At 53.0% G+C, this 69,689-nt stretch overlaps 1 protein-coding gene and 1 long non-coding RNA gene across 7 annotated transcripts in view; both read left to right on the top strand.

Annotated features, from left to right (window-relative positions):
- Positions 1 to 12,291, top strand: part of LOC119241035 (uncharacterized) — a 12,444-nt gene extending 153 nt beyond the window's left edge. Inside the window, exons 1-3 of one of the 3 annotated variants that reach the window (XR_008551110.1) lie at positions 173 to 1,133; positions 4,330 to 4,531; positions 9,762 to 12,291. This is a non-coding gene — a long non-coding RNA (uncharacterized LOC119241035). Of the gene's footprint in view, positions 1 to 172; positions 4,532 to 9,761 lie in introns of those variants that run through there. The other 2 variants (XR_008551111.1, XR_008551109.1) reach the window with 2 other exon arrangements.
- Positions 12,292 to 24,524: 12,233 nt separating this feature from the next.
- On the top strand, positions 24,525 to 67,009 carry ADGRL1 (adhesion G protein-coupled receptor L1). Of its 4 annotated transcripts, none has more exons than XM_054693323.1 (23): positions 24,525 to 25,030; positions 39,531 to 39,695; positions 42,580 to 42,793; positions 46,193 to 46,302; positions 53,269 to 54,069; positions 54,711 to 55,025; positions 55,746 to 55,849; positions 56,145 to 56,330; positions 56,543 to 56,581; positions 56,733 to 56,916; positions 57,112 to 57,234; positions 57,745 to 57,959; positions 58,211 to 58,381; positions 58,819 to 59,028; positions 59,110 to 59,330; positions 59,459 to 59,525; positions 59,804 to 59,895; positions 60,454 to 60,622; positions 61,942 to 62,070; positions 62,243 to 62,339; positions 62,429 to 62,557; positions 62,737 to 62,754; positions 63,210 to 64,408. In XM_054693323.1, the coding sequence occupies exons 2-23, from the start codon at positions 39,626 to 39,628 to the stop codon at positions 63,950 to 63,952; spliced, it is 4,407 nt and encodes a 1,468-aa protein (XP_054549298.1). In that variant the 5' UTR covers positions 24,525 to 25,030; positions 39,531 to 39,625; the 3' UTR covers positions 63,953 to 64,408. The 4 variants fall into 4 exon arrangements, with proteins under 4 accessions (XP_054549298.1, XP_037361892.1, XP_054549300.1 ...); XM_037505995.2 differs by having other exon boundaries at positions 42,577 to 42,793; XM_054693325.1 differs by lacking the exons at positions 62,737 to 62,754; positions 63,210 to 64,408 and adding an exon at positions 66,389 to 67,009 and having other exon boundaries at positions 42,577 to 42,793.
- The last annotated feature ends 2,680 nt before the right edge of the window (positions 67,010 to 69,689 follow it).

Raw genomic sequence — 69,689 nt, 5'->3', positions numbered from 1 at the left:
GGAGAGGGGGAGCCGGGAAGAGAGCGGGCGGAGGGAGCCCGAGGCGGTGGCGCCCAGGGAGCCTGGAGGGTGGGCCAGGTGGGGGGCGGGGCGGGGGGGCAGTGGCGTGGGGGGAAGCCCGCTGGGGTGGGATGAAGGAAGGAAGAAGAAAGAAAGGGGAGCACAGGTGAGAGCAGCCTGGGTCAGGGGGAAGGGAGCACACCCCGTCGAGCTGTCCCCGGGGTCCAGGCCGGCGCTCTTCAGGTTCCTGTGCTCAGTGTCAAACTGGGGAAGCCAGACCTCCTCTACCCTTCTACCTCGGGGCTCATCTGGCCTCCCCCTTGCCTGACTGGTCTCTGACACGCCCAGCTTTGGCCCATTGCCCTGTTCTGGGGCTGGTACAGAGCAAGATCCCCACTGTCTCCCGGCCTCCAAGGTAGACTTCCTGTAGAGAGCATTGTTTGGGTGCCTCTGCATGGGCCCTACTTTCTGGAGAGGCCTGAGAGTTTCCAGAGAGGCGAAATTGAGGCAGAGGAGAGCCAAACACACAATATGGGTCTCCCTGCCCCAAGTGTCCCACCTTTGGCGCCAATCCTCCCCCCCAACCCAACCCTCCCTCCCCTTGGGTACTCCTTCCTTCTCCCCAGGCTACCCCATGAGCGTTTCAAGTCTCCCCCATCCCAACCTTCCTGCTTCACCATGGGGGAGCTCCCAAACGCCTGAAAATATCTTTAAATTAGGAAAAAGAGCTCAGCCGCCAGGGTCCTTTGGTCCTATTAAAGGAGGAGCAGAGGCCACCAGCTTCCCTCCCCACCTCCCCTCTACTCTGATTTTGCATTTGAAGCCCTAACAACCGACCCTGCTAGAACAATGGTGGGGCTTGCCCAGCCGGCCCCAGCTGCTTCCCTTTCAGTTGCCCTGGGCTCCCTGCCAGGTGTGCCAAAATTAGGATGGCTCCCTTCCCTGGGTCCTTTTCATCCCCCCAGGGCTGCTGGGACTCAGAGAAGATAACGAAGCTGATTGCCGCCTACCCTTTAGGCTGGGGTAACCCAGGCTCGAACTTGCCTGAAAATCTGTCATCAAATGACTGCCCCAGGAAAGTATTCATGTGCCAGGCTCAGTGAAGGTTTTTATGCAGCACCCTCCCTGTACAGGTAACACCCCAACTCCTCCAGGCAGCCCTCCTGGCCTGCTGGCATTTGCACCCTACTGTTTGCCATAGACTTGGGCAATAGAATGAGGCTACTGGGTTCAAATCCAAGTCACACCTCTTTCTGTCCCCCTATCCCCACAGCTCAGATAACCACTGAGACCCTCACTTTCCCAAGCTGTCAAATGAGCATGATTATGAAAACTTCTATCTTGAGACTTTCATAATGTCAAAAAGAGGTCATATATGCAAAGTGGGTATGAAACAGTTCGCAATTCTGTAGCCCCAACCACCTAGCCCCTCACTGAACCCCAAACACACTCGGGTATGCGCCCACCACCAGGCTTCCCACTGGCTGTTCCTCCCAGATCTCCCCTCAGCATCCTTCTCCCTTTATTCACATCTCTGCTCATAGGTCACCTCAGAAGGGAGGTCCCTGGCCACTTAGCCATCACTCCAGAACCCATATTGTTTATCATCACCTGACGTTACTTAGCTGAGCTGAGGCTCTGGAATAAGGTTCAAATCCTGACTTCACAATTACTGGCTGTGTGACCTTGGACTGAGCCTCAGCTCCCTCCTTTATAAAATTTAAAATGGGGATAGCTGCTGGGATGAATAAGTGACTTAATGAATAGAAAAACCTCAGATCAGTGCCCGCCCTACACTAGGTTATTCCCAGAACTAATACTGCTTGTATTATTTCTGGGTAGCCCGTCTGCCTCCCTCCTGCCTACTGCTATGTCCTCAGTGTCCCAATAGCCTGGCACATATTAGATGCTTACTAAATGTTTGATGAATTAGATTTTACTAGAGCTCTGTGAGCCTCAGTTTTCTTATTTGTATAATAGGATGATAATAATTGTGCCTCACAGATGCTGACCCATGGGATAAATGCTGCTGTTCTGTTTTTAGAAATACTGTTGACTTTGAACAACACATATTTGAACCACAGAGGCTGGTCCATGTATATGGAGATTTTTTTCAGCATGGGTTCCAGTTTGGGCTGGTTGAACCCATGATTGCAGAACCTTCCAATATAATTGGCTGACTATACAGGACTTAACATCTACAGATTTTTGGCATGGTGGGTGGGAGTTACTGAAATTGTCACACACACTCAACCCCCCATACCAAAAGGCAACTGTAGTTAAAGTTTTAGGACAATCAAAATTTATACATGAATTTTCACCTGCTGGATGTCAGCGTGTTACAGGGCAACCCTAATGTGAAATGGGTTGGCCTGACTATGGGCCCTCACCGCACCCTTAAAAGGGACTTATAATGAAACTCAACAGCAGGCACACACAAAAAGGGGTAATAAAGGGTTTATTTACAAAAAGGGGAAATGAAGAAATGAATAACAGGGAGAAAGAGAGAGATAAATTGGTGAATGTGTCCTACTGTTACAGGGCAGGGAGAGGGACACCCCAGAACCCCCAAACCTGCCCACTCTAAATAGGTTCTGCCATCTGCTGCATCAAGGCAAAATATATAAGACCTTTAATGAAAAGGAACTTTAATACAATTAGTAAACAATACAAAAAAGACAAAGAATACAGTTTCTAAATCAAGCATCCTAAGTTACCTATCCCTTCATGGGTAAAAGTCCACCCAAATGGGATTGGCCCAGAGTAAGGCCTGATACAAGTCTAAAGCACCTTCCCATGGTGACCCATAGAAAGTGGTCAGAAGCAGCCAGACAATTCTGGGAGGAAAAGAGCAAAAGCAAAGTCAAGATAAAAGCTGCCATTGTCAACCTCCCCACAGGTCTCTCACCCACATCTGTTTCAACCAGTCCAGGACCAAGAAGCAAGCGCTGTTTCTTCACGTGTCTCCCTGCTCCACATGCCTCCACCAGGTCTCCTTCTTGCTCTCCAGCCTGCTTCCTTCCTTCTCATTTCCTTTCCAGCTTCTTCTCCTCCTTGCTCAGCTCCATCCCCCCTTTGGGTAGTGCAGGGAACCTGGAACCTCCCCTATTCCTGGGTACCACCCTGTTACACTACCAGTTCTGCAGAGCTGGAACCCCAACAACACCATTGAAGGCCAGCGAAAAAAACAAGGACCCCCAAGGCCCCAAGTGTCTGGTATTATACCAAACCTGGCTGCTTAACTCCACCCTTAGTTCCCAACAGCCCTCCCCTCTGTGGTGATGACATTATGGGATTTGTAGTCCTTTGTGTCTTGGATATCTTTGGTCTGGGGTGGGGGTGTGGTCCATAAAACCTATCTGTGGAGTTTGTTCAGGACATCCTTTCCTCCCCAACAAGTGCCCCTAACACCAGTATTACTTAAGGGTCAACTATAATACACATTGGGCCTGTAGACGATGCTTAGTACATAGAAGTTACTTAATATATTTGACCTACATCTGGAGTCAGAGAATGTGGGAGAACTCGTTCTCTTTCCCTACTTATAGAGAGTTTGCTAGTTGAGCGTCAGGGTGCCTTGCTTTATACTTTCTTCCCAGCCTGTCTTGCTTCTAGAGGAGCTGCGTGATACTCTTCAGGCCAGTGAGACCCAAGTAGAGATTGGCTGGGGTATTCAGAGCAAGGTGGACCTGTTATTATCTGAACCTCAGTTTCTCCATCTTTAAAATGGGGTTAAAAACAGCAACCCACTGTGGTGAGGATCATATAAGTGACCCAGAGGGATTTATAGGTGGCCAGGGGACCTGGATAGTGCTGGCCCTGATGCCATTGAACTGCTGGTCTCCAACAGCACTAGGCTCTAAACTCTAAATCAATTGGTGAGGAAAAAGCAGCCTTTTTGTTCTTTTTGTTTACTGTAATGTGGATGTTGATACTTGCAGCTCAAGTTATTTCCAGATGATATTAAATTCTTCATGTCCCTAAATATGCTCAGGAAAGAGTACCTGTTTACTGATTTATTTTTGTTTTTACTATTTTTTTTATTTATGGTTAATAGACTATAGATGCAGCTGGGAGACCACAACATAAAAAAAATGGTAGAGTGGATGCATTTAACTAGGCCTCTGTGCAGTTCAGGAAGAGGGAATGAGAGACGGCCTATAAGAGGGAGGGTATAACTGTGTTCTCCCCAAAAGCTGTGTTGAAGTCCTAACCCCCAAAATCTCAAAACATGACCTTATTTGGAAATAGTGATGTTGTAGCTGTAGTTAATTAAAATAGGTCCTGTTGGAATAGGCAGAGATTTAATCCAATATGACTGGGTTACAGATTTAGTCTAAGAAAAGAGACACAGATGCATGCTGAAGAGAAAAGGCCATGTGACGATGGAGGGAAAGATCAGAGGACGCGTCTATTAGCCAAGGACACGAAAGACTGTTGAAGGCCAGCAGAAGCTGGAAGAGGCAAGGAAGGACCCTAGGGACTTCACAGGGAGCTGTGTGGCCACCTTAATACAGCCCTCCTCCAGAATGTAAGCCAATACATTTTAAGCTACCTTCCACTTCAACCCCCACCACTGGGTTGTGGTGCTTTTATTTTTTTAAGATTTATTTTATTTATTTATGCATATAAGAGCTGGGGTATAGGCCAGAGGGATGGGGGGTGGGGAGTGAGAGGATTCACCAGTGACAAAGTGGGGAGCAAAACAGGCAGACCTTCTGAAATACACTGCTGAGGTGAGCAGTGGGCAAGACAGAGAGGTCTGCTGCGCGATATGGGTTAACTCCCTGGCTGGGGATTGAACTAGTGCTGAAGTGGCAGCAGATAGCTTCACAGTGCTGAGACTTAACCCCTTGCACCACCAGAGAGGCTGTGAGTTGTGGTACTTTTTACAACAGCCCTAAGGAATACAGGTATGTGTTAAGAAGCAGCAAGACACATTGCAAATTGCTCACTCTGGTTTTGGGGTACACAATCTGCAGTAAATCATTTGCTTCAGGTTATGTTAGCATCCTCTCTAGACCCTGATCACACAAATGGATAGGGAGGGCCCTCTGTCAATGGACACAGAACCACCCCACCTTCCTGGAGCAATTCCCACCTTCCAGAATCTCCCCAAGTTGGGTTAACACAGCTCAGCTGGCTTCAACTACAGGTTTAGGTTCCTGCCAATATTACCGTGGATTTAACATTAAGGATATCCTGTTTCCCCCAGCTTGGTTGGGACATCCCTGAAGTAAGGGAATAACACTTTTGTACTTTCAGGACAAAGCCCAGATGTTAGGTTTGTTGGCACTCAGAAAAGTTCATCCCATTGAAAGCAAGAGAATTAACACATGGGACACATGAACTGAACTTCTGTGCTGGGGTCTTCATTGAGTTCATGGAGATTCCTCCAGGAACCTGAAAGTCAGAGCTAGTGGTCCAAGAATCCTCCCCTTAGAGGATACCCTTCCTTAATGTAGGTGCCAGAAGGGAAAGGGGATGACCTCACAGTTAAGAAGAACCAGTTGTCTAAGAACTTTTCTTTAATGAAAGTAAGATAGGAGGGCTTGACGTGACCTAATGGCAGTGCAAATGGAGAAAAGTATATGGATTCAGGATAGATTTTGGAGTTGGAACTGGCAAGGTTTGCTATGGATTGAATATGAAAGAAGAGGGGTTTTGGAGGATGGATGGCTTACCAATCACTGTTTGTGTGCCTTCCTCCTACGCCACTCAACATTTCCAGTTATTTAATAACATATAACAAATTACCACAAATTTAGTGGCTTAAAATAAAACACATTGTTCAGAATCTCTGTGTGGCAAGAATTCAGGCATGGCTTAGCTGGGTGCCTCTGGCTCAGGGTGTATCACAGCTGCCACTAAGATGGTGGCTGGGTATTATGGAAAACAATAATATGCATATTTGTATGCAAAAATAAATATTTTTAAAAAATACTAATTCGGGGTCTCTCCTGGTGGCACAGCGGTTGAGCACTGGGCTATGAAGCTGTCCGCAGCTTCTGCAGTGCCAGTTCGATCCCCTGCTGCCGGCGAGGGTCCCACATGGCGTGACAGACCTCTCCTGCCACGTCCACTGCTCCCCTCAACAGTGTATTTCATCAGTCTGCCTGTTCTGTTCCCCGCTCTGGCTCTGGTGAATTCTCTTACCCTACCGTGCTTCTGACTGTACCCAGTGCTTGTATAAATAAATAAATAAATAAATCTTTAAAAAAAAATACTAGTTCATGTACCCTCCCCTCATTTACTGCAGCACTATTCACAATAGCCAAGAGTTGAAACCAACCTAAGTGCCCATCGATGGGTGATTGGATAAAGAAGATATGGTGTATATACACAGTGGAATACTACTGGGCTATTTTTAAAAAGATGAAATCCTTCCGTTTGCAATGACATGGATGGACCTAGAGGGTATTATGCTAAGTGAAATAAATTAGATGGATAAAGACAAATACCATATCGCTTCACTCACATGTGAAAAAGAAACAAATGAATAAACAAAAGCAAACTCTTAGACTACAAGAACAAAATAGTGGTTACCAGAAGGGAAGGGGAAAGGGAGGTGAATAAAAGGAGTCATTTGTATGGTGATGGATAGAAACTAGAGCATCATGTTGGTGATAAGCGTAATGCAGGATATATGGATATTGATATATAAGTCTGTATATCAGACTTACATACCTGACATCTATATAACGGTATAAACCAATAATATTCAGTTAAAAAAAAAATAGATGGTGGCTGGGACCACGGTCTCATCCAAAGACTCAATTTCAGATCCATTTCCAGGCTCACTAGCTGTTGGCAGGATTCAGTCCCTCACTTAATGTTGATAATAGGCCTTCTCCAGTTCTTTTACCAACAGAAGTTTACAATGTAGCAGTGGTTCTGCTCAGGGAGTGAAAATGAGAGTGAGAGAGAGCACCCAAGATGCAAGCCATAGTCCTTGTGTAACCTAATCTCAGAAGTGACACCCCATCACCTTTGCCATATTCTGTTAGAGCAAGTCATGGAGTCCCATCCATACCCCAAGGGAAAGGGGTCACGCAAGAATGGGCATCATTGGCGGCTTTTTAGGGACTGCCAACTCACCACGCACATGGATCCAATCATGTCATATCTTTGCCTGCTGACTCTGGCTAGAGGCAGCTCAGTTCTGCTGTGGCCAGCCAGAAGTTCCAGAGAATCCATTTCCCCTATAATCATACCTCAACCAATGAAAAACAGGGGTTGGAGGATAAATGCCCCAGCTCCCTCACCCTTCACATAAGTGACTCTGAGATACATGTCTCAGGGGAATTAAGCCCTACCTAGATATTCCAGTATGACGGGCTCATGAACACACTCTTTACTGGGTTGAGGGGTATTGCACCCACAACACCAAGAGAAAACAAAGCCATATCATTAACAGAGATGGGGGAGACCCGGGAAGTGCAGATCTGGGGCAAGTGGAGGGTTTTGTTTCAGACATGATACTTGGGCATGCCCACCTGGTATCCAACAGCTGAAGGTCAGAAGAGAGGCCCAAACTGAAGATGTCATTGTCAGGTGTAAATGGCATTTAAATGCCAGTCTTGAGACTGGTTGATGTGACCAGGGAGGTAAGTGTAGACACAGGAGGGACGAGGGAAAGACCTTCATTAAGATCAGGAGATGAGGAAGAACCAGCAAATGAGACTGAAAACAGGCTACTGGAGTGGAGTGACAACTCTTGGGATAATTTTGCTGGGATAGGCAATGTTTTTGTTCCTGATGCTACTGTAACAAGTAAACACAAACTGGGTGGATTTAAAACAAGACAGGGCCTCCCTGGTGGCGCAGGGGGTTGAGCAATAGCGCTGTGGAGCTGTCTGCAGCCTCTGCAGCACGGTTCAATCCCAGGCCGGCCAGGGAGACATCCATATGCACAGCAGACCTCTCCTGTCTTGCCCGCTGCTCCCCTCAGCAGTGTCTTTGGTCTGTATGCCTGTTCTCCCCGCTCTGCCTCTGGTGAATTCTCTCACCCTCTCGCACCTGTGGCCTGTACTCCAGTTCTTGTATGCATAAATAAATAAATCTTTAAAAAACAACAACAAGACAAAGTAAAACAAAACACAGAGAAGTGTTTTTTTCATAGTCACGGAAACCAGAAGTCCAAATCAGTATCACTGGGTTGAAATCAAGGTGACCCTCTGAGGACTTCAGGGGAGGATTCTTCCTTTGCCGCTTCCAGTTTCCGGGGTTTCCAAACATTCTTTGGCTTGTGGTTGCATCACTCCAATCTCTGCCTCTGTCTTCATGTAGCTCCTTTCTCCTGTGTCTGTATGTTGTTCCTTTTCTTTTCTCTCCATTGGGAAATTGTCATGGGATTTAGAACTCATCCTAATCCAAGGTGATCTCGTTTCAAAATTTTTAATTTATTTACACCTGCAATTACCCTTTTTCCAAATAAGGTCTCAGATTCTGGATGTTAGGATGTGGACATATCTTATTGGGGGGAGCCACCATTCAACCCAACACAGGTAGGAAGAAACAGAGTTGGAGATAGGGAGGGATGGGGGAATGGGGGTGAGCTTGTCATGCCAAGTGAGCCACCTCAATCCCCCCCCACTGTTTATTTTTTTAAAGATTTCTTTATTCATGCATACAAGAACAGGGTACAGGCCAGATGTAAGGGAGGGTGAGAGGATTCACCACAGACAGAGCAGGAAACAGAATAGGCAGACTAACTGAAATACACTGCAGAGGGGAGCAGCATATGAGACAGGAGAGGTCTGCGGGGCCATGTGGGAACTTCCCCAGAGGCTGCTTCACAGCTCTGCCCTCAACCGCTCAGCTCAACTGCCTGTGCCACTAGGGAGACCCTCCCCCCTGTTATTTTTGAGTCAGCAAAATATGTCTGCCACTGACCTTGATTAAAGGACTGACTATGCACAGGACAATCATAACCATGTGGCTAGAGAGGAGGAATCCTGTCTGCCCAGAAACAGGGCAACACCCCCAGGTCTCTGGCCACTGACTCAGGCCAGGGCTGAGTGCAGTTTCTCGGCTCCCCAACTGGCCTTCATCTGTACTTGGTCCCATGACTCTCCTCCCAAATCTGAGCCTGTGCCACAATCTTTCAAGACTTCAGACATTTGTCTAGAAGGTTTTCTACAATCAGATGGCCTTTCCTCCTGCAACTCCATCCATCTGGCCTTCAAGTTTGTTTGTTTGTTTGTTTTCTACTCTTTTTTTTTTATATATATATATATATATATATAAGCACAGGGTACAGTCAGAAGCGCGGGAGGGTGAGAGAATTCACCAGACCAAAGCAGGGAGCAGAGCAGGCAGAAGGACCGAAGTACACTGCTGAGGGGAGCAGCGGGTGGCAGAAGTCTGCATGCCATGTGGGACCCTTCTCTGGTGGCCGGGGAGCAGCCAGGGATCGAACCGGCGCTGCAGAGGCTGCAGGCAGCTTCGCAACCCAGCGCTCAACCGCTGCGCCACCGGGGAGGCCTTCAAGTTTGAGGTTCCTTCCACAGTGGGGTGGCCTCAGTTATGCCAAGATCGGATCATCAGCTCCCATCACACCCCACACTCTGAACAGCTTCCATAATTGTAATTAAATGGTTTTGAAGGTGGTAGTTGCTCTTCCACCATCTAGAATGTGAGCCAGGAGAGAGTGGGTGTGGGGGAGTAGGGGTTATGTCCCCTGGCACCTAGTTCAGATATGGCATGTAGTAGGTGCCCAATAAACATGCCCAAGACATTGAATGAATTCTTTTGTCCAGGTGAGGAAGGAGGCATGGTGCTGGCCTTCAAGCAAACAGACAAGTCACCTGGTATCTCTGCAAGATGTTCCAGAAGCTTCTATGAGGTGACAGGAATATTGTGCGCATGCTCATCTCTCTCTCTCTCTCACACACACACACACACACACACACACACACACAGAATGAGCTTTCCCCACCCCCACCTGCCCTGTTCCCAATTTCTCCACAGAATATTTTTTTCCCTCGGGCAGAAAATGGACCATTATTAAAACAACACGGAGACCCAGCGAGGAAAACCCATTTGCAGCGATTTATACCGCGTCACCACTGCTGCCGGCTACCGAGAGGAAATGGGGGGAGAAGCGCGGGGTTTAAGCACGGGGTGAAGAATCTCATTGCATCACAGAAGAACAGATGGGTGTGTGTTTTTCTCTCCTCTTACCCCGGCCCCATCCCATTCAGAATGCATGTCGGTGTGGGTTTGTTCTCCGTGGTGTGGTAGGGGCGACTCTGGGGAGAATGAGGCCACACCTGGCTGGGTCCCAGGAGAGGAAGGCAGCTTGGGATCCACCCAGGATCCCCTCTGCCACTGCCCACTTGGGCTGGAGGGTCTTCCTCCATTCATCCTCTTTTAATTTTTATACATTCTTATCACCACCTGGAATTATCCAGCCTCATTCATTGTCAACTTCCTTGAAGGCACTCTGAGTTTCCACTGGGGAAAACAGCAGTTGCTCAAATATCCTGACAAGGGCTAATCCACTGTGACCCCACACATCCTCCCCTGAAGTTGGTACTGATACATCGGCCCTCCCCACCAGGCAGAGAACTCACACAAAGAAAGGGGCTGTTTCATTTCTCTCTCTCTTTTATGGATGCCCAGACCTTCCACCCCACTAAACTAAGTCTGATCCACAGCCAGTTTTGGCGGGAGGGAGAACATGACTGCATCATTTTGCTGTTTAAATGCCATGAGTAATTTCTCTCCTTCAAAGTTAAAATCTGTTAGCATGGCTCCAGTGGATCTTCCCAATTCAGACACAAACACCCCACCCCCACCCCACACCTGTGCAGCCCCAGATCCCTTGCAGTCAGACCCACTCCCTGGCTCATTTGTGGTACCCTCCTCACCCAAGATGCCTTGGGCAGCAGCTTTTGGGAAAACCTAGATTCCCTTTCCCTCTGTGTACACCTCTTGTGCCTTGGGGCCAGACACCCATGGTCAAATGCAGCCCAGGATATGATCTGTTTGGCCCATGCAGGGTTTTTTAAAAATTGCAATGAGTTGACAGCTTTTAAATATCAGGCAAGTGTTGCATAAAAATCTGGATTCCTGGCTTCCTATCAAAAAACACAGCTTCTAAGAAGCTGAGGTCATGCTTCCTGCAGGGCCAGTGCTCATCTAGGACTGCCCCCACCCTAGGAGAGGGCCCAGCTTTCCCATTTCTCATGTGGTGGGTGGTTAAAGGGACTCTGAGCCAGACTGCCAAACTTAGAATCACTCAACCTTCCTGTTCTGGAATCTTCTGCTTGTCCTCCTGGAGGGATTCTTCTTGCTTCTGGTACTCAGGAAGCTGTGCTTTGTGGACCCCACCAATAGGCTCTGGGTACTACAGCTCAGGTTGTAGTCTATCAATGAAATTCCTGTGGAGGGAGAGGTGGGGGTATTTACTCCCTAGCTCTGCCCTCACCCTGTGGTCCCTGTAGGCCATCTATGTCTTTGCAGAGGCCGCAAGTCCTCACCACACAGCGGGCAGTGTCTCCAGGGTCTGACAATGGCTTCTCCCCTGTCCCCAGATGTAGGAGTGCTAAGGGCTCCCCATTTTTATTAATCCAAGTCTGGCATTTTTCCTGGGGTTCCCTACATCTGTCCACACTGTGTAAATTTGTCCCTTTGATGAACTCTGTTCAAATTACTTAATTTGAATGTAATTTGACTGATACTGCCCCTCCACCTGTTAATCCACTTGGAAAATGGAGGTAACTGTAGCTGCCTCTGGAGTTGATTTGAGGTTGAAAAGAGTTGACAGTGCACAAGGAAAGGGCTTAGCATGTGCTAATGAATGTTCACAATTACTATTACAGTTGACCTTCAAATAACAAGGAGATTAGGGGCACCCACCCCTGTGTAGTTGAAAATCTTCATGTAACTTCTGCCTCCTCAAAAACTTTATAGCGATCCCTTGGTTTCCTTGGGGGATTGGTTTCAGTAGCCCAGAAACTAAAAATCTCTGGATGCTTAAGAGCCTTATGTTGGAGCCTCCCTGGTGGTGCAAGGGGTTAAGCACAGCACTGTGAAGCTATCCATAGCCTCTGCCCTGTAAGTTCCAGTCCCAGCCGGCCAGGGAGCTACCCACATGGCGCAGCAGACCTCTCCTGTCTCTCCTGCTGCTCCCCTCAGCAGGGTATTTTCATCAGTCTGCTTGTTCTGTTCCCTGCTCTGTCTCTGGTGAATCCTCCTACCACAACCCCCCCCCCAACCCCCACACTTCTGGCCTCTACCCCAATTCTCATATGCATAAATAAATCTTTAAAAAAAAAAAAAGAGCCTTATGTCACCCCTCTGACATTGGTTAAATCTGTGAATGCAGAATCTGCGGCTATGGAGGGCCAGCCATATTTATTAAAAAACATCTGCAGGGGCCTCCCTGGTGGCGCAAGGGGCTAAGCGTCAGCACTATGAAGCTATCCACAGCTACTGCTGCATGAGTTCGAGTCCTGGCCAGGGAGGTGACCCACATGGCGTGGCAGACCTTTCCTGTCTTGCCCACTGCTCCCTTCAGCAGTGTATTTCAGTAGATCTACTTCCTCTGCTCCCCATTCTGTCTCTGGTGAATCCTCTTCCCTCCACCCCCCATACCTCTGGCCTACACCCCAGTTCTTGTATGCATAAATAAATGAATCTTAAAAAAAAATCTACATGTGATTAAAAAAACTAGCAACAACAAATGTTGGCGAGGGTGTGGAGAAAAAGGAACTCTTCTGCACTGTTGGTGGGAGTGCAAACTGGTCCAACCACTATGGAGAGCTGTGTGGAGATTTCTGGACCTACTAAACATAGAGCTTCCATATGATCCAGCAATTCCACTCCTAGGTATTTACCCAAAGGACACAGAAACATCAATTCCAAAGAGCACCTGCACCCCTATGTTTATAGCAGCACTGTTTACAATAGCTAAGCTTTGGAAACAACCCAAATGCCCAAAAGTAGATGACTGGATCAAGAAGATGTGGTACATATATACCATGGAATATTACTCAGCATTCAAAAAAGATAAACACATGCAATTTGCAGCAACATGGATGGCGCTGGAAGGGATCATGCTCAGCGAAATAAGCCAAAAAGAAAAAGAAAAATACCGGATGGTCTCACTCATAGCAGGAATCTAGAAAACTTAAATAAGGGACCAGGAAAATGAATATAAGAAAGTGAAAATCAAAATCAACAAAAAACTATGAACCAGAGACACTTTTTGGGGGGTGGGGGGCGGGAGGGGAAGGATTGGGGTCAGAATGGGGCGTTTGCAATTGTATGGGGGAATATAAAAATAAAATTTAAGATTAAAAAAAAAAAATCTACATGTGAGTGGATGCACACAAAGATGTTGTTCAAGGGTCAATTGTGGGCCTCCCTGGTGGCGCAGCAGTTGAGCGCTGGGTTGCAAAGCTGCCCACAGCCTCTGCAGCGCCGGTTCCATCCCCGGCTGCTCCCTGGCCACTGGAGGAGGGTCCCACATGGCGCCCAGACCTCTCCTGCAGCCCACTGCGCCCCTCAGCAGTATACTTTGTCCATCTGCCTGTTCTTCTCCCTGCTCTGTCTCTGGTGAATTCTCTCGCCCTCCCGTGCTTCTGACTGTACCCAGTGCTTGTATAAATAAATAAATAAATCTAAAAAAAAAAGAAAAGGGTCAATTGTATTCTTTGCCAGAATCTCACCACTCCTTACTGTCTCTTGATGCTCAAGCCCCCATGTGGTATTTCTGATGGTCTTCTCTTGGTCACTTGGCATGTTTATATTACCTGTTATTCCCTGTAGGTTGTAGCGTGATCTGGGCCCAGTCCCGTGTGTTCACCTCTGCTCTAGAGTTCCAAGCAGATATGCATTGTACTATGTATCTACCCCGGATGCTCTCCTCTGTCAACAGTGATTCCAGCACACCAGAATGATTCATCCATATGTTTGCTTTCCCCACTATACCACAAGCCATTTGAGGGGCTTCATAAATGTTTGTGGGATTGAATGTCAGGCTTGAATTAGTTTCTGAGGGCTGCTGTAACAAAGGTCCACACATGAGGTGGCTTAAAGCAAGGAATTTATATTCTCTCTGTTCTGGAGGCCAGAAATCAAGGTGTCAGCAGGATGGAGCTCTCCCAAAGGCTCCAGGGGAGGATCCTTCCTGCCTCTCCCAGCTTCTTTTCTTTTTTTTTTTTTTTTAAAGATTTATTTATTTATGCATACAAGAACTGAGGTACAGGCCAGAGGTGTGTGTGTAGGGTGGGGTGGGAAGATTCACCAGAGACAGAGTGGGAAATAGAACAGACAGACTGACTGAAATACACTGCTGAGGGGAGCAGGCAAGACAGGAGAGGTCTGCAGGGCCAGGTGGGTAGCTCCCTGGCTGGCTGGGGATCGAACTTGTGCTGCAGAGGCTGTGGATAGCTTCACAGTTCTGTGTTTAATCCCTTGCACCACCAGGGAGGCCCCTCTCCCAGCTTCTAATGCTTCTTGGCTTGTGGCTGCCTCACTCCAATCTCTGCCCATAGCCTCCTCCTCTACCTTCACCCTTCCACTCTAACAACATTTGTCATTGGCTTAAAGTCTCACCCTAATCCAGGATGAAGTCATCAAAAGATCATTACCCTTGTTACCTCTTCAAATATCCTGTTTCCAGACAAAGTCACATCCACAGGTTCTATATAGACATATCTTGTGAGGGGCCACTGTAAGCCCCACAGCTTCCTAGAACCTTAGCCTACTTGCTTTTTCTCTTCACTCATTTAATTTTTTGAAGCCAGTAAAGATAAGACCCTGAACACTCAGCGGGCTCCTGCCCCTGACCCACAGGAGCCAGGAGGCTGGTTCTCCGCAACATAGGTGCAAATGTCACCCCTAAGACCCTGTGTATCCAATGCAGGCCAAGCCCTCAAGAAGCCTGCTTCTCTGTGGGCTGCTGAAGGGCTGGGGTGAGTCTTTCTCCTTCCCCCAAGTCGGCAGAGAATGCCTTAGCAAGCCCCACTTTATCCTCCCTCCATGGCATCAGGCTGTGCTGAGTGGCTGTCATTTCTCTTCCACATGTCAGAACTCTGCATTCCCTTCAACAGCTCGCAGGCTGGCCTCTGACCTGCCCGCAGATTTCTTTCCAGGCCTGACAGGCTGGGTTAAGAGGGAGCGCTCCCCTGAGCCGAGACATACTTTTCTGCCTTTGCAGCCTCTGAGTTGCTTCCGCCCTGCCCGCCAATGTGTCTTGTTCAGTCTGTGCAGGTTAGCTCAGTTTTTAACAATTTCTTTTCAAGGCAAAATGTATCTCAGGTAAGATTAGCCATTTTAAAGTGTACAATCAGGTGCTTGGTGGTATATTCAAGTCTTGTGCAACTTTCACCAGTATCTAATTCTAAAATATACTCATGCTCCCAAAGGAAACCTCTGCATTACCTCCTCCCCCATCCAGGCCTCTAGCTACCACAGATCTGCTTTCTGTCTCAATGGATTTGGCTGTTCTGGACATTTCATATAAATGGAGTCATACAACATCTGGCCTTTTGTGTCTGGCTTCTCTCACTCAGCATCATGTTTTCCAGGGTTTCCATGTTACAGGGTTAGTAAGGTCTTTTCTGGTGAAGCACACACATCTTAAAAAAATACACCTCTTAAAAGACCACCACCTAGCCCAAGGCATAAAGAATTCATTTCTCAGAAGCTTCCTTTACAGTGAGTATCCTGCCCCCAAAGTATCACTTTCCCAATCGTTCTTAGCTGAGTTTGTTTAATTGTGCCCTACCCCAAGGGACATATTTTGTCACAATAAGGAGGGGAGGGTAGTGACATCTAGTGGGTAGAGACCAAGGATGCTGCTCAACATCCCCCAATGCACAGGACAGACCCCCACAATAATATCATTCAGCCCCAAATATCAATAATGGCACAGTTAGAAAACCTGCCCTCCGCTCCCCCCAGCCCCACCGCCCAGTCTGCACAGATTATTCTTACACTCAGTCCCTGAATGTTATAGGAATAGAATCACATGGCATGCCCTATCTGTGTCCTGCACTTTTGTTCAACATTGTCTCCCTCTCAGATCCATCTATGTGATGCCTGCTTTCATAGCTTGTTCTTTTTCATGGCTGCATCCTATTCCATTGTATGAATAAAAACCCATTTTATTTTCTCTTTGCCAGTTGATGGCCATTTGCTGGGTGTCTAGCATCTGGTGATGGTGGATGAAGCTGCTATGAGCATGAGTGTATGTGACTTTGGGTGGGCATACGCTCCCTTTCCCACCAGGAATAAACCCAAGACTGGAATGGCCGGGTGAAAGCAATTTAACAGATCAGTGTGTGATAGTTTAAAGCTCAGGAAATTTTGCACAAAAACCCTGAATTCACCATTTTGGCAACTCAGTGCCAGACTTCCCACAGGGTAGCACTCAGTTGGAGCTTGTAATAGCAAGCAGCTGGCCATTGGCTTAAAAGCAGGTGTGTCTACAGCTGCTTGTTGCCCCCATGTCTGCACTTTTGTTCCCTGGTCAGTATTTGACTACATGGCCCCTGTAGGGTTCATGATGGTCGGAATCACCTTCTTCCTTCCTGCAGCCATAACCTCCACGGCCTCCCCTCCTTCTCAACCCTGATCCCAATTCCACTCCATTTTGCAAAGCTGGAAGCCCCTTTAGATGTGGCAGCTACTTTCAAGAGCTTCACACCCCACCCCTCCCTACCATCCTGCTGCAGCCTGGACTTTGCTGGCTTTTATTTTGGCAACATCCTCGGAATCTCCTCCTTTCCTGGATCATCAGGGCCTTCTACTTTCAGGGAGTTCTCTGCTTACAAGTCACTTCCACAGGGCAGCCTTCTCTGAACCCCATGCTGAGGAGAGCTTCCCAATCATTGTACTGCAGGTGGGGCCTGCCTTCCACCCCTGCACCCTTGCATAGGTGAGTCGTTGCCAGCTCCCAGCCAGGACTACATCTGTCTAATTCATTGTCATATGCCCAACGCCCAGCTCAATGAATAGTAAATGGAGCCCATGGAGCTAGGGATGTGAAGAAGAAAGGAGGAGAGCCCTCACGACAGGTTGAATAAATCCCTTTCCTATTGGTTGGCTCAATAAGTCAGGACCTGAGAAACTAACCTAACTGCTGGGCCCAGTCAACACTGGAAAGCACAGGGCCTCTTCCATGGGGTCCTTAACAGCTCACAGACCAGGCCCAGCTACCCATGCACTGTCCCCCAGTCTAGTCCCCTTTCTCTCCAAAACTCTCCCTATCTCATCAGCTCCCCTGTCTTCCCTCCCCCACCTTTGCTCTATACCTGGGTGGCTTCATCTCAATTCCTCTCTGCCAGACCCCTTAACCTCCTTTCCTCACCCTCCCTCCTACAAGGCTCCTCCTAGGGCAGCTATCTCCTCCTCTTCACACCTCCACCGTCCCCAAGACTCTTTTTCTCCTCAGCAGCCCCCACCTCCGACACCTCTCCCGGTACCCGGCCTCTGCTCACCTAGGGGGCGGGGAAGAGGCGGGGTCTCTTCACCTATCTGCAGAGTAGCGGGGCAGTGGCCCCTAGCGGACGGGGAGAGAAGCGCAGCCCATTTGGGCGCCCCAATTAGTGCCTAACTGGGAACCCACCATTCCTGCCAACTTTCTGCTCCATCTGCACCCAGGAAGCTTCCCAGGCTCTCACTTTTGGGAGTGGGTGGGGGTTGGCAGCTTTCAACAGTGTGGTCAAGATGTCAAAGTTGAGCAGTTTGATAGAGGTTCAAAGGTACAGAGGTCCTGTTGGTCTGTCTCTAGAGTATGCCTCAAATCTCCCTAGCATCCTGTCCTAGGCTTCCCTGGCTTCTCATCTGCCTTGCTGGGAGTGGCCACCTTCCCAGACTTCTAGCTCCAGCTCATAAATGCCCCTATAATTTTGTCAAAAATTGAGGTAACATTCACATCCATAAAATTCACTAACCACTTTAAGGTGAATGATATAGTGGCATTTAGTACATTCACTCACTGTATTGTACAACTACCACCTCTATCCTAGTTCTAAGACATTTTCATCAGCAGAAAATTCCTTAACCACCATCTTCCCCCAGACCCTGACAACCACCAACCTGCTTCCTGTCTCTATGGGTTTACATGTTCAGACATTTCATATAACTGGAATCATACAATATGTGGCCTTCCTTTTGTGTCTGGCTTCTTAAACTCAGAATGTTTTCAAGGGTCATCTACAGTAGTATGAATCAGTGTTTCATTTCTTTTTATGGCTGAATAATATTCCCTGGTATGGACAGACCACTTTTTTTTTTTTAATCTGTTCATTCATTGATGGACATTGGTTGTTTCCATCTTTTGGTGATTGTGAAAATGTTTCTGTGAACATGGCTGTACAAATATCACTTTGAGTCCTTGCTTTCCATTCCTTTAAGAAAGCACCTAAGAGTAGAATTGCTGGGTCATATGGTAATTCTGTTATATTTATTGAGGAACTGTTCTTAGAATCCATTAAACATTCAAATAAGAACATGCCATCCCCTAACCCAAGCCACCTCCCGGGCACCCCCCCCCCAACTCCCTGTCACTGAAATCCAGACTCTCCCTATGATTCTGAGTTCCCACTATGCTAATCATCCTGCTTTTCAAAGAGCCTTGCCTGTGCCAACCACTGGCCCTTTGCATTTGCTTCTCCCTCTTCTTGAAGGGACATGATGGGCTCCTTCTTAGTTTCCTGCCCTCTGCTCAAATGTCTCCTCCTAGGAAGCACTACCTTCGTCTAATCATCTCATCGGCATGCTGCCCCATGACTCTTTGCTCCTCCCTTCATAGCACTGATCATGCTCTGAAATTTTCCTCTTATCACTACTGAATTGTCAGCCTCCCCAATAAAAACATGAAGCGCCAAGAAGACCATACTTTGTGTCTCACTCACCGTCATACCCTCAGCCCCCAGAAAGAGGCCTGAAACCAAGGTGGGGAGCAGACGGAGGCATAAGAGGGAGAACATTCAGCCATACAGTTAAACCCCATTTTAATGCAATAGCTCACAAAATCAAAATTCAGGGGGAAAAAAAGCCCATGATGAACAAACATCAAAATGGTCAATAAAAAGAGAGCATCAGCATTCCTGGCCTTTCCTTTTCCCTCAGGCTCCCATAGAGCTCCACATGGCACTCTTACCCAGCCTGTCTTTGTTTTAAAAGTTGAATGTTTGTTATTGTGATTTTTTGCATGAGTTTGTTTTTTTTTTTTAAGTATTGTGTTGCAATATTATTCGAAGTGTTGAGTTTGGGGGTATCCTCTAAAATTTGGAGGCCCAGGAAGTGCATCCCGTGCCTTACCCTAGAGCTGGTCCTGGCTGGAGGCTGTGTTTGCTCCTTCCACCCTTCAATGTTTGAGGATGAATCCTACCAACCCTGTAGTCCCTCTCCCTGTCCCCTCCATAGCCTGGAAGTGGCTCCAAGCCAGGTCGTGGGTCAGTAGGCACTGACTCAGAACCTGATTCCATATTTTAGTTATTTGGGTGAGTTACAAACCTCATTTTCCCCTTCTGTAACCTGGGAGAAAGTACTTATCCCATGGTGTGGTCATAAAGAGTAAATAAGATGATTAGTGTTAATGGGGGCCATTTCTCAGTCAGTCCTTGGCCTCTCCCTAGTCACCAACTCAATACCTCCATTTGAACATCTAATAAATCAAATGTAACTCCTGAATCTAACTTCCAAAAACTGCCTCTCCCAACATGTGCTTCAGCGTGCTCAGGCCACTAGCTTTAAGATGTTTCTTTCTCCCATCCCACTTCTATTTGCTCCACCTTCAAAATACACTCAGAATCCAACATCTACTGCTTACCTCCACTGTTACCTCTCTGCTCTCACTCCCTACATTACCTGAACCAGGGCAACAACTTCTGCTCTTGACTGCCTCACTCTGCTCCCCCACAGCCGCCAGAGGGCACCTGTGAGCACCTGAGTCAGCCCACTTCCCTCCCCTTGGAACCCTCCTTGGCTCCTAGCTTGCTGGGGCAAAGCCCAAAGCCCATCCTGCAGCTCATGTGGTCATCACCTTCTACCCCAGTACTTACCTCCTCTTTCTTTCCCCCTTACTCCTTCCCTCCAGCCACAAAGATTTTCTCAAGGATCCACTGAACACTCAGCATATTTCAACCTCAGGACCTTTGCACAGGCTGTACCCCATCAGCAATACTCTTCCCCAGACCCTCCATGGTTCCTCTCTCATCTCCACAGGTGTTTATCCAAATACCACCATCTCAAAGCCTTCCCTGATCTCCCCTATCTAAAGTTGCAGTCATCACCACACACTCTGTCATCCTTCCCTCCTTTTCTCACACAGCACTTATCGCCTGATATCCTGTATCTTTCATTTGTCTGATCTGTGGTTTGTCTTCTCTATTAGAATATCAGTCTCAAGAGCAGAGACTCTAATCTACCTGTTTGTTGTGTATACCCAAAACCTAGCACCATGCCTGGCACACAGTGGGTGCTAAATAAGTGTTTGCTGAGTGACCGAATGGTCCCACATGCAGAATTAGTCTCCACCCCACCCTATCCTCCCAGTCCAATTCTGAGACCTCTCCACCTTGTTCTTCATTTGGTTGAGGGCACAAAATTAGATGAGGTTCAGACATTTGCCCAAGATGAAGGCATAAGGAGCTTCCAAGACGGTGGGGGTGGGGGGCACACAGAACCTCAATCTCTTAAGACTGTACAGGTCTGCTATCCACTCTCCTAGCTGACTTTCCAGGGCTAATCCCATCATACGTTCTGTGTCTACCTTTTCCACTAGAATGGGAAGGGCCCCTTAGAAGACTCCATTTTTGTTTTTGTTTTTCAAAGGGGCACTAGGGCATCCTCAAGTGTAGGTCCCCGCCTGCAGTAAGGGCATGTAAGGGGTGCTGTATCTGAGGAATAAATGCAAGGAGTGAATACATGAGCCCAAAAATGAAATGCCATGCAGGGTTGTACACTCCATGAGGAATGAGCTCTGGGAAAAGCTGGGCGACTGCAAGGTAATGGAGGTCTGTGCATTGCTCTGGTTTCCCCCTAGTCCAGGAATGGTTTTTGTCTCCAAACCCTCTCCCTTTCCCCCTCCACCCCTCTGGCACTTGTTACTGGGTTGCAAGAAGGACCTTAATAGCCTGAAGCAGGACACCCCGCTGGGGAAGGTGCTAGGCCTGAGGCAAAAGACTCAGAGCGTTGGAGATAGGGGAGGAGGAGCTCACCCAGAACGTAGCAGCGCGACACGGAGGGCACTGTTGAGCAATCCATGTCTGATGCCCGGGTGCTCGAGGTGCTGGTTGCATAGACTGTAGGGTCCCCGAGAGGCGGGGCTATCAGACAGTAGGGTGCCCTAGGTGCAGGATATCCTGAGTGTGGGGCGTTATGGGCACGGGGTACACAGAAGATGGGGTGCCCCGTGCAGACGCAAGGGACGTGGGGCATCCAAGGTGCGGGGCACTCTGAGAAGCGCACAGTAAGATGCTCCAAGCGAGGAGCGTCCGAAGTGCAGGTACCCACTGACCCGCGATGCAAGGCACGAGGTGTCCACCTGATGCTGCGCGCGCGCACGCTTACGCGCGCGTCAGTCCTCAGAGCCGGGCCTCCATTGCGGCTGCGCAGCCGAGGGTCGGGGGAGAGGGAGGGCGGCCCAGGTTCCTTCGCGTCCCAGCCTCCCCTCATCCTTGATCTTCTAAGCCCCTCCCACAAGGCCAGAATACCCGTGGAATGAAAGCTGGGGAACAGATCCGGCCACAATCAGGGGCACTGGATGAAAGAGGAGGGGGTCCTGATCAGGATTTTTTCCAAACTAATCCTGGTGCCTTAAAACATGTCACCTCTTCCCCTCATATAAGTAAAAGTCACCCTTTCTCGCAGCAAATACAAATTAGAACCACCTCCTAGGCTTGCTCCTGGAAGGAATGTGGGTGGGCTACTCATGGCTGAGGGTGGGGTGGGGGGAGGAGACTTGCAGCCAGAGCCTCTTAGGTGCCCAGCTTTCCCGGAGCTGTGTCCCTTTGCCCTTTCACTCCTAGTGGGTTTATAGGAAGCTAGCTGTCTGGATGTGGGGGGGGCAAGGGTCCTCATTGCCCTCCGGAGGCATCCGACCCCAATTCCCAGGACCTCGAAGCCTCCCATGGGTCTTACCAGATGCTGTCTTTATTTCTCAAAGTGGAGGCTGGGGTGTAAAAAGGCAGGACACCTCTCCCACCCCAGAGTTGATAGCCCACAGTCATCCACATATGAATAGGAGCCTTTCTCCGTGTATCAACCTCTACTTCATGTGCATCTGGTCACTGAGATTCAACTGTTGAGGCAGATTCAAGGTCTGAGTTCTGCCATCATGGGGTCCTGGACACAAAGGAGTAAAGTTGGTCCACCTACCCCCTCCACCCTGAGGTTTAGAGAGAAAATTTGGCTCAGGTTCTGGGCTATGAGAATCCCTGCTCAGTCCTGAAATGAAGGCTGTCCACGGAAGGGGGTGGAAGAAGGTGGGTTGCCATAGGGGGCTTCATCTTTCCATGTCTTCCTATCTAGCACCCATTGTGCAGTACCAAGCCTGGGTGGCAATGCAATCTCTTCCTTGGAGATGGAAACTGGGGTTTTGCTCCTCCCTATCCTCAGCTCTCTCTCCTCCTCTATAATCCAGATGTGGATTTGTCTGTCCTTCCTCTCTTCCCCATTATCCCCCACCCACACTTATGTGTCAGCTCCAGGGTAGCTAAGATTCAGCCCTGACTGAACTTTGCACCAGCTGACTTGACTATTTAAGCCACAGGATGAACTCCCTTCCCCAAGGATCCAAGCCTGAGATTTGCTTTTCCCCATCCATCAGTCTTAGGGTTCGTACCCATCTTTCGTAAAATGGAGTCAGCAGCCTCCAAGTCAGTTCTCACTAATCCTCACCAGATCTTACTTCTCAGGACTTGCCCCCTCTACTTGGCTCGGAGATTATCAGCCCCCTTCCAATTTTCCCCAGCCCCCACCCTGCACAGAGTTGACAGTTCTGCTGAAGTGCCTATTTTTGGCTTGGGGCCTGGTTTCAGAGCCCCTGCTGTGGGTCTTGGCAGTCAGGGCTCCAGGGATCCAGGCCAGGTCGGATAGCCTTCCCCAACTGAAGAAGGGTTCCCGGGCTCGGCCTGAAACCTTGCCCCTCGCCTCACTGGGCCAGATGCCCATGAAGCTGCCGGTTCCTTGCCCTACTTCTTCAAGTCCACCAATTGCAGTGTAGTTGCTAGGCTGTGAACATCCATACCGGATTTTTGCTCTTGCCAAGAAACTAAAATTCAATTTTTCTCTCTTCCCCCGCCCGCCCCCCTCCCAAAGCAAGACATTGAGATGTTTATAGATACTAACCTCCCCCTAACACTTCCCTCCTCCCCGCTGCCCGGTCAGTTCCAAGCTGGTGTCCGGTTGCCCAGGATCTTCTACTGGGGTCTTGTCCCTAATTCCAGTCCTGGCTTTGCGTCCCGCCCTCGCCTTTTATTGTAGGTCTGGTCTCCCAGGGTAGCGGCCTCTTCTTCTCATTCCCCTCTCAACAACCAGGCATCCTGAAACCGCTTTTACCTGCCCGCTGCGGTGCAGCCAGCGCTCCGGGTCCCTTCGTGCCTGACTTCAGCCTTCCTTTTGCCCCTCCCTCTTGCTCGTCGCTGCCTGGAAGATGGGGTAGCCTTGGCAGCTTCGGCCACTAAGCAGCCCCCTCCCTGAGCCCCCTGCAAGCCCAGGTCCTGAAAATTCTAGGACAGGTCTTGCTTCTTCCCACTGCATTAGGCATGACGCATTACTCCGTCTCCCGAGGAAGAATCCGGCCCGAAATTTGCGTGCCCCGGGTGCAATTGGCCCTGTCGCAGCTCCCCTCCCCCCGTCCCGTCTCCCCTTCTCGGTCTAATCCAATCCGGGTTTTGCATAAACCTTCCAGATCTCCCCCTACTGCTTCTCTCACCGGCTTTACTTCACTGGCGTAAATTCCGCTCCGGGTCTTCCTTGCGCCCACCTCCCCTCCCCCCATATCCCGCTTCAACGGTGGGATCCAGTAGGTTGCTTTTCCTCTCCCATCTTTTCCTGAGGAGTTCGCGAAGGCAAAGGGAAGGAAGGAAAATCCAGTCCGGGCTTTAGGGCCGCCCCCCAGTGCGCCCGGCAGGTTGCTGCAGCCTGTCCCCGGCGGCGGCTCCGGGCCGGGTTTTGCGCGCGCCCGCCGCCCCCCTCCCGGAGTGAGAGCGCCGGGGAGAGGGGCGAGCAGGCGGCTTGTCATTGCTGGTGCCCGGCGCCGGCTCGGTCCGCGCGTCCTGCGGTGCCCACGGGCCGGCCCGGCGCCCCCTCCTCCCGCCGCCCCGGGGGCGCGACGCCGCCGCGCCCGCCTCCAGCCGCGCCCCCCCCAAACTTCGCGCCGCCCGCCCCCACCCCGAGCCCCCCGCGGCCACTGCGGGGAGCGGGAGCCGTCGGCGCGGGAGCTGCCGGCGTTGCGGCGCCCCCGCCCCGCCGTCTGCCGAGGAGGCCCCGGCGGATGGGGCAGCGCGGGCCCCGGAGCGGCGCCGCTGGGCGGCGGGGGCTGCAGGGGCGCCCCGGCTTCCCCGTTAACCCCTCGGCTGCCACTGCCGCCGTCGGAGGGGGCTGGGAAGTCGCCTGGGCGCACACGTGCCGCCTCCGTCGGGGCCGCGGAGCTGCGGGGGACATGCGGGCGGCTGCTGGCGCCGCCTCGGGGGCTCCGCCTCGCCCCAGCCCCCGGAGCTCTGACGCCGCCCCCGCCCCGCCGCCCCGCCGCCTCCCTCCCCGGGAGGGGCGCGGACCCACTGGCCCCCAGCCCCGAGCCTCTGTCGCCGCGAGGGGGCCGCCTTTGGATCTGTGTAATCCGTTTTTTGGGTTTCTTTATTGTTTTGGTTTTTTTTTAATTTTGGTTGTTGGCGGCGGTGCTGGGCTGGGGTGAGGAGGGGACACGGAGGCCACCCTCGCCCGCCGCCCCTCACCCGTTTTCCTCCCGCCCGGGTTCCGGGAGATGTGCCGGGCGGGGGGCCCGGGTTCGTGGAGCCGCAGGAGAGACACGCAGGGCCGATCCCAGAGCGGCGCTGGACAGGTGAGTGTCTGCGGGCCCCGAGCGAGGGGGACGCCGCACCTGGGACAGGTGTGCGGGCCGAGAGGTCGAGGGATGGGGGTGTGAGAAGGATGAGACCGAGGCCTGTCCAGGCCGCGAATGGGGAGGGGATGCTGGAACCGCGGGGCCACCGCACCTGAGCTGGAGGGGCGTCGGGGCAGCCAGCACCTCACCCCCCGCCCCCGCAGCGAGTGAACCGGGAGGGGCTGCCCCACAGAGTACCGGGAGTGCGGGGGTGCGGATGGGCCTCCGCGGGGTGCCCGGCGGGGGAGGGGACCACGAGTGTGCCCGCGCGTGGCTGCGTGTGCCCGAGCGCGCGCCAGCCTTTGTGGGGAAGCGGCGCGGCGGTGCCTGCGTGTCCCGGTGCGTGTGCGCGCGGGTGCTTGGCGCCCTGTTTGTGTAGGTGTCTGGGTGTGAGCCGAGAGGGTGCGTGTGCGCGCTGCGCGCGGGTTCCGGCCCCGGGAGGAGCCGCGTCTGGGGCTGGCACCGCAGGGTCTGAGCTGAGGGTTGTTTTTCTCTACGAGTCAAAGGCGCGGGGGATGGGGAGGGGTCTGTCTGGGTGTCGGATCGGCTGCTGTACCCGGGGCGCCGCTGTCTGGAGGGGTTCAGCTGGACAGTATCTTCTCTACGTGGTGCCCGGTTCATCACGGGAAAGCGGTCCGGTTGCTCACCTGGATTCCGGCTTTGAGGGCTAGAGCCCGCCCCCTCCCCTAGGTGTTCTTGGGGTAGAGCTGTGAGATTTCAGTTGTCATCCTTGCATCTGAGTTCCTCGGACCAGGGACTAGTCGGAGCCTGAATGGGGAGCGGTGGGGAGAGTGCTGCGTGTGCTTCAGCTGTGGCCAGATAATGCCCCTACAGGCATTGCTCCACTGCTTCCCCGGGAACCCATCTGATAACAGCACCCTGCTGGCCACATCCCCCATGCACATCCCTGTCTACACTTCCAGTCAAGGGCAGCACCCAGCCCCAGCCCTGCCAGCACCTCATGGTACCCACCTTGGCCTCCCACCGCCCCCCTCCCTGTCCTGCAACCCCTCCCCGCTTCCCCTCTCCATTCTTGGCAGCTGCTGTGGTTGTCCATCCATCCCAGTCTGGAGGTAAGTCCTCCTGGCTTCTGCAGGACCCAGAGCCAGGGTTTGTCTACCCACATCCAAACATGTGGTGTCCCTGGGGGAGCAGGGGGAGGGGTTCAAAATGGCTGCCAAGATGGCTGGTCACCTCTCTGCCTCGTTCTCTCATTCTCTCCCTGTCTGCTTGCCCTGTTCTTTTAGCTGCTACAGGAGTCACTACTAAGAGGGGCTTGAATACTGTGGGGTCAAGTGTGGGGGACAGCTGAGGGTGGGTATTTGCTCTGTTGACCTCCACACTGCTTGAGAAGAGACGTTTGGTCTCTACTCTTCTTTCCATCACCCTGAGTGCTGGTTTGGGCCTGTTACCTGAGCATTTCTCTGTCACCCCAGCTAACACCCTGGGGATTTCCTGCCCCTGCAACTGCTGTCCTGGTTCTGGCGCCATGAGTTCATTATTGGGTTTTTGAGGTGCCCCATGGAAGGGTTCCATCTCTCATCCTCAACCTGCCCCTTGGCCAGAGGGCGAGGGCTTCAAGTGGGCTTGGGTCAAGTCCCCAGCTGTGGGGGCTGATGACTTCTTCCTCCTCCCTCCCATCCCACTAATGCCCCATTTATTACTTAAAAGTAGGATGAAAACAGGGAGAATAAGAGAAGGAATACAACCTTCATTATCATATCGAGAAAATTATCCGTGATTTTCCTAACTAGCAATTTGCCTGCCATGCCGTTCAGAACTGACTTGCCCATTAATTACAGAGATGAAAAATCATCTGGAAAGCGGAAAAGGAAACTAATTCAATCCCTGGTTGGCGGATCACACCCGTGCACCAAGCTACATACGTGTGCACGCACCCTCCTGCAGGCATGCCCACCTTCTTGCTCTTCTCACTCCATCACCTCCCGCCAGGCCTCAGCCCCCCCCATGTTTGTCTCTCCTGCCCTCAGATGCTCTGGTAGGCCTTCCCTCCACACTCTCTTCCACAGGGTGCTTATCCCAACCCTGACTCAAGGGGAGCTCATGGAAAGCATGATCACCCATGCTGATGCCTGCCTTTGGGGGTGGATACCGGAGAGGATGGGGAGCTGGGGGCTAGAACACCTGGGCTGTGGGGCCTGCAGGGAGGAGGTGGAAGACCGGAGACTCAAAGCCTGGCTTCTATTCCCAGCCTTCCCTGGGGGGCCCCTTCTCCTGAGGGCACTTGGGGGAGGAGCAAGCTAGCCCCTGGCTGCCCCAGTCTGTTTGCATCTGGCTGTGTGGGTTCCTGGCTGGGGAGGCTCCACCTGTGTGTGGGCTGCAGGCAGCCAGTGTCCTGCATTTGCATCTTTCCTGCACCCCCAGTCTGGCTAAAGAGTGTGCAGCACTTTGGTCCTAGCACAGGCATCTGGGGAGTGAGGGGAAGTTCTAAGAGGCAGTGCTGCTTGGCCCCAGAGTGGATGCCCCTAAAGGGCACTAAAGGAGCAGGATCCCACCTTCCCCTCGCTGGCCACCAGCTCATAGTCTTTGTCCCTCCTACATCTCCAGCCAGACGTGTGGCCAAGGACACTGAAGGCTCTGGTTTCTGTGTGGGCTCCTCTCAAGGATCGGATTTCCAGATGCCAGACACTTCCCTCCTCCTGTCCCCCTCCAGGGAAGCAAGAGGAGGGGCTCCCAGGATGGGTGTTCCCTGGGTGTGGAACGAGGGCCTGACTGCAGTGACCATGGAGATGACCAAGGTCCTAGCCAAGCCTTGACCACCCTCATGAAAGAGGAAGTCTGCGGCATCAGATTGGGAGGGACCTACGCTGAACAGAGGCACAGTGGGAGGGCTGGCTGTCCTCAGATTCCATTCCTTCCTCAATCAGACATTGGTGTCTCCACATCTCTGTGTACCTTACCTGTGTGTGATTTGGATGGTGAACTGGACAAAACTGCGTACAGCCCTATGTCTAACTGGCTGATTTTGTGTATGGTCCCCGATGTGCTGGTGTTTATGTTTGACAGAGGGTGTGGCCTTGTGAGGGGGGGGGGGCGGTCCCATGTATGAGCACTGTCTGAGTCTTGTGCACACCTGTGAGCATATGCCCAAGTATGAACTTGGGTATCTATAGAACCAGGCTGGGGGCACCATTTCGTGCAACCTGTGAATATGTAGCAAGCGTCTTCTTGACCACATGCCATGCTGAGGACACAGTCGGGTCAGTGGCTCAGTCCTGTCCCTGTGGAGGTCAAAGTCTAACAATATATGAGCAATTTCGGTCAAGGGGCTTGTATCATATCATAGAAGTTGGGGAGAAAGCTCATGTCACCCCATCCAGAGCAGCCAGGGTCCCACCTGCATAGGACAATCCAGATTCAGAAAGCTAGCTAAGCTCCTGTATCTAGCACTACCTCAGTCTCAAGCATGTGGCTTCCTGGAGATCTGTCTTCCCTATTACCTCTTCTCCTTGGCCCCCACTTTCCTCATTGCTCCTCCAACCTGCTAAGCAGGATTCTATCCCAGGACCTTTGCAGTGACTGCTTCTTCCTGGGGCCCTCACCAAGACATCTGCATAGCTTTTGCTCCCTCACCAGCTTCAGTTCTTACCTTCCCAATAACCTTTACCCCATGTAGCCTGATTAAAATTGCAGCCTCCCACCCACCTCCTAACTTTCCCTAGCATGGATGGCTTTTCACAGTCTGTAATTTCCTGATTTATTGAGCTTGATTGTTTATCTCTGTGTCCCCCAACCAGGCGCCAAGTGCTCAGGGGATGTGTCACTTGGTTTGCTTTCCGATGCCAGGTGCCTATACTCATACCTGACCCTAGTGTATGTTCATGAAATCTTACCTGAGGGAAAGGGTGCATTTCAAAGGACCAGAGACCCTGGGTAGGTTCCCCAGCTGTGCACAATGAGGGCTCCTATTCAGCCAGTTCCTTTGTGCCACCTCCAGGGCCAGGCCAGCTCCACCCCTGTCACACATGCACACCTGTGCCAATTCTCGGGGGTGATCTCACAGTGCTCACGGGTGTGCCTGTGTGGGCAGGGGATTCTCATGCATGGGCCATGGGCACTGTAGGGTTTAGAGCCTGGAGTCTTCCTTCCTCTGCCAGGGTCAAGGCCTGAGCAACTCTTTCCCCAGCCTCTCTCTCATGTCATGGGGCCCTCGCCCCTATTATCATCTGCTTTGGACTTGGGAAACTAACCAAGCAGAAACCCCCTACGTTCTCTACCCCTGCCAACACCAAAATTTGGGGAAGTTAAAAATTTTAATAAATATATCCCAAGGCTAAAAATAGCTAGTGCCCCTCCCTCAGAAGCTAAAAATACCCAAAAAGTTAGAAATAGGCAGAAGCCAGTGGATACCAGCAAGAGGCGATGCAGGCAGGCAAGCTGTCCAGGCTGGCTCTCCCAATGGTGGTACCCTGACATCTGGCTGCATCACTCTGAGGGGAGGCGACCTGAGCATCGTAAGATGTTTAGCAGCATCCCTAACCTCCACCCCCCTAGATATCAGTAGATCTTCCTGTCCCCTAAGTTGTGACACCAAAAATATCTCAGACATTGCCATATGACCTGAGGAAAGACCATATCGCCCTACTGTTCAAAACCACAGCTCTGATGGGGGGGCGGGGGGAGCACTCTCTGCACAGAGGCAGAGAGTAGGTCCTGGAGACTTTTGTACACGGCTCTATTGCACATTCTTCTTCTACCTCTTCCCAGCCCTTTGAAAGTGGAAAAACCCTTCTTAGTCCACTGTATAAAGACAGGTGGTGGGTGGGCCACCCTTGGTGGCCCCAGGTGGAGGTTAGCCACCTCCACAGAGGGGCAGCCCCTGTGGAATGCCTGTGCACTAAGTGTGTGAGAGTCCCTGACCTTACCTCCTCCAGCTCCCCCAGGCTTGCTCCCACAGATCACCCTGCCTTCCTCAGGGACCCTCAAAGGTGCCGGCTCAGGACAGCCCCTGGCCTTTCATAGACTGTACCCACGAACCACTCTTTGCCCTAGGCAACTGCATGGCTCCACCCTGGGTCTCACAGGCTTTTATTGAAGTGTCTGGCTTTTCTCAGTGGTCCTGTTTAAAATTGCAAACCCACCATACCCTCATGCATGCATAGCCACCCCCCCAGTACCCCAGACGTCACTTTTTAGTGCAGTTTGTGCCTGACTCATCTGTACCATCTCTCCAATACCTAGATCAGTACCTGGCACACAGTAGTTGCTCTAAAAAAGATGTGAATAATAGTTGAGTTCTGTCTAAATCCCACAAGCGCCCAGCCCCAACCCAGGGAAGGACAGAATGAGTAGTAATGCAGAGGAGTAATGGCAGGCCAGGGCGTCAGGATGCACAGCGAGGACATTCGGACTTCAGATCCAAGTGTTGTGCCCAGGGTCTCTGCCCTCTTGCCTTGCTGGAAATCTGCTCCCTTCCCTGCAGTCTCTGTGCCACCCCACCCGTTTAGTTTGTTTCTGTTTGTCTGTAGGGCTAGAAAGGCCCATGGAGAAGCCAGGACCCACAAGATAGGGCCAGGATGTTTAGCATGAATTTCCTCTGGCTGCTGTGCAGGAGGAAACTTAAGAGGGCAGGAAGGAGACCAGGAGCCTGGGGGAGGCAGTAGCCACTGAGCTGAGGGCTCTGGTGGAGCCCTTAAAGCATGGGAGATGGATCAGGGCTGGGTTTTCAAACCAAGTTACCATGACTTGGTAGATGATCAACTGAAAGGTAGAGGAAAGGGACAGTGGAAGAAACTGCAGGTTTCTGGTTTTTCAGCCAGGTAGACCCCAGAGAAGGTCCCATCTCTCTGCTCAAACCTCCATGGCTCCTATTTCACTAGGAGAAAAAAACACAAATTCTCCCCTTAGCCTACAAGGCCTGCATGTGCTGCCTGCAACTACCTCCCTTGCTTCCTGGGCTGCAGCCACACTCCAGTACAGCCCTCTACCACAGGACCTTTGCACGTGCTATTCCTGCTATCTGGATACTCTTTCACAGGGACCTAGATGGCCCACCAACTTGAGACCTTCCAGCTAGGCATTTCCCAGGCACTCCGTCTATATTTGTACTCACACATACCCCTCCATGCCTTCTCTCCCCTCTGGATAGTTTTCTTGCAAAGCATTTGTGACCCAGTGGGAACCTGGGAAACAGCCACTGAAGTGAAGCTCTTTTCTCTGGTTCAGTCTATTTCATCTTCCTTCATTAAGTAAATTAACAAGTATCAACTCTGTGCCCAGGGCTGGGTATGCAACAGAAAGCCAGGCTGACCTGCAGTGGAACTTTCCTGCAGAGTTCTGAGCTAATGAGAAAGAAAGATGTACAACCACAAAGCACAGATCCTATTAGGGGCAAGAAATGTGTTGGGAAAGAGAAAGCTAGGAGGCAGGGGCCATAGACCTGGTAGTGTTGGGGGGTTGGAGGGGAGGGCAGAGGGGAGAGCAGAGGGAAAGGGAGAATAGGCACCTTGGAACGCTAAAGCAGAGAAAGTAAGGACAAGGTCACAGGAGACCAGAGCCTAAGATGCTATGTTAGGGCATCTGAGGCGATAGGAAGCCATGGAGAGTTGTAGGCAAGGAGGGATGTGAATGGTTTTCATTTTACAAAGATCACTCTGGTTGTGCAGTGGATATTAGATGGGGCAGGAATGGAAGATCAGGGAGGAAGCATGGGAGAAGAGAATGCTTTGAACAGCTCCCACCCCCTTACAATAGGCAACCAGAATGAATTGTAACTTTAAAACTTACAAGACAGCCAAACCCCACCCTGTGGCACCAACATCTAGTGGGAGAGAGATAATGAACATATAATGCAGGCACAGCTCAGAGATGCTGTGGGTTGGATTCCAGACCACCACAATAAAGTGACTATCCCCATGCATTTTCTTGTTTCCTAGTGTATATAAAAGTTACGTTGATACTATAGTCTGTTAAGTGTGCAAGAGTGCTATGTCTTAAAAAATACAATGTTCACGCCTTAGTTTTAAAATATTGTTTGAACTGGAGGAGGTTATATTAAGTGAAGTCAGAAGACAAATATCGAATGATTTCAATCATGTGGAATATAGAAAAAGCAAACAAATAAGTGAAAACACACACAGAGGAACTGACAAAACTAAACCAAAATAAACCCTAGAAGCATGACTACAGAATCGAGGCTACTAGAGGAGGCGGGTAGGTGGGGACAGGAACATGGACCAGAGGGGACACAAGGGTCTATTGTAAAGGACTGTGGATGCTTAGATGGTGGGGGTGGTATGAGCCCATTCCCCTAAATCATATGCAGTATTATAAATCAAAGTAATCTCAATAAAGGAAAAAAGAAAAAAAAAAGGCTTAAAAAACCGCTGACCACCCAAGCCTTCAGCAAGTCTTACAGGCTGTGTGAAGTGAGGTGTGCCTGTATGGTGCACATAATGCTGGCAGCGAGCATTGTGGAGAAATAAAGCCAGAGCAGGGCACAGGAGTGCTAGGGCCAGCAGGGCCTCCCTGAGCAGGCCATGTTGGAGTAAAGACCTGGGGGAGGCAAGGGAGCAGCCTTGCAGATCTGAGAGGAGGGAAGAACAGCCCTTGCAAAGGTGGGACTATGCCTGGTTTTCCCTTCAAGAAAGTGGGAGAGTCTCCCTGGTGGTGCAGGCAGTTGAGTGCAGCGGTTTGAAGCTGTCCACAGCCTCTGCAGTGCAGGTTCAAACCCGGCAGGCTGGGGAGATACCCACACAGCGCCGTAGACCTCTCCTGTCTTGCCCGCTGCTCCCTCAGCAGTATATTTCAGTGACTCCTCCTGTTCTGTTCCCCACTCTGTCTCTGGTGAATCATCTCACTCTCCTGCACATCTGGCCTGTACCCCCAGGTCTTGTATAAATAAATAAATCTTAAAAAAAAAAAAAAGAGGGGGAGGGCTGAGAGGGAATAAGTCAGAGCCTGAGCCTGAGGACCAAGGGGGACTTGGGTTTTTGACCTAGTGAGTGGGAGCCTTGGAGGGTTCTCTGGGCTGGAGGAGGCACCCTGACCCTGGGGCTCACTGGCGCGCTCTGGCTGTGGTGGAGGGAATGGACTGGCATCTAGGTGCCCTCAGTACTGGTCCAGGGGAAGATGGCAGGAGGAGCAGGGAGAGGTAAGAGGAGTCACTAGGAGGAGTTGTAGCAGCTGCTGAGGTTGGATGTGAAGGTGAGAGGACTGGAGTCCAGAATCTATAGCGCCTGAGTGCCGGAGAAGACCATGCTGGGAAGACAGACCCACTCCCAGAGGAGGGCTATGTGCTGGGGGCTTTGGGGCTTGCTCCATCTCTGACGCTAGAACTCCAATCCCAGAGTAGGGATGGGGAAATGGGTCAGAGAGGCCAAGGGCCCAACCTAAGGCCACATTAGCTGATTCAGCCCAGGAGCCAGTTCTCTATTCCCCCACTCTATTGCCTGAGGGCTTCCTGGAGGAGCTGTACCTGCTCAGCTCTGGCTGTTAGATTTGGGGAAGAGTCTGTCTGCTGGGGAATGGGCAATAGGCAGGAGAGTCCAGTATGAAAGACAGGTCCTTGAGGGGGCACTGACACCCCCCCATCCCTCCCTGCGCTGCCCCCCCTCAGTGCCCCCTGCCAGGCATTCAGATTCCTACCCACTCAAGCAGAGGGTTGCCTTGGCAACCACACTCTAGGGCAGACTAGAGGCGCCCCCTCTCCTCCAGCAGCCGGCTCTCCTCCTGTCACCCTCCCCTGCCCCATCTCAGGGCATCTGAGGACAGAGCCTAGGCCACATCACGTGCACCCAGGCACCACCCCCCTGCCCCACCCTTAACTTGAGATTGACATGGGTTCAGATGCAAACACAGAGGCAGGTGGGCCAGTGGGCAATGTGGGGGCCAGCCCCCACCTTAGTGTGAAGGCAGCAAGCCCTGTTCCCATGGGTTTAAGTTAGGGTACCCACCCAGGTCCACTCAGGCTCATGCTGGGACAGAGGCAGGTGTGGGCTCACCTAGTCCTGTGGGTACAGAACCTTTGGGCATATCCAAGACTCTTGGTCACACAGATGCCATGAGGGCTGGGAGGAGAGTTCTATCTCTGCCCCCTCCAGGTCTCCCCAGCTCCCTGTGCCCAACCTGGGGGGCGGGGGTCAAGCCTCTGGAGTTCAAAGCTCTCTTAACCACCTGGGTATCCCTGGAACCTCACTTTCCTCATTGTAAAATATGGGTTTGTACCCCCCCCCTTCTAAGTTGTTCTGAGGATTAAATGAGGTATGCGTGTGCCATCTTTAGAGAGGGCAAGGAGGTATCAGCTGCTGGCCCCAGATCAGGGACAGGTTTGGTTCCTTCTGAGGGCTCCGAGGAAGAATGTGTTCCAGGCCTCTCCCCTGGCGTCTGGGGTTTTCCGAGTCTTTAGGTGTTCCTTGGCTTGTACACATATCACAGTGATCTCTGCCTTCATCTTCATGTGACATTCTTCCTGTGCCCGTTTCTGTGTTCAGATGGTCCCTTTCTATAAGGACACCAGGCACATTGGCTGGGGCCCACCCTAATGACCTCATCTTAACTTTATTACTTTTAAAATCCCTGTCTGCAAATGAGGTCCCGTTCCGAGGTGCTGGGGGATAGGACTCCAACATACCTTTTCTGTTTTTTTGAGGGAGGGAAACACAATGCAATCCAAAACACCCTCCCAAGGACTCTGGGACGGCCAGGCCCAGGTGCCTCCTACTTGTCCCATCTGACCTGGCCTCCTGCCTTGGGGGAACCATGTTCAGCTCACCAGGCAGGATGGGCACACAGGCCAGAAAGAAAGACAAAATGGGGTTTGTTCCTGGGGATGCCTGGAGTTCCTCTGGAGAGGGGGCTTCAGAGCAGTTGGCTTTCTGCACCCGAGGTAGTGGTACCTACCTGTGAGGGTTGGGCCAGCCCTCAGCGCCATCCTTAGTCACTCACCCTTTGTTCATTCAGGAAATAGCTGTTTGAGGACCTACCGTGTGCTTAGATGCCAGGAGATGACCTTGGGAGCCTCCACTCTCCTGGGGACATAGAGGAAATCTGCAAATGGACGAGTGAAGTCATTGGGACAGTGACGATCGCATCCACTCACCACACGCCAGGCACTGCCCCCGTGCATTTCATATGTATGGACTCATCCTGTTGCACAACTCCCCTTTGAGGGCTCTCCATTTTTTTACCAAGAAGAAAACAGACTCACGGGAGGTTACGGGGTGTCAGCTGCAAGGTGCTACAGCACGGGGTGGTCCACCTGCATCCCCACTGAGAGTAAGGGACACAGAAATGGGACCCAGGGGAGGTGGACTGGTGGGAAGGCATGGCTGGAAGGGGGTGGGTGAGAGCAGGTAGCCGCCAGCGTGCTTTGGGGCTGTGCTCCGTGCTTGGGGTTGTACTCTGGAGCCCTTGCAGAGGGCTAAACAGAGGGCAGAGTGTCCTTCAAAAGACCCCTGTATGGTAACAATCCAAGTGTTCATCAGTAATGAAGGGATGATTCTGCAAGTCGTGGTCCATCTACACAGTGCAAGGTTAGCCACAAGGAAGAGTATTGTATGATCACATGTTGCTTAATATTGTCTGGTTAACAAGGGGCGGGATAGATGGCAGAGGTCCCAGTAAGGCTGTGCCCTCTGACTCGGGTGCAGTAGGCTCTGCCCCCTAGGTTTGTGTAATCACACTCTGTAAGTTCTCACAACTATGAAACTGCCTAATGACGTGTCTGTCACAAAGCGATACAAAAGGGCACTGACACATAGGACAACATGAATAAACCTTGCAAACATGTTGAGTGAAAGAAGGCAGGCACAGAAGCCCACAGATTGTGAGATTCCCTTTGTAAAATGCCCAGAACAGGCAGATCCTTAGAGATGAGTGGTTACCAAGGCTTTAGGGAGAAGATATGGGGAGTTTTTGCTTAATAGAGTTTCTGTTTGGGGCGATAAAAGAGTTTTAGAAAAAACATTATGGTGGTACAGCATTGAGGCTATAAATAACGTCACTGAATTATACAATTAAAGTGGTGAAAATGACTCTTAAGTATATTCTACCATAATTGAAAAAATTCAAAGGTCCCTCTGGTTGCCGGGGGAGTCTGGGCTGTGGGGCTAGAGGGCTGGAGGGCAGTTGGTCAGAGCTGGCTGGGGGAGATGGTAGTCCCCACAAAGAGGGCGGCAACTTCGGAGGATGATGGCAGCTGGGGTGTTTTGGTGGAAAAGACCCAGGACTTCTGGATGTGGAATAAGGGAAAGAGAAACCAACTGTTTGACTGCTGGGGTTTTGGCCCCAGGGATCTGGGAGGATGGTGGGAGCATGAACTGATGAGGGGGCTTTGTTTTGGTCTGGTCAGGCTGATGGAGGTGTGGAAGGTGACGAGAGTGCAGGGCAGGAGCCCAGGTGTGGCCTCTATCACTGTATAGATGGTTTTTAAAGCCACAAGCCTGATTGGCAACCCTGAGAGGACAGTGTGGATGGGAAGAAGCAGAGTGACTCCACTTGGAGTCCCAGAATCTCAGGGTGCAGACCCCTAAGATAGAGGTTACAGGGTCCTGGCTGGCTTACTGTGCACATAGACTGTTATCCTTGCCAGAACCCCACAGATTCTTGTGGCTGAGGAACTGGGGCTGGTGAGGGGAAAGGACTGACTCAAGCTCACACAGCAGATCGACAGCAGAGTGAGGAGCCAGACCCACTGGGGAACGACTGCCCTCTGCTCCCTGCTTCCCTCTCAGAGAAAGCCAGGAGGATGTCTTATCTGCATGGGCTTGGTGCCTCCCATCACTGGGGGATGAGGTAGGGGAGAATGAGGTGGTGAGGAATATGCCCCCTCCCCACAATGTAAAATCATAAAATGCTTTGAAATGAATCAAAGTGCCATAGGTCAGTCATATCTGGGTGGGGCTGTGCACTGAGGTGGCCTCAGGAAGAGTTCCTAGATGTTGGAGATGGGGAGGGGCAGCAGATATACAGAGTACACTGTGAAACCCTATTCCCGTTTCATAGGAACGGGACTGAGCCTGGGAGATGGTGTTAGGATGAGTCTTGCCCCATGAGCCTGCCCCTTGATCTTTATTTCTTGGGAACATGTGCTGAGTTCCTACCTTCAAGGTGCTCATGCTGTCTTGGGGAAGACCAACAACAGACCTGCTAACAGAAACAGTTAATTTCAGGTGCAATGGAAAGATGTGACTTAACAGAGCAAAAGGATGGTGAGTGAGAGTGGTAGGCAGGAGTTTTTTCGTTTGGGGTGCTTGGGATAGGTCACTCTGACCTTGGAGTTGAGCCCTGATTTGAGAAACTACAGCAGTTGTGTGAGGACCCTGGGAGAGCATTCTAGGCCAGGGAAATAGCCCAAGCAAAGCTTCTGGGGCTGGAGGAGGCTCTAAGCCCTGGTAAGGAATGAAGACCTCGGTGAGAGCAGAGGGGACACTTAATACTCTGACATCTGTCACTGAATGATCCCTTAGCACTGAGTGGAGGCAGGGAGGCTGGAGTAAGAGGAGACTGGGAGGAGAGGAGACAGCATGTAGATGCTGCAGGGTGGTGGCTTGGTCCTAGATGGTGGCACTAGAGGCAGGTTGGCAAGACACTTGGGAGGCAGAACCCACAGGATTGCTGAATGGAATTTATGAAGGGGACAGAGGGGCGAGTATTGAGGAACTGAGGCAGATTCCTTGATTTGGAGTCTGACATTCTATCAACAAATTTTCATTGCTCTATATTCTAGAACTGCAGGAGCAAAACAATCTAATGATCCTTGCCTCATGTGGGGGCCATTCCAAACAGGAGATGAACATTGTTGACCCTTGAACAACATTGGTCTGAACTGTACAGGGACACTTTTATGCAGATTTTTAAAAATCAATACATAAATGTATTTTCTCCTGTGACTTTCTCATTAGCATTTTCTTTTCTCCAACTTTATTGTAAGAATACGGTATATATTACACGACATGCAAAATATACGTTCATTCACTGTAAATGTTATCGGTAAGGCTTCTGGTCAACAGCAAGCTGTTGGTAGCAACGTTTTTGGGGAATCAAAGTCATACTTGGATTTCTGACTTGGGGGTTAATGGGTGGGCACTTGTAAACACCGCTACCACCACCACACCCCACCCATGTGATGTTCAAGGATCAACTGTGCTTCCATTGAACAAGGGCCTAAAGGAATGCAGGGAGTGGCCATGGGAATAATGGGGGCAGAAGGTCTGGCTGAGGAAAGTGCAAAGGCCCTGCTGCAGAACCTAGTGTGGTTGAGCAGTAGCAGGAGGCCAGAGCATGTACAGGGTCAGAGGGCTCAATCACCCAGGTCCTTAAGGTAGCATTTGAGGTGACAGTCATCAGTGCTCTGATGAGAGATTGTAGGCTAGATACAAGGGATTTGGGAATTATTGATTAGTCATTGGTGCTGAGACCATGGGATAGACTGAGGGACAGCAGGAGGGAATTCACGTACTGGAGAGCAGTTAAAACATAGGGTGTGGCCTGTCACAGAGAATGTACATTTCTAGAAAGTTCCTAACCAGGCTAGTGCCTCCAGCCAGCACCTTGGAGAACCTGGGTTTAGATACAGTAAAGGACCAAGAGTGGAGATCTAGGCTTGCAACCTCTGGAGTATCCAGGGGAGACTGAGGCAGCAAGAAGGGAGAAGGAGCATCTGTGAGGAGGAGGAAATGGGTCAGAGCTGTGCTGTGCCACAGTCAGCGTACCAGAGGAACCTCTGTGTTCCGGGACAGGCAGGCAGGGGTAGGGAGGATTGCGGGAGGGGAGGGGGTACACATTACTCCATCTTCCCATGGCCTCCAGGGGGTAGCAACCCCCTCTCACTCCGCCTGCCTGTCTCCAGCTTACCCCAGGGTCCTCCAGAGGGGAAAGAGGGGACTCAGTTGTCCCTGGTCCCTGAGCTGTGGCGCCAGCCTGCTGGATTCTAATTAGCTACCAGAGCGGGAGAGACAGGAAGCAGGGGGCCGGGGGTGGGGCCTGGATTCCTGCCCAAGCCCTGGAGGTTGCAAGCCAGGATGCCTGGGTCCACCACCCGGGACACCATTCATGCCCTAGCCTCCTCCTTGATGGGCACAAATGGGCAAAGATTGGGATTTGGGGATGGCAAAGAGGCATCTAGAGCACCCTTCTCCCCTGTGACAGAGGGTCCCTGTAGCCTTGATATCCTGCTGAGCTGTCCCTGCCACCTAATGGGGACTTTGAGACCATAGAGGGTGCTTCTAGGAGGTTCTCTTTGGTCTGCGTGCCCAAATGGGTGGGTCTTTCTGCTGGGGTGGTACTGAGGGGTGTACAGTGTGTGCCAGAGGCCTTGGGGTCATCTTCTTGCCCAAGGGTTGGCTCCTGCCACAGACAACTGGAGAGGGAAATGCTGGGCGTGGGCCCCTCTCAGTCTGCAGCCTGAAGGAAGAGAGGGGACCAGCCCAAATGCTCCTCCTCCTGGGCCCTAGGGGGTCGGCCCCTGCACTGTTTTCACTGACCCTGTTCTCCCCAGGCTGGTGGGTCAGGCCGTGGTGCCCACCTGGTGATGCGGGGCAAGACCCCCTGCACAGGCCACTGAGAGCCCCGTGAACACCCCCAGCTGCCACCATGGCCCGCCTGGCCGCTGCACTCTGGAGTCTCTGTATCACTGCTGTCTTGGTCACCTCAGCCACCCAAGGTAGGTGCTGCTAAACCCTGCCAGGAGGGCAAACAAAAAGTTGACTTATCTCCCTAGCACTTGTTAAAGAACTATGGTCCCTACCACACCCTGGACTTCAGTGGAACTGGACCAGAGGAAGGATTAGTGATCACACCCCCAGCCCCACCCAGGGGTCCCAGAGCCTGGGACTTGGGCTGTGGGCCCATGGGACCAGGAGAGGCCATCCTGATAAGCCAGTGTTCTTCTGTCTTCTGTGAATATCTCTCTGTGATTACATCTCCGAGGCTCTCACTGGGAAGAAGGCTTAATTAAAGCATGCCCGCTGACGTTTATTTAAAAACAACTAATTACCCAGCTCGGCCCTATGCTGGCCCTGGGATCCTGTGCACGCCACAATTAGTGCCCCGAGCCTGCCCGCCCACCCTCGATGATTACTCAATTACGGTCCCCATGGTGGGCCCAGGCGGGTGCAAGGGCAAAGCAGGGAGGGAGGCAGAGAGAAGGGGCTAGAGGCCTTGCCCCTCACCCCCTAGTCCTGTCTGGAGGGTGCTGGCAGGGGACCCTGCTCCCTAGAACTCTCATATAGACTTCTGTCTGGAAAGTCACGCAGAGGGAGGGGACATTGTTCAGCCAGGCCACGAGGTCTTGGCACTGCTCCGGTCATCTGACACCCAATTTCTCTGCCTATCCAGGTTGTGCCCCACAGCCCCAGCTGGGCCGGGAGGGGCCGCTTCCACCCCCAGACCCATCTGAGCCAGCCCTCCACCCCCAGCCTTCCCTCCCAGCCCGAGAAGGGCTAAAATTAGCCATGGAAGCAGATGGTGCTAGAGGAACACATGTAAAACTTTCCCCCAAGTGAGACTCGACTCACCCCAAAAAACCCCAGGGGCCTAGCTGCCATCCTTCTTCGGCTCCCACAGCCAGCACTGAAGAGATGAGATGGCGCTGCCATCATGCCCTGGTGCCCTCTCTTCACTTACAGGTGGAGCCTATGGACCACCTGCATCCCCTCTTACTTCTAGCACCAGCAAGGCTGGGCTGGGAACAGGGTCCAAGAAGGTGGCTTCCCTGGCAGGCATGCATCGTGTGGAGCCTGCTCTGTCCTGCAGAGACTGGCTGCCTTACTACTCTTGATGACAACAGTAATTCGCACTCTGTCATCTCACTATGTACCAGCAAGTACATCCTCACAACACCTCTATTAGGTGGAAGTTGTCAACTCCATAGGGAAGGAAACAGGGCACAAAGGTGGCCAGTGACTGGACAAGTTCATAAGCCAGGGAGTGACCAGGCTGGGATTTAAACCCCTGGCTCCTGAGTCCAGCTTTTAGAGCCCACCTGGAAGTGGCCCTGCTCAGTTGATGTTTTTTCATTATCAATATGGCCCTGGAAGGTTTTCCAGGTGACAACTAGGAGGCCCCTCCCTGCGGCGCCCTCATCATGTGTGCATTTCCTTCCAGAACATTCTCTAGCTCTGGCAGTGTGACCCTGGGATGTGGTGCTCATTTGACAGATTAGGAAACTGAGACTTGAAGAGGCTACAGCAATATGTCTTCAAATTTGAGCAGGCATCAACATCCTTGAGTAGGCATATAGAGTCAGAGATCCTGCCATATCCCTGAATTTCTGATTCAGGAGACCTGGTCCCAGAGTCTGCATTCTGAATCAGCCACCAGATGATGATGATTTGGCTGGTCCCTGGGCCACACTGTGGGAAGCCCTGGTTTGGAGCACACACCTGTCCTGTCACCTGGAAAGTGGCAAAGCCAGACTGTGTAGTTTCTTCCAGGAATATAAGGGCATTCCCTCACATACCATCTCTGCTCCTTGCATGGGAAGGCGTGAAGTTTGGGAAGTGCTTAGATCACCCTCCTTTCTGATAACAATTGCAAGTTTGGGGCCCCGCAGTCTACTTAGATTTGAAGATTCACTGGAAGGATTCACAGAATTCAGGAAAGCTGTAATATTCACAGTTACAGTTTACTGTAGTGAATAGACATGGTTTAAAATCAACCAAGAGTAGAGGTACATGGGGGTGGTGTCCAGGAAAATCCATGCACAGAGCTTACAGTTGCTCCCCCTGGGCAGAGTCACACAAGCAGTGTCACCCTCCTGGCAGTGGTATATAACAGCGTGCCTGGAGTACTGCCAATTTGGGAAACTTCCCTTGAGCCTGGGTGTCCAGAGTCTTTACTGGGTCTCGGTTATGTAGGCTTGCTTGATCACCCACATGGCTGGCTTCAGAGCCGAGTCTCTAGCCCCTCCAGAGGTCAGCTGAGAACACATGAGCCAAAACTGTTAGCACAAAACCCAAAATCACATTATGTACTAGTTGCTAGGTTTGCTGTAACAAAGTGCCACAGCCTGGGAGACCTAGCCCACAGAAGGGCCAAAAGGGAATGTACTATTCCAGGCCTCTCTCCTTGGCTTTTAGATGACTCTCTTCTCTCTGTGTCTTAATGTCATCTTCCCTCTGCAATATCATTCCAAATTTCCCCGCTTTATAAGGACACTAGTCGTGTTGCCTTTGGGCTCTCTCTGATGACCCCCTTTTAACTTGATTATCTCTATAAAGACCTTGTCTCCAAATTCAGTCCCATGCTAAGATACTGGGCATTAAAACTTCAGCATATGGATTTCTAGAGGAGGGGGGACACCTTTCGGACCATAATTGTTAGCACAGACTAGCCGGCATGGCCCAGGATCCTAGGCAGGACACTTCAAGAGCTGGGAGGTCAATTCCCAAGGGAGCAAAGGCCTGACTCTGGACTATGTTAATTACCTAGGTGGGTAACTGAGAAGCCCATTTTATGGATATATAAACTGAGACTAGAGGTGCCACCTCTTCAGCAGGGTCTTCCCTCCCTAGGCCTGGCGTGATGTCCTCTTCCTCTTGCAGCAGGCCTGAGCCGTGCCGGGCTCCCATTTGGGCTGATGCGCCGGGAGCTGGCATGCGAAGGTTACCCCATTGAGCTGCGGTGCCCAGGCAGTGATGTCATCATGGTAGAGAACGCCAACTATGGGCGCACAGATGACAAGATCTGCGATGCTGACCCATTTCAGATGGAGAACGTGCAGTGCTACCTGCCAGACGCCTTCAAGATCATGTCACAGAGGTGAGGGGCTGTGCTCTGCCAGGCTCCCAGGAAGGTGGGCAGTGGTGGTTCCTGGGGTCCCTGAATAAAGTTCCCGTCCTCCATCTACCCCCGACTAGCACACCCCACTCACCTGAAATCTTCCTTCTATGCATTCAATACACATTTCTCTGTGCAAACAGCAAACAAGACTGAGCCAGTCCCCTGCCCAGCCTCCTCCCTGACCTGCCTGTGCCCTGCCCTGCCTCCCCACATACTTGCATACACGCATGAGCCTCCAGATGCTCATTCCAAGATTAGCAGGGGGCTGTGAGAGTTTGCAAATGAAAGAAATGTCAGGCCAGGACGAAGGTGTCACAGGAGCTCTTTCACCCAAACTTGAGAAATCGAGTCAGTTTTCCATGAGGCGATAACATCTAAACACAAACTACAGAAGTGTATGCACGTGTGAGTATAACAGTATGAGCATATGCTTGAGTGTGCAAGATTGTTTCTTAGCATGTGTCTGTCTATATTGTGTTGGAGTTTGTGTGTGAGGGAGTATTTATGCCAGAGTGAGGCATGTGGTGCGCAAAGATGCAGTCTCTCACGCCCACTTAAGAGCTGGTCAGTTCTTCATTTAAATGATAGCCATTTGACCACTACTTCACCACCAAACCTTTGCTCTTTGCCCCTTCTTGCCTGATACAGTCTGTTCCTCCCACAGCCACAAGAGGGCAACTAGGATCCCCTGAGTCCAGGCATTGCCTTCTGCTCAGAACCCTTCTTTGGTTCCCACTTCACTCAGAGCTAAACGCCCAAGTCTTCCCCAAGGCCTTGCGTGCTCTACCTCATCCTTTCTCAGCTCTCACCTCTTCTATTCATTCTCTCTCTCAGTTCCAGCCATCCTACCTCCTCCTTACACACATCAGGGATCTCCCTACTCGGGTTTCCTCCAACCTTTACATTGGCTATTCCCCCTGCCTGAGATACTATTCCCTGTCCCTACATGACTCCTTCCTCCCCTCACTCAGGGATTTTTTTTACCTAACTATTCTCTCAGCAAAGCTTGCCCAGCCACCTTCTCTAAAACCACATCCCCCACTTCCTCATCCCTTCCCTGCTGTATCTTTCTCCTAGCCCTGACTTCCATCCATACTTCTGTCAGATATTTTTTCCCTCTTCATCATGTTTATTTTCAGTTTTCTCTCACCAGGCCACCCCATGAGGGGCAGGGAGTTTTGTCTGTCACCTCTGTGTCCACACACAGATAAAGAGCAGGTACGCACTGAACTGTTGCCGAGTGCCAGAGAGAGCGCAGGGTGAATGAAGCCAGGACCCAAGACTGTGAAAAGGGAAGGAGGACTGGGGCTGACTCTGCAGCTCTTTGAATACCAGCAGAGAATTCTAGAATGCTTCGCTGGGCTGGGCACCAAGAACCTCCAGACAATAGCTCAAAGGGGTGAGCTGGACTGGGGCCACCTCTTCCTCCTTTCCTGTCTCTTGATACCCCTACGTGGGCAGCAGCAGTCCAGGCTCCCAGCCTTTGTCAAGCTCTGCCCCGTCTTGGGAAACCCCTTTCCTCCTTTCTCCTGCCACTTCACTCATTCAGCACTGGCTTCCAAGTCTGTGATGTTCCCCCACGGTCTCCCCAACACTTAGTACAGCAATTAGCCCAGTTTTGACGATCATGGATTCTTATAGGGAGACGCTGAGTAATGCGGTTACTAGGGCCAAGGGAGCTTGAGGCAGCCTCTGCTCCACTGTCTTGAGCCTAAAGTTTCTTCATACAACTCCACTGCCCCAGAATAAATACAGCAACCTAAACAAGACAGGAGTTAAGAAGACCCTCAGCACCCATTTCCCTCCTTGAGAGCAGCCCTTTAAAGGCCACGGCATGCCTGCTCCCACGTCCCTGACCAGAACTTGGTCACAGGGAGGGTGAGAAATGTAGTCTCCAGCTGGAAGGTCAGCAGTTTCCTTTTTTTCTGTATATTGAAATAAAATTTACCATTTTACATTTAGTGGCATTTTGCACATTCACAATGTCATATAACCACCATCCCTATCTAATTCCAGATCATTCCATCAGCCCAACTGAAACCCAGTTTCCATTAGCTGTCACTTCCACCAACCTGGCAATCACCAGTGTGCTTTCTATGTCTGGATTTGTCTGTTCTGGACCTTTCATATAAATGGAATCATGAAACGTGGCCTTTTATGTCTGGCTTCTCTCACCGTCATGTTTTCAAGGTTCAACCATGCTGTAGTGTGTGTCAGGGCCTCACTTTTTTTTATAACTGAAGAATAAATATCCATCATCTGGGTGGACCACATTTTGTGTATCCATTTGTCCACCAGTAGGACACTTGCGTGGTTTCCACCTTTTGGTGATGTGTGAATGACGCTGCTGTGAATATTTCATGTAAAAATTTGAGCACCAAATTTCAGTTCTTTTGGGAATGTACTAAAGATGGAATTGCTGGGTCATGGCTAACTGCTGAGCCTCCTGAAGCCAGTGCTGTATTTTTAAGGAAGAGGGTGAGGTGGGTAGATTCTTCTTTGCCCATTAGCCCCTCACCCACAGCTTTCTCTCTCTCTCTCTCTCTGGTAGACCCTTAACCCTTTTCCAGGTGGCCACCTCAGTGTTGAGCACTTGCTGGTTAAAGGTGGGACTGAGGAGACAGATAAAGGACCCCCTTCTGCCCCATGCTTGTTGGGAAGTCCCTCAACCACTTCTTACATGCCCATGGTCTAGTCACTGTCCTTTCTGGTCAAGAGCTGGCCCATGCCAGGAACAGAGCCCCTGACAGACAGCAGAGAATCATCTTCTTGTTAAGTAGACCTCCGATTACATAGAAGCCAGCCTCCTGAGGAGTTGGCGGGGGATTCGGGGGAATTCCCTATGGGGAACTGAAATTGCTTCACCATGAGGTGAAAGCTCTGTTCCCACCTGGCTGTGGATCCTCACGGCAGTGCTGTCCAAAGGGCAGGATGTATCCATGGGACACCCTGAGTTGGACACAGACGGAACGGACAGTGTGGGCATTTCATTAATAGCATGTGTGCCTCCCATGAGTGGATTCGCATATCTTCCTCTTTGAACAAAGAAGGGGTCTTACAATTAATTTCAGAAAAACAGCAAGGATGTAAAGGTACCGCCGGTTCATTCAAATAAGGTAAAGGTGATGAAGGGTGGCAAGGGAAGCACTGTTTATGGGGCCTATGTCCTAGACCTAAGCTTGCTGCTGTACTGGGGCTGAGCACAGAAGATCCCTGTCTGGTGGGAAAGAGAAAATGGACAGGAAACAGAAAATAACACCCATGAAATGCCCCCTGGCCCTTCCAATTTGGGACTGTCCATTCCTCTCCTGACCCTGGAGGCCACCCCCGCCCCATTCTAGGCCTATCTTTTCCCAGCTTCCTGTCTCTCCTCTGCAGGTGTAACAACCGCACCCAGTGCGTGGTGGTGGCCGGATCCGATGCCTTTCCTGACCCCTGTCCTGGGACCTACAAGTACCTGGAGGTGCAGTACGACTGTGTCCCCTACAGTGAGTCATCTTGTTCCTCGTGCAGATGCGGGCCCTTCCCCCTCCCAGATGTGAGGAGGAGACACCTTGAACCCACCCCCCATGCACACACTCACAGGCCCACAGGGCAATAGCCTGGGCTACTCCCTTCCTCACATTCTCTTCTCCCTGACACCTTTGTCCACACTCCACCCCACCTCACCCCCAACCCTTACAGACTGTTCCCTTCTACAGGGTACCTTTCCCAACTCTTGTTACCTGGCCTTCTCACCCTGCTTCTTCACATGCCCCTGGCTCCTTTACACTTTCAAGACCACACTCTTATCCTCTCCCTAGACCTTGACTCTACTGTCCACTAATCCCTCTACCTTCATCCTCTTCTGATACCCTTTTTCTCCCTGACTGCCCCCTTACATGCTTGCTCTTCTTTCTCACTCTTCCTGCCTTTTCTCTCAACTTCCTTTCCTTTCCCTTGTCTCCTCACCCTTCACATGCCCCCATGCCTGTCCCCTCTCAGCCCTGGAAAGTGGATTCCATATCCATAGAGAGGCTGGCCACTCTCTGAGACTTGGTGGCAGATCTGGTGTGTAGGACTAGAGGCACATCCCACAGATTCATACTCCCTGACTCGTTTGCCTGTTACCATAATAGCATTTCCTATATGCAAAGGAAGTGCCACCATCTTGAACTGGAGGTGGCCCCAGGAAGTCAGAGGAAGATGATTTGGGGAGCCAGGTGCCCAACTTTCTTGCATCTGGCCAAGGTCTCTCCTCCTCAATACCCTTCCCTTAATATCACCCTTCTTCTCTAACTTCACTTTCCCCTCCCTTCTCCCCATCATCCATTTCCATATCCCTGGCCCCCAGCTTCATCTAGCCAACCAGAGGTAGGGCCTCTGGGAAGAGGTGGGAGGAGGCAGGGCCACCGGGGTGTTTGAATGTGGGGAGGCAGGGGTGGGGGAGCAGGAGGCCCTGTGAATCTCCCTCCTCTCCCCTTCCACCCCAACCTTCCCCTCCCTGCCCCACAACCTTTGATTTCTCCTTGCAGGTGGTGACTTCGCTAGGAAATGGATTGCTTATGTACTTCTATAACTTTCTTCTTTTACTCCTCCCCCTTTCCTTTCAGCCACCTAAGGAGGCTCCAGCCACTGCCTGAGGGGAACACCCAAATGATCCTTGAAGCCTCCCCCACAGCACTGGGGACACTGCCCACTCCCGCCGCTGGGGCAGCAGGGAAGGAGGGCGGGAGCATGGCAGCATAGCACAACGGGAAAATCAGACTGGGTTCCAGGCTCAGCCCGGGCTCTTGAATTTTCTGGCTCTGAAAGTTGAGCACAGGACTTCGTTTCTCAGACTACTATAGAAGGAGGCAAGAGTCAAGGAGCTCATGTGTGCAAAGCCCCTGGCCCAGGGTCAGCCACAGAGCCTGCCCTCAGTGGCAGGGTACTGGTGTGCACTCCACAGGGCAGAGGCATCATCTTCACCCCCCAGCGCCCAGCCCCAAGGCTGGTTCAAGATGTGCTCAGTAATGGTACAAGGCCCTTCCAGGCTACCTCAGCTGGTATCTTCGTCCGTGACAGGGGAGGGAGTCAAACACCTTCCCTGGGATGCTGCCAGGAGTAGAGAGAATGTGGGTAAGCTTCTTGTGTGATGGAAATGGTGCCCCTCTTTGCTAGTGATGTGGCCTTGGCCATGTTGCTTCACTGAGCCCCATCTGTAGACAGGGTTCTGGAAAAGCTGCCCTCAGAGTGCCTAGCAGGGTTTCATACACTTGTGCCATTGCTTTGTTGTGACTACTCTTAGTGATCCTTAGCAATGAGGCAGGCTCTGAGATAAGGGGCAGGGGGAAAATCCCCTGGGCCAAGTGGAATCCAAAGCAAGTGGATACCAGGCAGGTAAAACAGCAGGAAAAACATCAGAATGCCCAGGAAAGAGAGTGGCTTCAAGATCTCCTGTAGCTCAGCCCCCAGAGTGTGGGCTGGGGGGATGACCCACAGAGTCCAAAGGGCTTTGGGCATGGAGGGCAGGTCAGCCCAAGGAGTGGGTGATCCCCAGTCTGATGGGAGAGAGCTAGCCTGAGCCCTGTGGGAGGCATGATACACACTCTCTCTCTCTCTCTCTCTCTCTCTCTCTGGTGAATGTGGGGGGTACAGCAGGCCATTTGTTCCCTGGACAGGCAGAGCAGGGGGCAGAACCAGCTTCTGATTCTAAAGAAGAGGGCTGTTTTACAAAGGTGATGGAAGTGAGACCAGAGGACAGGGAGGCCGGGCACATACTTGTCCCCCAAATGTCACTGAGCACCTCCTGTGTGCCAGGCCCTGGATGAGGCACTGGGAAGGAGCCATACACTGCCCCTGTGGAACCCCCTGCTTCGGCTTCCAGTGAAGTGCAGGAAAGGGAGCCCTGGGGAGAGGTTCCTTGAGGGACAAGGAACAGAGCCTGGGGCCTGGAAGGAGGGGGGCCTGGGCAGCCATCTTACCTGGGCCTCAAAGGCTGGGGTGACCCCAGTGCTGGTGCAGGCGTGTCAGGGGTGGGTGCAGGGATCACCATGGGAAAGAAGCAGTAGGGGTGTGGAACCCCACACACTGGACAGGCCCAACTAATGCTGGATTTGCCTTGCAGCTGAGCACAGTCTAACCGCGCCTCCTTCCTCCCCCAGGTGCCACCGGTGGGCAGTGGAGCTCCCAGCTCCTGGGTCCCAGGGGGGTGATACATAGAGAAACTGAGCCTCAGGCCTGCCCCAGGGGAGCGTATATGTGCCCCCACCCACTGTCCCACCCTGTCTGTGACGTCCACCCACCCCAGCCTCTTACCCCACTGCCTCTGTTTCCCCCTCCCTGGCTCTCTGAGGCCCTGAGGGGTGTGCCTGTCCCCTCTCCACCATTCGGTGTCCCACTCTGCTACCCTCTCTTTGTGTTGGCTTTTTCTGGGTTGGGAGGCTTGGGAGGTACTCAGCTGGACTTGGGGAAGGCCAGCACAGGAAGGGAAGGAGTTCAGCCCCTGCTCTTGACTCTGGGTACCCAGGCCACGGGAGGTACTGAACCCCCTCTCTTGTAGTCCCTGGTTCTAGCATGAGGGCAGCAGGGCTGGAGGGATCTGAGTGGTGCCTCCATCTCCCACTCCCCCCCTCGTGCCCCACCCCCAACCAGAGCCCCACCCCCAGCTGGGGGTTCCCCTTCCTGGGCCCCCACAGCACTGAGGGAGGCCCGTCCCATTGGAGGGCTTGATCCACCTGCCTGCCTGTACCCCCCACCCCATGTCTCTCTAAGTCTCTGTCCTCCAGTGTCTCCCCCTCCCTGTGACTGTCTTCCCTGACACCCTGTCGCCCCCACCCTACCCCAGAGGAAGGGACTTGGGGGTGGGGGCTGAGCTAATACTATCTTTCGGGGTTGGGGAAACAGGAGTGAGGAAGGAAAGCAAAAAGGGGCATGTTGGCAGAAAAGAAACGAAAGCAATTTAATCTCTTTTTTTTCTCTTTTTTTCTTGCACATTTTTTTTTCAATTTGTTTTCTCTCTCTCTTCCGATGCTTAAAGTAGAAGTGGAGCAGAAAGGTAAACGGACTGTTACCAATGCTAACCCCTAACTCACACCTTGTTCTACCTGTACCATACTTATGTGACCCACCCTCCCCTCTCAGCCCCTTCTTCTCCCCCCCAACTTGGTCCAGTCGATATGATATCTCCCACCCCGGGTGTCCTCCTGGTGGGGTCAGCCCTGGTGCTGCCATGGCCACTCCACCTGCAGACACCCGAGGAAGCTCTTCTCTGAGCGCGGGCAGGACCTCTCTCTCTCTCTGCCCCCCCCACCCTGTCTCTCTCTGTCTCTCCTTGTCTCCCCTTCCTAGTCCCTGGCCCTTGCGGGTGACCTGGCCTTCTCTCACACTTCTTTTGCCTCCTTCAGGAAAAGTGTGTAAGCATCTGGGGTGGGTGGGGAGGGAGGGACCCCTTCCCTGGCTCCTGACTAGGGGGTTGGGGGTGAGCCTGGTGAGACATCTCTCTCCTCTCTTCTTCCTCCCCCAACTTTTGTAACAAGTATCTGGTTTGGGGGGAGGTGGAATGGAGGGGGACACCTTTGTTTTCCTTTTGGGGAGCAGATTCCACCTCTCTTGGGCTCCTGGTTCTTTCTGGTTTGGCGTTTCCAAGACCCAGAGCTGTTTGGAGCACAGAGCATCAGTTCCCCTGCCCTGACCCCCATTCTTGACCAGCTGGGGGGGCCAGCCAGGGAGGGAGGGGTGAAAGCTGTCCCCCAGCCTTGGGAAGGCAGCCTGCCAAACTGGATTCAGGGGCTGGGGGTGGGCCTCATGGTGTGGGGAGCGAGGGGTGGGGGAGCATTTTTCTCTGGTCTGAAACACTTGCGAAGCTGCAGTCAGGGTTTCTTCTGGGCTGTCGTGGTTAGAGACCAGGGAGTGGGTGTGGGGAGGTCTAGGCTGGGTCTGGGGTTTTCCTGGAGCACCGTAATTTCTTAACTATTAACTCCACAGTGGGTGGAACTGGCTTGTGGGAACAGAGGTTTACAGCCACAGGGCTTCTGGGTGGAATGTTGGGGATGGTTACTTCCTCCCCGAAAGTTTCAGAAAAATGACAGCTCAGAGACTTGACAGCAGGGGGCAGGGCTGCGTGAGTCAGCCTTTCTAGAAGGCTTCTACCTTGAAATTACGGTGGTCTTTGGAGCATCCCCTTTAAGGGAGGTGGGTTAGGGTCCCTCCAAGCTGCTCCCCTCCTTCTGCCCCACCTCCATCTCAGAGAGGCCTGGGTAGTAGCACCCCGACACTCTTTCCCTCTTGTTTCTGGAGTCTCCCGCCCAGCACCACTCTTCTTGCAGGCCGCTGGTGGTTTGGATTCTGCAGTCCTGGATCTTTTTCTTCAGGTGGGGGAGGGGGTGAGGGGAGGGGGACAGAGGAAGAGGAAGTATTGGAAACTTGGTGCTAGAGAGGGGTCCTTGGTGTCAAAAGCCTCAGGTAGACCCTTCCTCATCTTTGCCCCCTTGCCCCCGGGTCCACACCTGACCAGTCCAGGCTCTGAGCCTCCCACCCCTTCCCTCCTCTGCACACAAACACTCCAGACACTCTGCTCCAAGGCTACAGAGCTAGCAGGGGCCACTTGGGGAGAGGGCAGACACAGGAGGTCAGGTGTGTTGGATAGGAGGCATAGGCCAACCCCTTAGGGCATGGGGGATTGGGAGATAGACAGTCCAAGCCAAGATTGGGTCCCACCCTCCTTTGTACCCAGGCCCTCCTTCTCTAGAACAGCTCCTGACTGCTTTGTGCCTGGGGTCCCTTGGACCAAGCTGTCTGTGATGCTGTGAAGGAGAAACTGGTACCCCTCCTCCACCTAACCTGCTGAAGAGTGAGGCTAGAAGTGGGCATGAGGGGTGGATCCTGACTAAGCCCCTCTTGGCACTAGGGCTGCCCCCTAAACCTGTGCCAGGTCCCAGCCTTCCCCCACTCCCCAGGGGCCAGCTTCTTTGGTGACAAGACAAACGGGAGCAGAGAATTCACTGCAAACCCTCCCCCTGGCCTGTAATGGGTATTGCTAGCTGGGAGGTGAGAGGGAGGCTCCAGCCCTCCGGGATGGACGGGCGGAGGGGCATCTGGACATCAGCAATCTGGGAGGAGGCAGGAACCCTGGCCATACTGACCAGGAGAATCCAGACCCCCACCAGGTCAGGAGGGGGCGGCTAGGAGTAGGTGGCATTGGGATGTGACGGGGCAAGGGTGGGCAGGCCAGCGGTGGCCAATGAGATGCAGTTGAGGTTTTCCTCCTTTTCAGGGAATGGGGGGGTGGGGCGGGGCCCCCCACCTTTCTGACATCAGCGCTGCCTTGGTCCCTCCTCCCGAGCCGGGGATGGTTGCAGGTAAATCGGGGTCCGGGGCAGGGGAGGTGGGGGGGCCTGGCTGGGGCGGGCTGGGTCTTTATCCTAGCACCCGGTTCCCTCCCTTGCCCCCTCTCTGAGCTGGACCTGGGACTGCTCCCCGAGGGACCCTCAGTCGGGCCGGGCCTTGGAGTGAATTCTCTGCTCACCCCCTCTCTCCTTCGCCAGCACTAACCCTTTCTTCCCAGGTGGTCTCCAGTGTGCCTCCCTCGGAGCCAGGACCTTGCTGAGGCCCCCCCCCCACCTTGTCTCTCTTCCCTCCACGCAGCTCTCCTTACCCTCCCCCATTCTCCTGGGCGTCCCCTCCCTCCCCATGACCTCACCCCCCACCCCTGTGCACCAGTGTCAGTCTGCTGCTGAACAAACCCCGAGAGACCCTGCCGGCTGGGAGCAGGGCTAGGCGCCCTCAGAGAGGGGCTGGATTTTTTCAAAAGCCCTTCCTCCTCCTAGGCGGATACCAGTTGTGTGGGTATTGGAGGGGGCTACGATACAGGTTGCATCGGGAACCTAGGGTGCCTTCCCCCACCCTGGAGTAGGGGGTACACCTGACATCCACAGTGGTGCCTGAAACATCACTCTACCTTGCAGTTTTTGCAGGAGGAAGAAAGTGGAGTTAAAATTTTTATGTGTGTGTCCTGGTGTGGTTGGTGAAGGATGGGACCCTCAACCCTAGCTCTTCCGTAGGGGGGTACAGATGATGGTGAAGGGTGGGGTGCTGAGTCCCTGGAACCTCCAAGCTGCCAGCCACTGCAGCGTGGAAAGATTTCCGCCCCCTTTACAGCACAGGGAACTATCTGGGAGGGCTCTCGCCAACCCCCTTACCCCAGCCTGTGGGGTCTCAAGCAGCCAGGAAAGGAAAAAGGGGCACCATCTATCCCTCACTAACCCTGCTCTTGCTGGCCTCCAGGGTTGACATTTCCAGGGAGAGGGGCAGCTGGGTGGGGCCTGGGTCCCAGCCTGGAAACCCCCTTCCCATCACCAGCCCTACCAAGCAACCGTGACTGCAGCAGCAGGAGGGGACGACCTGGCTCCCCCCAGCCGCGTGACCAACTTGCCTCTCTCTCCCCCACTCCCCCTCCCCTCGCTCCCACTCCTCCTCCCACCGCCCCCATCCAGTCTTCGTGTGCCCAGGGACCCTGCAGAAGGTGCTGGAGCCCACCTCGACGCATGAGTCAGAGCACCAGTCTGGGGCGTGGTGCAAGGACCCGCTGCAGGCGGGCGACCGAATCTACGTCATGCCCTGGATCCCCTACCGCACCGACACGCTGACCGAGTACGCCTCCTGGGAGGACTATGTGGCCGCGCGCCACACCACCACCTACCGCCTGCCCAACCGCGTGGACGGCACGGGCTTCGTGGTCTACGACGGGGCCGTCTTCTACAACAAGGAGCGCACGCGCAACATTGTCAAGTACGACCTGCGCACGCGCATCAAGAGCGGGGAGACGGTCATCAACACCGCCAACTACCACGACACCTCCCCGTACCGCTGGGGCGGCAAGACAGACATTGACCTGGCGGTGGACGAGAACGGGCTGTGGGTGATCTACGCCACGGAGGGCAACAACGGGCGGCTGGTGGTGAGCCAGCTGAATCCCTACACGCTGCGTTTCGAGGGCACCTGGGAGACCGGGTACGACAAGCGCTCGGCGTCCAACGCGTTCATGGTGTGCGGCGTCCTCTACGTGCTGCGGTCTGTGTACGTGGACGACGACAGCGAGGCCGCCGGCAACCGCGTGGACTACGCCTTCAACACCAACGCCAACCGCGAGGAGCCGGTCAGCCTGGCTTTCCCGAACCCCTACCAGTTCGTCTCCTCCGTCGACTACAACCCCCGCGACAACCAGCTCTATGTCTGGAACAACTATTTCGTGGTGCGCTACAGCCTGGAGTTCGGGCCTCCCGACCCCAGCGCCGGTGAGGAGGGCACGTGAGCGCTCTGCTCCCCGGCCCAGGGCCCAGGGTGGGGGGCATGCTCTGTAAGCTCTGGGGGATCTGCAGTTGGGGTTCACGTGGTACTTAACGCACTGTGGAAAGCATCGCCGTTGTTAAGGCTTCTGCAACCAATGAGAAGGACTGTTATTCTTTGCTTTACAGATGAGGAAACTGGGTGGGGGCTTAACTCACTTGAGGATTTGGGCTCTTAACTACCAGGCTGCACAGCCTCGCCCAGCGGCTGTGCACTTTTGGTCGTGAAGCTCTTGGTGGTTTTACCTTCTCAGCTGCCCACACTGGCTCTGAGCAAACCCAGGGCTCCAGGAAGCCCAAATCTCATCCACCCTCATTTGCAAGAGAGGGACATGGGGGAAGGTACATGGCCAGAAGACTGAGCAGGGCAAGCATGGAATAAGGGCAGGCAGTGACTGTGTTCAGCGATTCTGACAGTTCCTTCCTGGCCTGTCTAACACATAGTTCAGGCCTCAGGTGTGCTTTGGACTGACCTATGTATGTAAGGGACCTCAGTGGACAGATGTTAGAGGACATTTCCCTGACCCAGTGGAGATTAGGTGTCTTTCTGCTATAGTAGGCAAGGGTGTCATATTGCCTCTATCTTCCAGGCCCAGCCACATCCCCGCCTGTCAGTACGACTACTACCGCTAGGCCCACACCCCTCACCAGCACGGCCTCACCTGCAGCTACCACCCCACTCCGTCGAGCACCCCTCACTACGCACCCCGTGGGTGCCATCAACCAGCTGGGACCTGACCTGCCACTAGCCACAGCCCCAGCCCCCAGCACCCGGCGGCCCCCAGCCCCCAATCTGCACGTGTCCCCAGAGCTCTTCTGTGAACCTCGCGAAGTACGGCGGGTCCAGTGGCCCGCCACTCAGCAGGGCATGCTGGTGGAGAGACCCTGCCCCAAGGGGACTCGAGGTGAGTGTAGGGGCGATGGTGGCCTTCACTGCAGTGGTTTGGGGGGCAACCATTCCTGGTCTGACCAGGGGAGGGATGGGAGACATGCTTGGGTGCACTTCATCTCCATCTCTCCTGCCAGAGTGGGCTCCATGGAGGCAGGCGTCACACCTGGCATCTGCCACTCTTCCCAGAGCCCAGTACAGCTCCCAGGGCAAAATGGCAGCTCATTCAGCACCCTGTCCCTCCCTGTAGTACCGAGCACCTGCTCTGAGCAGAGTTAGAGGCATACCCTACGGGGACGCCCCTGGGAAATGACTTGGGTCCTGAATTCAGTATGAAACAAATCAGCCTTGGAAGCAGCCCATGGCAGAACAGAGCATCTGAAGTGCTGAGGGGGATGGGGATTGGGCTCATGTACTCCAGGGACCTCAGGGGAGGGTAAGAAGAAACTTCTTGGAGAGGACTTCCAAGATTGGCTTTGCTGGGAGGTTCACTTTCTAGTAGCAAAGCCTGAGGGGAGGCAAGAGGGTGAACTTAGGGAAATGAGGGTGGCTTATGTCACCTCAAAGTGACACCACTCTTGCTTGTCTGGCCCGCTTCATGTCTGTTCTTTCATGTTCCCCACATCCCTCTCCTCACCCACTGTCCCCCTCTCTGGCATCTTCTCCCCCTGCTTTGGCTCACCCACTTCTCCTTCCTGTGGCCCTCTTCTCTGTTCCTGTCCGTCTGTCCCTGCAGGAATTGCTTCTTTCCAGTGTCTACCAGCCCTGGGGCTCTGGAACCCCCGGGGCCCTGACCTCAGCAACTGCACCTCCCCCTGGGTCAACCAGGTGGCCCAGAAGGTACCAGCAGCCGCCACCCCCAAGACAGGCACATTTGCTTGAGCACCGGGCCCCAGGCAGACACAGACCATGGTGGGGCAGGTCCGGGATACTGGACCACTGGTGGCCTACATAACTGTAGTGGGCCAGGTCCCTCCCTGCCCTACAGAGGGAGCAGGGACAGAGGGAGGGAGAGGGCAGACAGGGAGAATGGGTAGTGAAGAGAGGGCCTAACAGCCCAGCATGTGTAAAAAGGGACCATGGGGGAAACAAAATAGTCCTGACAGAGCCGGGGCCCCACTCCAACCTCATGCAGATTAAGAGCGGGGAGAACGCAGCCAACATCGCCAGCGAGCTGGCTCGCCACACCCGCGGCTCTATCTACGCCGGTGACGTGTCCTCTTCCGTGAAGCTGATGGAACAGCTGCTGGACATCCTGGATGCCCAGCTACAGGCCTTGCGGCCCATCGAGCGAGAGTCAGCTGGCAAGAACTATAACAAGGTGGCCCTGGCTGTTACAGAACCTATGCTGGGTGGCGGGGGGTGTGCTCCCTCCTTCCTAAGTAGTCCTGAGGATTGGGGAATCCCTTAGGAACAGCTCTTGCTAATGGCCCAGCCCAAGTTACAGGAGATGCCAAAGAGCAAATTCTCGGGGGTTCAAACATGAGTGTTGGGTTAGGAGAGTAGGCTGATCACTTCTGTCTCTTTCCCCAGATGCATAAGCGGGAGAGAACTTGCAAGGACTACATCAAGGTGAGGCCCAGCAGGGCTCCTCCCGTGGGGGTTAGAACAGCCCTGGCCACTCCTGGGCAACCCCCAGGCAGAAAGGAGAAAATTCAATATCCAACCTAAGGAACTGGAAGATTTGGGGGTGGGAAGACTCATAGTGCCCCACCCCTTGTAGGCTGTGGTAGAAACAGTGGACAACCTGCTGCGGCCAGAAGCACTCGAGTCTTGGAAAGACATGAATGCTACAGAGCAGGTACACACAGCCACCATGCTCCTGGACGTCTTGGAGGAGGGTGCCTTCCTGCTGGCTGACAATGTCCGGGAGCCTGCCCGCTTCCTGGCTGCCAAACAGAACGTGGGTGAGTATCAGCATAATGCTGGGCAAGCTTGGGCACAAATTTGGAACCATGGGACCCACCAAGCCCAGAAACCCCAGGGGAGGTATCACTTCAGCTTTTGACCTTGGGGCTATGGCTGCAGGGCTTTATTCTGTTAAGCTTCTGAATGGGGACAGACCCCAGCCACATATTTTCTACTGTCTCCTGTCCCCACAGTCCTGGAAGTCACAGTCCTGAACACAGAGGGTCAAGTGCAGGAGCTGGTGTTCCCCCAGGAGTACCCAAGTGAGAACTCCATCCAGCTCTCCGCCAATACCATCAAACAGAACAGCCGGAACGGTCAGTGCCCAGCCCTGCCCCAGCACCTCCACCCCACTTACATAGAATATTGGTTCTTGAATTGAGTTGAAGAAATCGAGGAAAGGTTGGAATCAGTAGAAACACATAGAGATGACTTCCACTCAGGCTGGGGACATTTCAGGGGATTTGTGGGTTCTCCTGAAGTCCTACAGAGCCTAGAACACTGCCATTTATGGGGCACGCTCTCATGCAGATCCTGGTTGATCTCCCAGCTCAGGGAGAATCATCCCATTTGAGTTCACTAAGGCTCAGAAAGTTTAGGGATTTGCTTAGAGTCACACAGCAAGTGAGAGGTATCTGCGGACCCAGTAACTGTGTCTTGGCCCACTTCAGTGCCATTTGGAATCCCAGTAACTGAGCAGGGAGTCCCATGGAAGTATTCCCTAAACCTCCCCACTGGCGTGGCCTAGCTTCAGGGGCCAGGGTGACCATTATGGTTGGCAGTGCGTTGGCTGAGGGCTGACATACACCGCTGCCTGCCCTCCCCAGGGGTGGTCAAAGTTGTCTTCATCCTCTACAACAACCTGGGCCTCTTCCTGTCAACCGAGAATGCCACGGTGAAGCTGGCAGGTGAAGTGGGCGCAGGTGGCCCTGGGGGTGCCTCGCTGGTGGTGAACTCACAGGTCATCGCTGCATCCATTAACAAAGAGTCCAGCCGAGTCTTCCTCATGGACCCTGTCATCTTCACTGTGGCCCATCTGGAGGTGAGTCATGGTTTCCCTTTCCTTCCAGCATCCTGTATCCCTCCACTGTGTGCAAGTACCCCAAGATAAGGTCCCTCAGCCACCTCAGCCTCCACTTCAGTAGCTTGGACCATTTATTCCCAGAGAGCTCAGATTGTTACCTGAAGTCCAGGGCACTTCTCATGCCTGCTGATACCCCATGTGGGCTGTAGTTGGGTACAGGGCCTGGAATGGGACTCCCCAGATCTAAACCCCTGCCCACCATACAACAGGTCAAGAACCACTTCAATGCCAACTGCTCCTTCTGGAACTACTCAGAGCGTTCTATGCTGGGCTACTGGTCAACGCAGGGTTGCCGCCTGGTGGAGTCCAACAAGACACATACCACATGTGCCTGCAGCCACCTCACCAACTTTGCCGTGCTCATGGCTCACCGTGAGATCGTAAGCTGGCTGGCACTCCGCTCCTCCTGGCGGGCCGCTTGCTGGCCCAGCTTTGCATGGCATCATAGAGAGTGCTGCATGGGCAGTGCCAGGGAAAGCCAGCTCGTGGGCGCAGGGGACCACCAGTCTTGCCAGGGGCATGAGGCCACGAGTCTGGTTCTCTCTGGTCACTTCCCCGCCTTCTCCTAAGGCACTCAGGAGAACCAAGCTGGTGTTACCTTTGTCATCACTCCACAAGCCTTCCAGAGCATGAGGAAGTGAGCGTGCCGCCTGCAGTGGGGTGGGGTCTGGCAGGTTCACTGAGGGGCAGAAAGCCAGTGGACACACTGCCTGCAGCCTGGCCAGCAGCTGGCAGCTAGAACCTGGCTGAGTCCAAGGTGAGCCTGGCAACAGGCAAGGCTAGAAGTGCTGAGTGCCCCCTCACCCCTGTCCCCCAGTACCAGGGTCGTATGAACGAACTACTACTGTCGGTCATCACCTGGGTGGGCATCGTGATCTCTCTGGTCTGCTTGGCCATCTGCATCTCCACCTTCTGCTTCCTGCGGGGCTTGCAGACCGACCGCAACACCATCCACAAGAACCTGTGCATCAACCTCTTTTTGGCAGAGCTACTCTTCCTGGTTGGGATAGACAAGACTCAGTATGAGGTGGGACGAGGCACGGTGTAGGGTGGTGGGAGGAAAGGTCACGCCTGGGGCAGCCCCTCACCTCTGCCATCCCCCCACCAGATTGCCTGCCCCATCTTTGCCGGCTTGCTGCACTACTTCTTCCTGGCCGCTTTCTCCTGGCTGTGCCTGGAGGGTGTTCACCTCTACCTGCTGCTGGTGGAGGTGTTCGAGAGCGAATACTCCCGCACCAAATACTACTACCTGGGCGGCTACTGCTTCCCAGCCCTGGTGGTGGGCATCGCTGCTGCCATCGACTACCGCAGCTATGGCACAGAGAAGGCGTGAGTGGCTCCCTCTCCTCCTCCTGCCTCCCCGCAGTAGCCCAGGCCTGGACCCTCAGGACACTGGGCTCCTGGGGACCGAAGGAAGGGCCCTGCCTCTCTCTACCCTGGCCTCATTTCCTTTACAGCTGCTGGCTCAGGGTGGACAATTATTTCATCTGGAGCTTCATTGGGCCGGTCTCCTTTGTTATTGTGGTAAGTTAGGTGGTACCTCCAGTATTGTGTCTCGGTCCTTCATATAGGCTGACCTTGATCCCAAGCCATTGAAAGCCATTCTAACTGAGCAGCCAGTTCAGAAGATGAGAACAGAGAGGGTCTGTGACCCGCAGCACGCAGGTCCTTGCAGCCAGGAGCTGTGATGTCAGACCATGGGCTCTGGAGGCTCACCAGATAAAGCCCAAAGGAGGGGTGGCCTCACAGCTCTTGCTGGGAGCCAGTGGACCTGGCCAAGCCCCTGCCTGTCCCTCCCCCAGGTGAACCTGGTGTTTCTCATGGTGACTCTGCACAAGATGATCCGGAGCTCATCCGTGCTCAAGCCTGACTCCAGTCGCCTGGACAACATTAAGTGAGCACCGCCCTCCCTGCACCTCTGCTTCTAATGCCCGCCCCCCCCCCCCCACACACACACACACAGACACAGTGGCTGGCCTCTTCCATGGTTTCCTAAAATGCTATGCTCTCACCTCTGGTGTCACACAGTGTGATTATAAGGACACAGGCTGTTTTATTGTGTTCATTATGCAGCCACTTACCAAGTATTAGAAAACAATAGCTTAGGGCAAGGCAATTCAAAATTTAAAAGGGTGAGTCCATTTCCAGGGTATCTTAAAGAGAAAAAGACAGAAAAATACCGTTTAAGGGCTCTGGAAATACATGAAAGATGAAGCTGAGGGGAATGACTGTTTGCAAATACCCTGACCCTGATCTCTGCCTGCCCTCAGGCCCAGGCTGGGTTAAAGTGTCACTGACCGGCCTCGTCCCCCTCAGCCTACTCACCTCAGGTGGGTCTTTTGCCAACAGCATCTAGGCCCGCCTGACCCAAAGAGGGACATGCAGCAAGGCTTTGGGGAGGTTGTCTCCATTGACGGGGACCTGGATGTCCCTTCTCCCTTCTCCTCCCCAGGTCCTGGGCCCTGGGGGCCATTGCGCTGCTCTTCCTGTTGGGCCTCACCTGGGCTTTCGGCCTTCTCTTCATCAACAAGGAGTCAGTGGTCATGGCCTATCTCTTCACCACCTTCAACGCCTTCCAGGGAGTCTTCATCTTTGTTTTTCACTGCGCCTTACAGAAGAAGGTGAGATCAGGAAGGGACCCAGGGGCCAGCTTTCTGCAGTGGAACCTATGTCTGCTGTGAGAAGACCACAGACTTGGGGTTGGGGGGATGAGCCAGGGGTGAAGAGGATTCTGGAAAAGAGCAAGATTCTGTGTCCTGGAGAAATAAGAAAGCAGGCAGATTTGGGGGGGTTGGGAGAGCACAAGGCAGGGTCATGTGGCAATGTGGGGCACAAAGCAGGTATGTGGTAGGGAGATGACTGTGGGGACCTCCCAGACTGCAAGTCTCCTACTTCAATAGTGCTGGGATAAACTTGTGATGGAAAGTTTACTTTTAAAATCTGAATCATAAAAACACATGATGGAGCTGACAAAAGCAGAGGAGTGTAGAGAAGGGCATCCAGACACTAGTCTCCAGCCTAAAGCCAGGGAAACTGAGCCAAAAGAGTCCGAATACTGTCCTGGAGGCAGGCAGCAGAGAGGGGTGGAGCTGTGGGGGGCGGGGAGGGGTTTCCCAGCAGGCTACTGCTGGACTGGGCCGGGACCATGAGGTGGGTGGGGTTAATGTGGAGGATGAAAGGTCAGCCATCATGAGAGTCCTGGCTGCAGGGTTGACTCTGTCCCTGCTCCACACAAAAATGACTAATCGCCCCATCACCATCACCCCTACATGGCCCCCATGACAGTCAAAGCTAGTGCCCTGCACAGCCTCCACCTCATAGTGACAGTGACATCCTCTTAGGAACCCTGAGCTCCAACCTGGGCCCGTTCCCTGCCCTCCCCACCCCAGCTGTGCTCTCCACTGTGCTTCAGGACACCTTGACATAGGCTCTTCTCAGAGCATGTCCCTTCTCCTCCTAGATAGCTGCAAGGCCTGCTGCCTCATTTCTTTCCACTCTGCCAAAATGTCCCCCTCATTGTGAGACTTCCCCTGATGAATTTAAATCCCAAGCCACCCCCCACCCAGCCATAGTTCTCTCTGAAGCACCTGCTCTGTCAGGCACACTGCATGATGTGTTGATGTTTGCACTCACCTTAGCTCTCTGTCTGCTGAATACCAGCTCTAAGCAGTAGGACTTCGTGTCTGATTCATCATGCACTATCGCCAGGGTCAGGATTAGACCAGGCACCAAGAATTTGCTCAGTAAAGATAATGCGTGAATGAACGAATGAATGAATGAGAAACTGTTGGTGGAAGTGGAGAAAGGAGTGTGGCCTGAGCCACAATGATCCTGGCTGGCTGGCTGTTGGGGAACAGAAGACAAAAAGAGGTTTCTGAGGCCCTGGGAAGCTGGGGCTTTGGACTCCCGAGGCCGCTGCCAGCCATATGTCCTCCCTTAGGTGCACAAGGAGTACAGCAAGTGCCTGCGTCACTCCTACTGCTGCATCCGCTCCCCACCTGGGGGTGCTCACGGCTCACTCAAGACCTCAGCCATGCGGAGTAACACCCGCTACTACACAGGGACCCAGGTATCCGGGCTAGGGCCGGGGTACCAGACAGGGCTCCCTGAGACTGGGTGTTGGATCTGAGAGCCCGAGAGGCCCTGGTCCTGGCCCTGGCACTCATTATAGGAGTGCTCTCAAATAGACCCTGGAGGGTGGGCAGCCCAGGGGCCCCCTCATGACTGGGCTGTGTCCCCAGAGCCGAATCCGGAGGATGTGGAATGACACCGTGAGGAAACAGACGGAATCCTCCTTCATGGCGGGTGACATCAACAGCACTCCTACCTTGAACCGAGGTGAGAGGCATCCCTTCCCCTAGCTCCAGTCCCCCCCAAGATCCTGGGGTCTATGTCTCAGGGTTCTTGACCTCTCGACTCCTGGGCAGGTACCATGGGGAACCACCTGCTGACCAACCCCGTGCTGCAGCCCCGTGGGGGCACCAGCCCCTACAATACCCTCATCGCCGAGTCAGTAGGCTTTAATCCCTCCTCACCCCCTGTCTTCAACTCCCCAGGTAAGAGCACTTTGGGTTCCAAAGAAGGGCAACTGCCCAGGTTGAGGAACATGGGCCTTCCTGGGGCATCCAGTGGGTCTCTCCTGGGGCACCCTTGTGTCTTCTGAATTGGAACCTGGACTCATTGTTCCAAGCCCACTCTCACCTTTTCTCTTTTCCTTTCTGGCTGGCACCTACAGGGAGCTACCGGGAACCCAGTAAGTGTGACTCTTTCCTGGTAACATTTCCAAGGCCAGAGGGGATCATGATGGTGGCCTCCTCAGATGGCCTCACTTGGGGAGGAGAACTTGGAGCACCCCTGACACATGCGTAGTCTCTGGCTTGGCAACTGGCTGGATGGTGTTGCCTTTGGGCCTTTGGGTATTGGGATGAGGGTCAGCACAGGAGATAGCCAACCCCCGCCCCCCACAGTCATCTTCCACACTATGCTGAGGGTCTCAGCCCCCAGCAGGGAGGGGACCCTGGGGGATCTAGTCCCCACCCCTGCTTCCACCACTTTGCTGCTGGGCTGGTATCTTCACTGCCCATGAGGAGGAGAGTGAACAGGAGACCCCAGTCGCCAGGGGCAGGGGTGAGCCCAGAGAAAACCAGATGAAGCAGGCGCCCCTTCCCGCAGCCCGGCCCTCCTCCTGAGCAGCCCTCTGCCCTGCAGAGCACCCCTTGGGAGGCCGGGAAGCCTGCGGTATGGACACGCTACCCCTCAACGGCAACTTCAACAACAGTTACTCCTTGCGAAGTGGGGATTTCCCTCCAGGGGATGGGGCCCCCGAACCACCCCGAGGCCGGAACCTGGCCGATGCGGCAGCCTTCGAGAAGATGATCATCTCAGAGCTGGTGCACAACAACCTGCGGGGTGGCGGCAGCGGGGCCAAGGGCCCTCCACCACCCGAGCCCCCCGTGCCACCAGTGCCAGGGGGCAGTGGCGAGGAAGAGGCAGGTGGGCCTGGTAGTGCTGACCGGGCAGAGATCGAACTTCTCTACAAGGCCCTGGAAGAGCCACTGCTGCTGCCTCGGGCCCAGTCGGTGCTGTACCAGAGCGATCTGGACGAGTCAGAGAGCTGCACTGCGGAGGATGGGGCCACCAGCCGACCTCTCTCCTCCCCTCCAGGCCGGGACTCCCTCTACGCCAGTGGGGCTAACCTGCGGGACTCGCCCTCCTACCCGGACAGCAGCCCCGAGGGGCCCAGCGAGGCCCTGCCCCCACCCCCACCTGCACCCCCAGGCCCCCCTGAAATCTACTACACCTCTCGCCCACCGGCCCTGGTGGCCAGGAACCCCCTGCAGGGCTACTACCAGGTGCGGCGGCCCAGCCATGAGGGCTACCTGGCAGCCCCAGGCCTCGAGGGGCCGGGGCCCGATGGGGATGGGCAGATGCAACTGGTCACCAGTCTCTGAGGGACCTCAAGGACCAGGGGCTGGGGACCCGGGCCAGGGAGGGGACCCTGGGTGGGGCTCTGGTTGGGAGGTGGAGACTGATGGAGGCAGTGACTGATGGGCCACTCTCTCCAGGCACCCCTCAGCCCTGGGCCCTCCAGGTCCTTCAGGCTCTGCCTCAGGGGTCTGAGGTGCAGGGTTCACAGACAGGGTTTCCCATCAGCTGCACCAGCTCTATTTGGGGGAAGTACTGTGAGGAGGGGCCCAGAGGGCCTGGGAAGGTGAAGAAGGAGAAATTGGAATTGTGTGGCTCACTTTTGACTTCCTTCAGTCCCCGCTCTTCATGGCCCCCCTGAAATGAGGGAAACAAGGGCTTGAGTTTCCCTGGGCCAAGGGCCCTGCTGGAGAGAACCAATCAGCTGTTCCTCTTTCTACAGCCAGAAATGCTACAGCTGCAGGAGGGAGCAAAGGGGGCAGAAGGACAGTCTACAGGTTGCTCCTGCGCTGCAGTTCCCTGCTCCTTGGAAACTAGGGCCTTGGCCTGGGAGAAAACCCCAGGGCCAGAGGAATGGGTGATGTGGCTGGTGATTTAAAATGGAACTTTCTTGAAGCTCCTTCCCTCTGCTCTTGGTCCCTGCCTCCCTAGCAAGCCTCCCCTCAGCCCTCAGTGCACCCAATGACCCCCTCCCTTGGGGTGACTCCTGATGAAGCACAACTCCCCAAAGGGTCCCCAGCCCACAGGGGTGGCCATATTTGGGCAGTGCCCGGTCCTGTGGGCTCGGCTATCTGGGGAGCAGATTTTGGGTCTGGATCTCCCTGGGGAGTGGGTCCTGGGCTGGGATCTTTCCCTAGGGGGCCCTCTTATCCCTTTCTCTCCTCCTCCCCCATTGCTGTAAATATTTCAACAAAATGGAAAAGAAAAAAAAGACAAAAAAAATCTCATCACTTGAAGCCACCGGGAGCCTGCGGCCTGGCCAGCCCGGACTTTCTCCGGAGCAAAGCAGCGTCGCTGGGCCCTGGCAGCCAGGACTTCTCTGTGTACATGTGCATCCCCAGCCGGGGTGGGCAGGCCGCCAGAGCAGCTTTTTACAATCCAGAGACAGAAAAAATCTAGACGCAACAGCGAAACAAAGAACCCGTTTCCTTCCCGGCACAGTTTCTGTGGCCTCCTTCCCACCCGCCCCGCCTGCCCCCCATCCTCAGCCCTCCTGGGGCGTGTACCTCACTGCCTGCCCCAGGACTGCCTGGGCCTGATTCCTTCCTCCTCCCCACTGGTCCCAGGGAGGCGCCCTCACACCCAAAGATGCTTTTGCCAAGATGGCTGTGCTATCCCTCTGAGTTCCTGCTTCCTGTGCGTTGCTTCTGGGACTCTGGGCAGGGGGAGAAGGGGCTGATTTCCCACCTAAGAGAGGTTGATGGGAGAAGGAAAGTAGGAAAGCACTGGGGCACTGAGGTCAGCAGGGTGTGATGGTGGTGACTGAGGAGGGAGGGCTGAGAGGGGCAAGGTTGTCTTTTCTCTCTGGAGGGCAGTGCAGATGAGAAATCAGCTTTCCTGCCCTTCACCTGCCGGCTGCCAGGGTCTGCATTCAGGACATCCTTGTTCTGGGGGCTCGACCCCAAACTCATAGGCCCTAAAAGTTTCAGGCTTGGGACGTCTCTTAGTACCTCTCCTGAACCCTCCTCTTCCAGCCTACCACCTTGGTCTTCCCACCCCCCTCCAAACTCTGGGGGCTAGTATAGTCCTATTGCCACATTAACCAAGCCCCATCATTACCATTTCCCTAGGGGTGACCCTTCACCTCTGCTCTGACCCCTCCCTGTCTCTTTTGCCCCTCCCTGTTTTCTCACAAGTGCCATGAGTTTTAAAACATCTTCGGGTCTCAGCCTGCTGCTGCCATGAACTTCTTTGGGTTAAGGGGGAGGGGCTCTAGGGAGGAACTGGGGGAAAGGAACAGGTAGGTGACTGGAGGGACCCTTTTTGCTGCTAGAAAACCCCACCCTTAAGGGGAGCTGGGGCTGGCTTGTCCCTATCAGGGGAGAAGGGGTCAGACCAAAGATCTAGGTTTGTCCAGTGTAGGGGCGCAGGTGGGAGAAGGTAAGGGTTGGGCTCTATATGGTAGGAAGGCTTAACCTTTCTTCAGAAAACCATGAGTGAGGTCTAGAAGGGAGAAGTAAAAATGGGAACAGTCTTGGCTCTGAGAGGAGGGGAGACAGCTCCTTGGCTTTCCTGGGCCAGGGGCCTCCATTGGGAGGGGTGACAGAGACCTAAGAGGAGCTGCAGGAGAGCATAAATGGAGGGGCCGGCCCTGCCCCTGCCCGGGTATCAGCCCAGCTAGATCAAGGCTCCCTCTGACACCAGCCAGAAGGGCTGGAAATGCCAGATGGGAGGAAGGGAGTTGCCAGGAGACTGGAAACATCCCACTTCCTCTCCTCAGCCCAGTCCTTTTATCTCTCCAGACTTGACAATCGAGGGGAGAGAGTGTGCAAGAGGTCCCTTGGTTTCCATTCCAGCCTGAATCACCAAGGTGGATTCCAAGACCTCAAGAGTTGGTGGCAGGAGCCCCTGGTAGGGCTGGACACCACTGCAATCCAGTGCGAGCCACCCCTGGAGCCCAGGTGTCCCCCACCCCAACCAGACCTGGTGCCTTGACTCTCCCACCCCAGCGGGGACAGTATAGAAAAGGAAGGGTCTTGGTTTCCTCTCCTACCCCCTTCCTTGAGCTCCTGAATTCATTTGCTTTTGTGTTCTTTTTCTCTGGGTTTTCTGTTTTGTTTTTTTCTTTTAGTTTCCCTTGCCTTGCCTTTCTCTGTCTCCACTTCTTTCCGTGTCTTTCTCTCCGTCTCCGTGTACCTCTTCTCTTGCCCTCAATTTCTCTGTCCATTCAGGCCTCCTCCCACACCTCACACCCCCAGTTCCTCCTTGGTCTCTTTTTCGATATGCCAAACCAATTTTGGGTCGAGTGCATTTAACGAGAACAAAACAAAAGGCTCATAACAACAAGAACGTTTCAGAAAAAAACAAAAAGTTTAAAAAAATTGTTGAGTCAAAAATCAATAAAGAAATTAAGATTTCTTGGACTGACAAGAGTGGTGTGAGTCATTTTTCTCTGTGTTCTCATAATCCCTCTAGGATGGAGGTTATCAGAGCTCCTATTACAGACAGGAAAACTGAGGCTTACAGCGCCTGGATGCACAACTAAATCCCTCTGGCCAGGTCTGAAAATCCTTTCTCTGTCAAACTCTGAAGGCTGGGTTCGAGCAGAGCACTGGAATTTTACACCGTGCCCCTCTGATTCCAACTGCCTTTCTTACACTGCCACGTGCTGCTGGAATGGTGCATTTTTTTTAAAAGATTTATCGATTGATTGATTTATACATATATGCACACAAGCACTGGGTATAGTCAGAAGCGTGGGAGGGTGAGAGAATTCACCAGAGCCAGAGCAGGGAGCAGAGCAGGCAGAAGGACCGAAGCACACTGCTGAGGGGAGCAGCGGGTGGCAGGAGAGGTCTGCGCGCCATGTGGGATTCTCTTCCAGTGGCCGGGGAGCAGCCGGGGATCGAACCGGCGCCGCAGAGGCCACGGGCAGCTTCACAACCCAGCGCTCAACCGCTGCGCCACTGGGGAGGCCCTGGAATGGTGCATTTTTTAACCTGACAACATCATGGGATTATATTGTGTAGTTTATGTTTTCAAATATAACTGCCAGTGCTCCAAGAAAAACGACTGTTCTTCAAACCCGTCTGCCTTCCACGCCTACATTCACAGGCCACACCCTAGAGTCTCCTCCAGCCTCCTCAGCCTTTACTTTCAGTGTGGCTGCTTCCTTCTCATCAGACTCTCAAGTTTGATGAGCCCAGAGATAGCCTTCCACCCTTTCTCTGCCTGCACTCACTCACTGGAAGATTTGTCCCAGCTCATGGTTTTAAATACTATCCATACATTGATGACTCGCCAACATGGAGCTGTAGATTTATATACCTCTGTAGATCTGCCCCCTATAGCTCCCCTGCATGAGATCTCAAGCTTAACCTATCCTAAAACCCACTTCCTGACCTGTCCTCCCAGCTCCTCCTACAGTTTCCTCACCTGAATTAATGGCAAGGTCATCTCAAGACTCAAAGCCTTAGCTGCCCTGAAACTCCATCTTTATTTAATACCCCACATCTGGGCCTTCTTGGTGGTGCAAGGGGTTAAGACGCAACCTATGAAGCAATCCACAGCCACTGCAGCATGAGTTCGATCCCCGGCCTAGGAGCAACCCACATGGCGCAGCAGACCTCTCCTATCTCGCACGCTGCTCCCCTCAGCAGTGTATTTCAGTCAGTCTGCCTGTTCTTCTCCCCACTCTGTCTCTGGTGAATCCTCTCACCATCCACACCTCTGGCCTGTACCCCAGTTCTTGTATGAATCAATCAATCAATCAATAAATACCCCACATCAAACCAATAGTAAATACAATGGTGGGTTTCACTTCAAAATACTGCATCTAGAATTGACCAGGTCTTACCAACCTGGTTCAAGTCAGCACTGTCACCAGGACTATGTAACAGTACCCCAGGAATTCCCAGATCCCCCTTCAGGTTTTTCTCATGGGAGAAACCAGAGTGATCTTACCTACTCTACTCAAAACTCTCTAATGGCTTCCTGTCTCATCCAGACACAAAAAGCCAAGGTCAACACAACAGCCTACAAGATCCTATGGCATCGGACCTTATCCCCATGGCTCCCCTCTTTCCCTCCACGCTAGCCACACTGGGTTCCTCACTAGCCACCAATATGCAGGTACCCTTCTGCCAGCCACAGGGCCTCTGCACTGGCTGTTCCACAAGGTTCACCTATTCACCCGGAGGGCTTATGAAAATCAGAGATTCCCTGCAGGTCTCTCCCACACGACTCCATCTTAAATGCAGGTGGCCACTCCTGAACTCCCTAGCCCCTTCTTACTTTCTTTACTCCCACCTAACAAAGTTTCTTCTTTTTTTTTTTTTTAAGATTTATTTATTTATTTATACAAGAACCAGGGTACAGACCAGATGCGCAGGAGGGTGAGAGGATTCACCAGACACAGAGCGGGGAACAGAACAGGCAGATTGACTGAAATACACTGCTGAGGGGAGCAGCGGGCGTGACAGGAGAGTTCTGCCGCGCTATGTGGGACCCTCGCCAGCAGGCAGGGATCGAACTGGCGCTGCAGAGGCTGCCTACAGCTTCACAGCGCTGCGCTCAACTGCCTGCACCACCAGGGGAGGCCCTAACAAAATTTCTTCTTGCTGACTATCTGCCTCACCCACTATAAGGAGATACAGAATGTTTTTTCACTGCAGTCCCCCAGCACCTAGCATGGTTTGTGGCACACAGTAGGTGAATAGTAAATAATTACTAAAGGACAGGAAGCTGAGTGACAAGTTCGCCAAGAGTGAACCTAAGATGATAATTCAAAATCATGGGAGTTGTGAATCGGTCACTCCCTCAGGTGATCTCTTTCTGTGTGACACTAAGACTGTAATTCAGCATAACTCTGGAACCTAAGTTCAACATTTTAGCTGGTGTCCAGACCAAGAGGAGGCAATCTTCCTGCGCTGGAGGAGAAATTGACTATTGGGCTAACCGAGGAATGCTCTGTGAGCAAGTTTAGAGGGCTAAAGGTTGTTAAATTTAATTCCAGATGGCCCTCTGTCTTACAATTTTTCATCTTTACAATGATATGGAAGCAGTATGCATTCAGGAAAAACCATACTTCAAACATGGACTCCT

This window comes from Talpa occidentalis, unplaced genomic scaffold (genome assembly GCF_014898055.3).
Source record: "Talpa occidentalis isolate TD23 unplaced genomic scaffold, MPIMG_talOcc4v2.1 talOcc4.12, whole genome shotgun sequence".
Classification (NCBI taxonomy): domain Eukaryota; kingdom Metazoa; phylum Chordata; class Mammalia; order Eulipotyphla; family Talpidae; genus Talpa; species Talpa occidentalis.
Note: the sequence above shows the minus strand (reverse complement) of the source record. Positions and strands in the feature narration are given on the sequence as shown.

Excerpts from the sequence above, each read along its gene's own strand:
- ADGRL1 (XM_037505995.2), top strand. The coding sequence starts at position 39,626 with ATGGCCCGCCTGGCCGCTGCACTCTGGAGTCTCTGTATCACTGCTGTC. Across the intron at positions 55,026-55,745 it reads CTGCCCCAAGGGGACTCGAG|GAATTGCTTCTTTCCAGTGT; the intron begins GTGAGTGTAGGG and ends CTGTCCCTGCAG. Across the intron at positions 56,331-56,542 it reads CTGGCAAGAACTATAACAAG|ATGCATAAGCGGGAGAGAAC; the intron begins GTGGCCCTGGCT and ends CTCTTTCCCCAG.